We start from the raw sequence: 72089 nt of genomic DNA on the forward strand, positions 1-72089 counted from the left end.
ATCAACATTCCTAACCAATATATTAAAAAGGCAGTGTTACAAATTGCATGTCACATGACCTCTGCAAAGAAAGATGGGAGATTTCTTCTTTTATCTCTTCTTGGGGATTAAGCTTGATTATTATGATTTGGGACCATAGTTTTTATTCCCAGTTATATCTAGCTCCAGAGGTAAAGGAGAAAAAGGAGGGTATATGAGAGAGCAATGAGGAAGATCTAGATAACATTCTCAACTTCATGGAGATATTTAGTAGTTCAAAGAGCTAGTTTTTAACTCATTTTTCAAAGTTAAAAATATTTTAATACCTCATTTTTAATAGTTAAAATATTTTAAAGGCAGTTAGGTGGTGCAGTGAATAGAGCAGCAGCCCTGAAGTCAGGAAAACCTGAGTTCAAATCTGACCTCAGACACTCAACACATCCTAGCTGTGCAAGTTACTTAACCTCAATTGCTTCAGCAATATGCATATATATATTATACATATATATATACATACATACATATATATACACATACATATATATACATATACATATATTTAAGACCTCATTTTTAATAGTTAAATATTTTTAAGGCCTTAGAAAGCAGAATGGAGGAGACCTGTCTAAATCAAAGTTATAATTTCAAAATTCAGAAGCTCCTAGGGGGGAAAAGAGCTCAGAGGAAATTTAGTGCTTCTCTCCGCCTGCCCTGATGACCATTTTATAGATGAGGAAGCTAGGGAAGTTACGTCCAAGATCACAGAGGATAATTCTTAGACACTGGCTTTGAACTCTCTTTCTCTAGCCTGCAGAAGCAGTATTGCTCCCCTGTCCCGCCCTGCCTCCAGTGAGCTTTTACAAATTTCACTGAGAAAATTCATCTGGCAGCCATGACCTCAGGGCTATTTTTGAATCCTTGGAAACCGCGATGATTCTCCTAACTTGAATCTGCAAAATTCCCTTGGACCCTGGAGTCACTTTGGATATGTATAGCCTGGGATTCATCAGTTCAGGAGCCTCAGGGCCCTGTGCCTCAAATGTCCCAGTCTAGGTGGCCCAATTCTGCTCTTAAAACCATTCCCTGCAGTTGAGAACATAACCCTTGGACCTTCCCCTCAGGAAGGAAGCTGGCTGTTGATCAGGTCCTTTTAAAAATAAAACCCAAACATTTGATTCTCTTTCATGTAGACTCTATGCTTCTCCCAGAGCTCCCAGAATTTCCTTGTAGGGTTAGATTAGCTGCAAATGCAGCTTGAGAGATTTATTTCCCACTTAGATTCGAACTCATCTAGGAAGTAATTGTGTCCTGCATGATTTAAAATACACAAAATAATAGATTATTTTTTAAAAAATCTAATTTTGTCAGATATTTTAATAGAAGAATCTTGAATTGCAAACAGAAAAAGGGAGTAACTTTCAGGTACACTATTGAGTTTTGGAAACTGAGAAATACTTGAAAAAAATACTCAATATTCGTAAGCCCACTCCTAAGCTCTTTTAATGGTCCTTTGACTGCTAAAGGTGGTCTTCACCTCTAGGTTTAGGAGGGAGATAGTAGAGATATTCATTCTGGCCATTTTATGTGCGTTCCCTCTTTTCACTCAGTAGCAGTCTAGTGATCTCCCTGTCTTGAATCTATCTCCTCTCAAAACCCATCCTCCGTCCCATTTGTGCTTGTAATCTTAATTCACTGCTCTTCTTTATATTTTAGAAACTTCTGACTCAAATATAAACTCGTTATCTGGGCATTCAAGGCCACAATCTGATTGCAGCTAAACTTGGCCCCGCTGGCTGCTCCAGGGCTGGGCCTTAGGACACTTGGATGCTTTAATTGCTCTACTTTTAAACCTCCCCCTTCCATGGAGAGTGACCTGCAGCTCCTGCTAGAAGGGAACTGAAGCTGGTTAATGGCTGGAGTGAAAGAGTTCTGAGCTTCAGCAGAGCTAAAGCCCATTGGGTGGACATCACTAGCATGGCACCAATTTGGTGAAGCCCTTGGAAGGGAGGGTCTCCAGGCTGCCTGAGGAGGGGCGGATTGGCCCAGCCCAGAAACAGAACGGGTCAAAACTTTCATGCAGTAAGCACTGAATTAGGCCATAAGTGGCCTCTGTGTCAGCCCAGGACAAGATGGGGAAATTCTCTCAGTCTGTGTCTATCTGTCTCTCTGTGTCTCTGTGTCTCTGTTTATCTCTCACTCTGTTTCTCTTTCTGTCTCTTTGTCTCTGTCCATCTCTTTGTATCTCTCTCTATCTCTGTGTCTCTGTGTCTCTATCTCTCTGTCTCTGTTTCTATTTCTCTGTCTGCCTCCATCTTTCTGTGTGTCTCTGTCTCTGTCTCTGTTTCTCTCTTTCTGTTTCTGTCTCTCTCTCTTTCTCTCTCTTTGTTTCTCTTTCTGTCTCTTTCTCTGTCTCTCTCTGTCTCTCTCTCTCTCTCTCTCTCTCTCTCTCTCTCTCTCTCTTTCATATCAGCTGCCAGTCAAACTGTCTAGTGCATTAGAGGATACTTCAAAGGATATATTTTTAGAATCTGGATGTTCTGCTCAGGCTGGCTGTAGGAACAATGTTGTCAAAGGCTTTCTGTTTTGTAGCTGGGGTAAACAGAATCCAAGATGGCACAGTAGATAAGATTGCAGGGATTGGAGTCAGGAAGATTTACCTCAAAGTTCAAATCTGATCTCAGCCACTCAGTAGCTGTGTGATCCTGGGCAAGTCACTTGCCTCTCTTTGCCACAGTTTCCTCATCTGTAAAATGAACTGGAGAAGGAAATAGTAAATCAATCTCATATCTTTGCCAAAAAAACCAAATGGGTAACAAAAAGATGGACATGACTGAAAAGCAACCAGATAGAAGTACAGCACTAGATTACAGTCAGTTCCTCAAGTGATGGAAATGGAGCCAAACTGTGAATAATTCCAACAGGATAGGGAAGAAGATTCACACCACAGGTAGCTTTTGGCTTACATTTTCTGACCTCACCACAGCTCATTCATTTTAGTCATTTTAGCCCCTCTAGATGAATTATTAATCAACTAGTCATATTGGAACAATTTTCATCATAATGACAAAAGTCAGGAGAGCCCAGTCACTTTGCTAGGATGAAAATGAGTTATTTATTTGGGTCTTTGCTTTTTGTTTTCCAGGAGCAGGTATTAATCTTGGGGGCTTCTAAATCACCCTTTGTCTTATGCTTCTACTCTCGGTTTCCTGAAGGAACCTGAGGATATACTGTTAATGTCTAAGTCTCTATGGATATGGACAAAAGGATCCTTGGCTCCCTTGCCATCATTTAAGCCAATTACACTTATTAGATACAGACAGCCTTTATTATACTTCGCCAAAAAATACCAAAGAGTCATAGGAGCCAATAACAATCAAAACAAACTCTCCCTCTCTCCAGAAATGCAATAGAACTGGGCTCAAATTCTGAGTCTGATTCTTATATTCCAAGTCACTAATTATTCTCAATTTCTTTGGCTATAACTCAGCTTCTTCAACTGTCAGTCCCAACCCCATATCGGGTTTCATAACTGAATGTAAAAGTTGCAAAATTATGATTTATTATCTATAAATGTTTGATTTGTATACCTATTTTATATACCTATATACCCAGGGTAACTTAAAAATCCTCAAGGGAAAAAGGCATAGTGAGAGAAAAAACATTGAACTAGATGAAAGGAAGAAAAAAAAAGCATTTATTAAGCACCTACTATGTGTCAGGCACTTTGATAACCATTTTATCTATATTTTAATTTTCTATCTGCCACAGCTCTGGGCTTGCAAAACTTTAATGTAGGATTTTAGTACTTAGTAGACATTATAATCTCCATTTTTCCAGTTGAGAAAAGTGAAACAAAGGTTAAGTAGCTTGTTCACAGTCATATATCTAGTAAGTGACTGAATTTGAAATCAGGTCTTCTTGACTTTAGGTCCAGGACTCCACCCACTGCACTACCCAGCTACCTGATGCTGGCTTCTAAGGCTCCCTCCAGCTCTTTTACTCTATAAACCTAGAAATAAGATAGAGCAGGTGAAATGTTAAACAAAATTTAACAACTCAGAGAACCAGCAGATAATACTATCAGTAAATGATAGCGGGGCCAAGGAATGGAGCTGGGATTCTCAGCAGGGGTCAGGACTTTGGGATGCTGCCGGATGCCAGTCACAGAGACCAAGAAGAGAAACGCCGAGGGACTGAATCCTTCCAGCCCTCGGTCTGCCTGCAGGGTAGAGACTCCTAGTAAATATTCCTGCATGGGGCAGAATGATCCCACTGTCTGATCCTCGCTATTCTGTGTCCATTAAAAGCTCAGGTTATTTGTGTAGTGGATCCAGGTTACCTCAGACACGTACTGGCTTTGTAACTTTAAAGAAGGGTCACTCAGTCTCAAACAATAATTTGCAGAGAACAATCTGGCCTGTGCTGCAAAGGGTATTTCCTTCTTAGAGGAAATCACAAGTCCGGTCATTATACTTATTTGATTCAAGAGTTCTTTCTGCTCTGCAAATGGAATATACACCAGGATGTAGAATATTTACATAAATAGGATTCCCCAAAACACCTCACTGTGAACCTGAAAATAAAGAGTTCCAAAGTTGAAGGGACCCACAATACAGAGTGTAAGGAAATGAGCCAGAAAAGTCAGATACACAAAACAGCCCCCGCCCCAAAGAGTCTATATTGTGAACAGACTTTTCCACTCTCAAAGGAATCACTTGTTCCCTTTCTGGGATGCTTACTAACTCATCAGTCTTATGTTAGGACGCTCAGTTAGGTTTCACGCTATCCCTGATTGCCCTCTACAGCCCAGCTTTCCCTGATTCAATCTCACAGCATTTCATTCATTTGCCTTTGGTCCAGATGCCTGACATCACTGGCCACCGCTCTGTGATTGTGAGAGTTGCCCTAAGAAGAGAGTGATTTGCCTTTGGTTTGTACCGTTGGAATGGAGCCTTGAAGGCATCAGAGCAGGGAGCAGTCCGAGGCAGCTTTCAGATTTGCGAAGCTGCCCCAGGGACAAAATGAAGGAGCTGAGGTATAGATCAGGAGCCATCAGTTCTGCACATTTCTTTGGAACAGGCCTTGGACGGATGCGCTGGTCTGCGGGACTATTCCCTAGGAGCCACTGCCCCCTGGTGTTCTAGCACCGGCCCAGCTGACTCCTCAGTCATAAAGCTTTGACAGGTGTGCGTCCCAGCAGTATCCCAGCCAAAATAGGTCAGGAAATGTCGGTGGGCAAACGGTGGGGTGGGCAGACACTTCTAACAGTTTAAATTTATATTTTCTTTGTGGGTTCTGAGGCTGAGAAAGAGCTCTTCCAGATCCACGTGTGCAAAAATATTTGTGGTGGCAAGGAACTGGAAACTGAGTGGATTTCCATCAATTGGAGGATGGCAGAATAAATTGTGCTATATGAAAGGCAGCCTAACAATACCAGATTTCAAACTATTCTATAAAGCAGTAATCATCAAAACTATTTAGTATTGGCTAAGAAATAGAGTGGTGTTCATTTTACAATTTCACCAGCAGTAGAATTACTTTTGATGTACCATCTCACAGCTATCAGATGGCTAACATGACAAAAAAAAAGGAAAATGATAAATATTGGAGAGAATGTGGGCAAACAGACTCTAATGCACTGTTGGTAGAGTTGTGAATTGATTCAACCACTCTGGAGAATAATTTGGAACTATGCACAAAGGGCAACCTTTGACCCAGCAAAACCACTACTAGGTCTGAATCCCTGAGATCATAAAAAAGGAGAAAGGATCTACTTTGAAAAAAAAAATGTTTATAGCAGCCCTTTTTGTGGTGGCAATTTAAACTGAGGGGATGCCCAACAATTTGGGAATGGTTGTTTTATATGAATGTAATGGAATACTATAGTGCAATAACAAATGAACAGGCAGATTTCAGGAAAACCTGGAAAGACTTGTGTTAACTCATACCAAGTGGTATAAGCAGAACCAGGAAAATCATTGTACACCATATCAGTAGCATTGTATGATGATCAACTGTGAATGACTTGCCTCTTCTCAGCAACACAATGATCCAAGACAAGTAAAAGGAACTAACAAAGGAAAATGTTATCCACATCCAGATAATAAACTGATGGTTCAATGCAAATCAAAGCATATTTTTTTCCATTTTATTCTTTTTTGTGGTCTTTTTTTCCTTTTTGATCTGTTTCTTCTTTCACAACTGTGACTAATATGGAACCATGTCTTAACATGATAACACATGTATAACCTATATCAAGTTGCCTACCATTCTTGGAAAAGAGAATTTCAAATTCAAAATCTTGTAAAAATAAAAGTTTAAAATTGTCGACATATAATTGAGAAAAATAAGATTCTATTTAAAAACTTTAAAATGCTTTGAAAATAAAATATTTAAATTTGTTTTTACATGTTATTAAGGAAAAATAAAATATTATGTTTAGCTTTTTATTTTCAATATATAGTTTTCAAAATTCACCCTTACAAAACCTTGTGTTTCAATTTTTTTCTCCCTTTTTCCTTACCCCTCCCCTAGACAAGTAATCCAATATATAATAAACATGTGCTATTCTTCTATACATATTTCCACACTTATCAGGCTGCCCAAGAAAAATAAGATCAAAAAGGGAAAAAATAAGAAAACAAGAAGCAAGCAAATAACAAAAAATGGTGAAAATGCTATGTTGTGATCCACACTCCATTCCCACAGTCCTTCCTCTGGGTGCAGATGGCTCTCTCCCTCACAAGACCATTGGAATTGGCTTGAAATCATCTCATTGTTGAGAAGAGATATGTCCATCAGAATTGATCATCATATAGTCTTCATGTTGCTGTGTATAATGATCTCCTGTTCATTTCACTCAGCATCAGTTCATGTAAATCTCTCCAGACCTCTCTGAAATCAACCTGCTGGTCATTTCTCACAGGACAATAATATTCCGTAACATCCATATGCCATAATTTATTCAACCATTTGCCAACTGATGAACATCCACTCAGCTTCCAATTCCTTGCTACACAAAAAGGGCTACAAACATTTTTGCACATGTAGGTCCTTTTTCCTTTTTTAGGATCTTTTCAGGATATAAACTCAGCAGAGACATTGCTGGATCAAAGGGAATGCACAGTTTGATAGCCCTTTGAGCATAGTTCCAAATTGCTTTCCAGAATGGTTGGATCAGTTCATCATCCACCAATAATGTATTAGTGTCCTAATTTTCCCATGTCCTCTCCAACAAAATATCATGTAAGGAGAAATTAATTTTTTTAATTCTTATTTTCATATGACTTGCATTTTTGTTTAAAACAAATATAAAATATAAAAAGGGGGAAACTGTCATGTATGCAGCAAAAATAATAAATGTTCATTTCAAGAAAGCCTATGGGGCGGTTCTGGGAAGATGACAGAGTAGAGTGGTAAATTTCAAGCTCTCCAGATTTCCCTCACAAATAGAACAAATTTGCGATTCAGGGTGAACACAGACGGATGAAAAATCAAGATGACTTGGGGCAGAAATGGGTTCCTTCGGGTACAGCCCTAGAAGATCCTCAGAAAGTCCACCAGGCAACGGATTAGCTCATGTAAAGTACAAACACCTCCAGGCTAGTTTGTGCAAGTGGGGAGTCCCAGGGCAAGCTGGGTTTTTCTGCAGCCTCAGCAGGAGCCCCCAAACTTTCACCTCTGGGACTGGGAGCCAGGGATCTGAGTCCAGGAAGACTGAGGGAACTTCGGCTCATCAGGAACACCAGGTCCAGTTGTGCTGCAGCAGCAGCCCTGGGGAGAGGAGGAGATAGCCCTTGGGAGGGCAGGAGTTGGAGGAGTGGGCTGGGCAGACACTTTCAGGGAAGGGGGGAAAGGGGAAAAGTGGGAGCTCTTGTTTGGGGTTGTAGTCAGAGGGGAGAACTCAAGCGAAGGCAGAGGTGCCATCCCCCTACCCCAGGATTAAAACTGCTTACACTAACAATTCTCATTTTTAAAAAATGAATTGCAAATACTGATCCCAACCATAGAAACTTATTATGGGAATTGGGAAGACCAGGGCTCCTATTCAGAGGATACTGAAGCAAAAAGATCTTCTTCCACTCCAAAGAGTAACAAATGGCTCTCTGTCCAGAGAGAATGTATAGAACTCAAAAAAAAATTAAAAATCAAGAAAGCCACTAAATACTACCCAATGTGTTCAGAGCTGGCCATCTTTTCTTTGCTTCCTTATAGGTTTTCTTCAGTTCTCTGCTGTGTACTTTTTACTTTATTCTTTTTCTCCCCTTCCTTTACTCAACCCCAAGACTACAGTTAGGCATGGATATATATATATATATATATATATACATATATATATATATATATATGTATATATATATATATATATATGATTTTATTATATATGTATATACACACATATATTTTATATTTGTGTGTAAGTATATATTTATATACACACATATATTTTATATTTGTGTATAAGTATATATGTATATATACACATATATTTTATATATGTATATATGTATCTACATATTTTATAAATGTGTATATATGCATATATACACCTAGATATTATCATACACATATATACACATATATATTCATAAACATTTGTGTAAGTCTGTACTAAACTTGTTTATCTTCTTTCTCTGAAGGTGGATAGCATCATCCTAAGTTCAAGTCTATATATTTTTCTAAATCCACCAACTCATTTCCTACATCACAGTAATATTCCAACATTTACACTGTCTAGTTAAATAGTTTAAAACAATTATTAATATCTCTGACATATGATGTAGTTTTGTTATTTTTCTCTTTTAATTCAATTTTAGCTTTAATTTTGTCTTGATCATGACTATCACTCCTGCATTTTTTACCTAATACTGCTCTTGATTTTTTATTGGATTTGTGTTATCTCATATCTTATTTCTTATCCCTGGCTGACTCCTTCACTTTACTGCTATCCACTACCTTATTTTCCTCTTAACCTATCCCACTCCAAGGATCTGTCCCTTATTTTCTCCCCCTACCCTTACCCTCAATCTACACATTTTTCTATACATGCCCCTTTTATCCTATTCCCTCAGCCTCATTTCTTTATAAATTTAGATTATTTCCTTCTAAATGTTTGTGTTCTCTCTTTAATCATAATCTGATGTTAAGAAGGTTTCTCTCTAAAGATCTCTCCCTTCTCCCCCTTCCCTTATTACATCATTTAGAATGCTTTCATAGTGTGTGTATGTGTGTGTATTGTTTTTTCTTTAACCCATTCCCGATGAGAGTAGGGTTGCAGAAGCCCAAGTGAAGTGAGTAGAACCAAGAGATCATTATACATGGCAACAAGAAGATTATGTGATGATAACTCTGACATGGCTTTTTTCAATAATGAGATGATTCAGGACAGTTCCAATGGTCTTGTGATGGAGGGAGCCATCTGCACTCAGAGAGAGGACTGTGGGGACTGAGTGCAGATCACAACATAGCATTTTCACCTTTTTTTTGTTGTTTGTTGTTTTCTTTCTCATTTTTTTCCTTTTTGATCTGATTTTTCTTGTGCAGCATGATAATTGTGGAAATATGCATAGAAGAATTGTACATGTTTACACTATATTGGATTACTTGATGTCTAGGGGAAGGTGTGGGGTGGGGGGAGGCAGGGAGAAGAAATCTGGAATACAAGGTTTTGCAAGAGTGAATATTGAAAACTATCTTTGCATATATTTTGAAAATAAAAAGCTATTATTTTTAAAACACTTTTAAAAAGTTATCTCTTTCAAAATGAGGGAATCCACAGAGCAGTGCGCATTCAGATTACTCATCATCATCAAAACTCTGTATGAAGTCTCTGCAAAGGACATAGACAAACTACTTGATTTAAAAATCAAAGTAAATAGAGTACGATTTGCTGAGGTGATGGCACTTTTAGACCAAAATGGCACAAAATTATGGAAGAACTTCCCATTTTGTCTTGAACAGATGACTGTTCCTGACCAGTAACATCTACCTTTTCACTTGGAAGGGAATGCAGCAAGTGAAACAAGGCAGTCAGCATATTGCAGAGAGGGCAGTAATGTTCTCATATTGCAGTAGAACTAAATCTGGTTTTATTTAGGCTTGGAGACAATACAAAAACCATAAGATCTTAACTAAGACTGCAGAAGAGAGACCCAGCAAAAGAAAAAAAAAATGGAGGTTTTTAAAAGCCATATGTCTAAGCCTTTCAGTTCCTTCCCATATCTTCTCTCTGAATTAGATCTTAGTAATAAATCTTCTGGGAAGCACTTTAGGAAGCAAGGAAATTTATGAAACTTGAAAAGAAATAGCTGAAATTGCAGGTGATACTCCCATTTTAAAGTATTTTCTCTCAGCTGTAGTTTCTTCTGTTGACCCATCAGCAACGTCCCCTCCATTTGATTTTAATGTCTTTGCCTTCCTCCCTGCAAACAGAATAGAGGATCTCAATCATGGTTTACCCTATCTCAAAATGAAATAAAACAAAATGCCTCTTTCACCCAACCTTTTTTTTAATATCTTTGCAAGCTATGTAATATATTCTGAGGAGAGTATTCGTTCAATTCTGGGAAAATCATGTACTGTGGGAGAAGGGAAAAAGTGTAATGTCTATGTCAGCAAGGAGCATCTTGCCATCTCCATAACGTCCCTCTGTGGAGGATGGCGTGACTGGGGATGTGCATGGAGAGGAGCATGTGAAAACTTTGGCTCGATCCAATCCAAACCACTCAGAATATATGGTTTTTAAAGCAGGACTTGTGAGTGGCTAGCTCATTTCATCAAGAACACTAAGTACGCTGAAGTACAGTGAGCCAAATAAACATATAGTTTTCATGCTGTGTAAAAAGTCTGGCATAACAACCTAGGTTTGAATGTTGACTCAAGCTGTTGATTAACCATGAAAAGCAGGAAGAGACATTTAATCTCTGAGACCTAGTTCCCAATAAGCTAAATAGAATATGCTATTATCATTTATTTTGCAGGGATACTGTGAGTCAAGTGAGATAAGATGTGTTCACCATTTTGCAAACCTTAAAGAATTATACAAATTTTAACTATCATTGGACTTGTATACACTATTATGAAGCCCATAGGAACAGAAATTGTTGCATATGCAACATACATATGCAAATATGCATATTTGATATAAAAGTTTTGTTTTTCTTGTACAATGAGTGAAGGAAATGAAGGAGGAAAAATAAATGTATTTTAATTTTTAAAATTTAAAGAACATTTACTGCTTAATGTTAGGGGATGAATAGAAAAGATTGACCATTTTTTCACCCTCTCAAATTATCCCTATAAACTTAAGACAAAATGTTTAGACTAGAAGCTCTCTTCCATTTCTAAACCCTGTGATCTGAATATCTTAATTTTTGTCCTTCATTAGCTTAAGACAGCAGAGTAACATCAACCGAATCATAGCCATTCTTTCAAACTCTGATTCCTAAGAACCACTCAACATCTGATTCCTTTAATTAATAATAGGCCTTAATCTCCTTTTTTCTTTGCCAGGCAATTGGAGTTAAGTCACTTGCCCAGAGTCACACACTCTAGTAAGTGTTGTATCAGAGTCTGAATTTGAACTCGGGTTCTCCTGAATTCAGTCCTCTGTCCACTGAAGCACCTCGCTGACCCTCTTATTCTCTAAGTGATCACAAAGCTAATAGGGTTAGAGAATGAATTTGAGGGGTCCATTGAAGTCATACATTACCTATTTTTCTGACAAAGTGTACATTCATTGGCGTAGGTTAAGGAGTCTGTTCCACATACAGGAGATAAATCTCTTGGACATCCTGGAATGCCATACGATTTGCAGTTCGGCTAAGAAAGGAGAAAATTAGTGAAAAGCTTGGAATATATTTTTTCAAATAGTACAATATCATAGGATATTCCTTATTTTTAATATTTATATGGATATGTCTTTTTTTTAAATTACCTGAATCTTTACTACTTAATCAGAAAGTAAGTACACCTTTATAATAAGTCATCTTCAAGCCTTAAAATTTGTCTAGAGAGAATAGAGTCAGAATCATATTTTATATAAGATCGTATGATTCAACAGGTTGTCACTGTAATTTTTTTTCTAACAACAGAAAATAGAAAGAAAGCTATAGGAATCCATTAGATTGTACAACTTTGCTTGACTCCTGGTATAGTCAGTAAAAGGTGACTAAATTTTGGGGGTGGGGGGTTGAGGCAAATGGGGTTAAGTAATTTGTGTCAAGTGAGAGAGCCAGACTCAATCCAAGTCCTTCTAGCTCCAGGTCCAGGATCCTAATCACTACAGTACCACCTAGCTGCTCCCAACCAATTCCTTTTAATAACATTCTGCAGTGATTTACTTGTCAGTTATGGAGAGGAAAAGAGTTCATGACCAAATAAGAGATAGAAAGGATCAGAGGAAGTAAAGTGGAAAATTTTGATTATATAAAGTTAAAAAGGTTTTGCACAAGAAAAAAATGAATTCAGCTAAAATTAGATGAGATAAATTAAGGGAAAAACAGCTTTGTAAGTTTCCCTAATAAGGGTATCATTTCTAAAATAAAGAAGAAACTGATTCAAATATATAAGAAATAAAGCCATTCCCCAAGTGATATTTTTTATTTTTATTTTATATTGATATTTTATATTTAATTTTTATTTATATTTAATACATATTTAATTATATTTACTATATTACATATTAATTTATATTTATTGTATAGATATTTTTATATTTAAATGTCTTAAATCATTAAGAATTAGAGGAGTGCAATTTAAAGCAATTCTGAAGTAGCATTTCATATCTATCAGGTTGCAAGGATAGCAAAAAATAAATAAAATTACAAATTCTAGAGGGCCTATCAGAAAATAGCTACATTAATACATTATTGGGGGAACTGTGTATCAATCTGGCCAGAGCACTTTGGAACTATGCCCAAAAAACTATTAAATTGTACATATACTTTGACCCAAAGACACTATTACTTGGTCTATATCCCAAAGAAATCAGAGAGGAAAAGGACTCATACATATAAAGCTTCTTTTGTGGTAGCAAAAAATTGGGAACTGAATATGTGTCCATCAATTGGGAAATGATGTAAGAAATAATGAAGGGGCTTGGTTTCAGAAGTCTGGAAAGACTTGTATAAACTGATATAAAGTATAAGGAAAAGAGAAGAGTTTGTATCACCAATATTGTAAAGACAAGTAATTTTGAAAGGCTTAGAAATTCTAATCAATACCATGACAAATTAATTACAGGGAAATCATGATGAAACATGATACCCACTTTCAGAGAGTTTTGATGGCCCCACAAGTACAATTTAAAGCCTGTGTTTTGTTTTGGTTTTGGATATGGCCAATGCTAAAATTTGTTTTGCTTGATTGTATATATTTGATTTTGGGGGAATTTTGTTGGTTTTTTCCAACTAAATAGTATTTTATTTCACCAAATACATGTAAAGATAGTTTACAATATTCATTTTTCTAAGACTTTGTGCTCCAAATTTTTCTCCTTTCTTTTTTCACCCTCCCCTCCCTAAGACAGAAAGTAATTTAATTTAAATTTAAAATTTAATGACTATGTGTATTTGTAATGAGTTTTATTTTTCTACCTTTTTCAATGGGGGAGGGATGGAAAGATGGGAGAGAGAGAATATGAATCTGAAAAGAAAATAAAATTTATTTTTAAAATGAGGCTGGGGGAGTGGCTGGGTGGCACTATGATGTAAAGAGCACCAGTCCTGGAATCAGGAGAACCGGAGGACAAAGGCAGCTTTAGGATCTTACCAGCTCTGTGGCCCTGACAGTCCCTTAACCCTGTTTGCCTCCATTTCCTCCTCTGTAAAATGAGCTGGAGAAAGACGTGACAAACCACTCCAATATCTTGGTCAAAAAAAAAAAAAAACTCCATAAAATGTCATGAAATCAGATACGACTGAAATAATTGAACAAAATGATTTCTAAGTTCTCTTCTGGCTTTAGATGCAATAAATCCTATTGTGTGACATGAATACATGAATATGTTTTCAAGAATATTGAGAAAATAAAATCATTCCTTAGACCCTCAAAATTTACTTCTTTTACATATGTTCCTCTATACTTTTATCTTTCCTGGTAAGACAGTAGATTCTGAAAGGAAAGCAAGAGCTTCATTGCTTTTGGCCAAACCTAAATCTAGAAGCCTAATGAAATTCAAGTCCAATATTGTGATTTTTTTCTTTAGCATACATAGAAACAAGAAAAGTCATTTCCCACTTACTGTTATTATTGAAGAGGTATCAGGATTATCAGGATCATCATAGGATGAAGTCACTAAAAGAAATCAAAAAACATTGTTTCATAAACACTTCTTAAATAAGTCATTATCAAATAATCTTTCACCAGTGCTTTCATTTTCAGGTTTATTCAGGTCTCATCTGTTTTTCTAAAGCCCCTCTTATTACCCCCTCCAAAACCAGCCTTGGATGAAAATTAGTTCCTCTTTCACTCTTTCTGGGAAGTTGGTCAGGGAAACCATTTATTTCTATTGTTCATCATTCTCTCTCTGCATTTAACAGTCTTAGTTTAGCAGAGTTTCAAGCTCCAGAGTAAAATTAAACGTGGGGATTATTTATGCTAAAGGTAGTAATATTCCTATTCTCCTCAGCTTTGAATTGAAAGCCAGATAATCAAATTTTCCCAATTTTACTCAAACTCTATGCCCTGCCAGAGGCTCTTTGAAGTCTTGTCTGGCCCATATTCCTTTTAATTCTACATTTTGTGTTTGACAACCCTTGGAAACTTACCAGCTCTGTGGCCCTGGCAGTCCCTTAACCCTATTTGCCTTCATTTTTTCTTCTGCAAAATGAACTGGAGAAAGATATGGCAAACCATTCCAGTATCTTTGTCAAGAAAACCCTGTGAAATGTCATGAAATCAGACATGACAGAAATAACTGAACAAAATGATTTTTAAGTTCTCTTCCAGCTTTAGATTCAATAAATCCTATTGTGTGACATGAATAAATTAATATTTTTAAGAAAACTGAGAAAATAATATGTACTTATATTTTATTGAACTTTTACTTGAACATATTTAACATGTCATGGTCAACCTGCCATCTGGGGGAAGGGGTAGGGAGAAGGAGGGGAAAAGTTGGAACAAAAGGTTTTGTCAATGCTAAAAAATTACCCATTCATATGTCTTGTAAATAAAAAGCTATAATAAAAAAAGAAAAGAATATGTACTGACACTCAGTACATAATGACACAAGTTAGCCTAAGCTTAACTTGTCAAGCTGTCAAGGACAAGTTAGGGAAGGCCTGGCTAGACAGCAGCTGTTCCATTTGGAAAAAAGAGTTCAGGGTTTTAGTGGACTTCAAACTTGATCAAGAATCAAATGTGACATGGCAGCCAGAAAAATTCATGTAAGCTCAGCATGCTGAATATGGAAATATGTTTAGAAGAATTGCACATGTTTAACCTATATCGGATTGCTTCCTATCTTGGGAAAGGGGAGTGGGGAGGGGTGAGAGAGGGAGAAAATTTTGGAACAAAAGGTTTTGCAAAGGTGAATGTTGAGAACTATCTTTGTATGTATTTGAAAAAACAAAATATTAGAATAATAAAAAAATTGTCATGAAAGTTTAGGGAACTGAAGAGAGATATAGTGTCTCTTAGGATTAAGGCAGTGATAATAATGCACAAAGTAGGCACTAAATGTCCTGGTCAGATCACATCTAAAATGTTATCTAGAGGATGCCACATTTTATAAAAGACACTAATAAAATGAAAAGCATTCAGAGGAAAATCTCAAGATCAGGGAAAGTCTCAAAGATCAGGTACATGAAGTTTAGTTAAAGGAACTTGAGATCTTTAGCCTGAAGAAGAGAAGACACAAAAGGGACATAATGTCTGTATTCACCGGACTATCACATTGGAGGAGGATTATTAGACCTATAGAGCTTCATGTCAGACGGCAGACTCCTAGGTCTTGAGTGAAGGGGCAGAGAGGAAAATTTAGGCTTAATGAAAGGAAAATTTTTCTCACAATAACTCTCAAATGGAATTGCTTGCTGGATTAAAGAGTGAGTTTTTCTTAATGAAATCATTCTAGAAAAGAATGGATGTCCAATTGTTGGAAATATTATAGAAGTCCCAAAGTGCCTTATTGAATATGTTCCTCACCTTCAAGTACTGAGAATTCAGCCCCAGATGGTAGGATCATTTTTTGTTGTTGTTGTTGTTAAATACACAACTGATTTTTATTGAGAAAAATCTCCATTTTCCTAGATTCTCTAGATAACAGAGAAAGATCAGATGACTACATTAAACAAGAGACAGAAAAAAAAGAGAATTTAAGGGACTTGAAGGTGAAGAAATCTTAACCAAAAGCTTAGCTCCTGAAATCTTTTTCTCACCAGGCAAGACCCTGGTCATTGTCCCGAAAGTAACAGAGAAGGTTCCCTCACACGCCATGAGCTGGGGTGGGATCGGACCTCTGATTTCATCAGTGCAAGTTGCTTAAACTTCCCCAACCAATTCCAATGTTCCCTATCTCTGCAATTTAAGGGTTTGAGGGTTAGCTTTAATGAAGGGAAGTTGTCCTGGAAATGACAGATTAAATGGCGCTGGCAAACTTTTTACTGAATCCCTCCTAAAGACAACAGATGCCACAGAGCCCCAGGATATTGGGATTAGGGCAGAGATTTACTCCAACTGCTTGGTGGATCTAAGAGAATCCCCATCCAAGAGCAAGACTTTTTCCCCTTTCCCCCACCTAATCACCCTGCCCAGCCCCTACCGGTCCCTTTTCCCCACAGGTGGGCAGTAACTGGAAATCCTTTAAACGTGATTCTCCCCTCCCCTCTCTGCCGAGGAGAAGAGGGGAACAGGAGAAAGGGGGCCCCGGGCGCCCCAACTGTATCTCTACCTGTAAAGTTCTCGGCCAGAAGCATCACCAACAGTGGGACCACCACGAAAAACCGCTTCATCTTCTCAGGCTGGGCGCGCTCTCCCGCTCCCCAAGAAAACCTTCAGCACTTTCAGAAAAACTTGGAGGTGGGGGCGTCGGCTCACCAAGTCTCCGGCCCTACGAAGGTGGTTCCTTATAGACTCCGGCCCCTCCCCACTCCACCCGCCTTCCCCGCGCCCCTTCTGGACTTGAAGGGCCCCCCCTCTACGTCATAGAGAACGCCGAGCCCGTGGGATGGGGGAGGAAGCGCCGTGGGAGGGAGGGGAGAGATGGGGAGAGAGGCGGAGTCCCAGCTCTACCTGAGCCCCGAGCCGATTCCACGTGGGACGTGATTGGGCCCAGAAGGGGTGGGAGGAGGCGGCGATGGGAGGTCTGCAAGGCTCCGTCCGGCTGCATGGCTGAGCTTTCTTAGGGAGCTGTCCCTGAGCACCTTAGTCTGAAATCAGCCTCGGAGACAGCCTCCGGGCTTTGTGGGGGGTTTTCATCAGAGAGGCATCCAGATAAGGAGAGATTAAATCTTAATTGATGGATTTTTTTTTTTTTAAAGATTGGAGGGATGGGAGCAGCCAGGTGGTGCAATGGATAGAGCACCAGTCCTGAAGTCAGGAGGACCTGAGTTCATCTAACCTCAGACACTTAATATTTCCTAGGTGTGTGACCCTGGGCAAGTCACTTAACCACAGTTGCCTTAGCAACAACACCACCAACAAAAAAAAGTGAATGCTGAAAACCATATTTATATATAATCGGAAAAAAATAAAATATTAAATGAAAAAAAGTTTTCTCCTCATCATTCTATTACAGATAAGGAAACTGAGTCCCAGAGAAGAAAAGTGATTTGTTCAAAATCAGAGGCATAAGTGGTAGAGAAGACTTTTGAATCCAAATCAAATACTTAGATGCCACATTATTATATTGCTTTAGAAAATCTTAGGGAATCAATAAAGATATTGAGACGATAACTTCCATAAAGTCTTGGGATACTATATTAACCTATGAAAATCAGCATATCTGCATAATAATAACATCCAAGAGGCAATAATAATAGAGGAATCTCATCAAGAGAACTGTAAAATTCATGAAATATTGAGAGGTGATCTATCAAAACACAAGAAATACTTGTATGGCTTCAATTAAAATGCTTCTTTAAAAAAAAAGATTTTAAATAATTGGGAGGGTATTCAATGCTCATGATTGGGCCTTGCCATAAATAAAATAAAAAATGACAATATTCCTGTCAAGTTCTGAAATAACTGAAACTCATAAGTGGAGGAATAAGATATCTTTGATTCAGATAATAGGGTAAAAAAATATCCAGGGGGTGAGGGGGTGGGGTGTCTTATCAAGACAGTTAAAGGAACAAAGTTCTTCTTAAGAAAAAAGGAAGAGGAGGTACGGGTCCTAAGGTCAGGTCATGAGATGGCAGCCACTCTTAGCAATTCCAGGAAAAAAACCCACTTCATTCTGACCACATGACATTCATGTCATGAATCCCAATGGGGAACACAAGGACATCAAAAGCCACTTTGGTAGTTAATCTGGCTCAAGCTGGCTTTGTTTACCAACAGAAGGATAGGGATTTAACTCAATCTAATTGAGAGTAAATGCCCTCCAAGAGTAGGAATACAAATACATTATTAGAATCCTTATATTACTAGGATCATTTGGAAGGAGTGGCAGTTTTTTCTAATACTATTTTTTTCTGGTACTACCAAAGTTAATTTATGGTTTTATTGATCAAACTATCAAAGGGATAGTTTATGGAACTTAATAAAATAATTCAAATTCATCTGGAGAAATTAAAGATCTCCCAAAGCAAGGGAAATAATAAATAAAAGGTAGATATTATTATACTAATGAAACTATCAAAGGGGTACTTTACAGAACTTAATAAAAAGAATTAAAATTCATTCGGAGAAACTACAGATTTCCCATAGCAAGGTAAATAATAAATACAAAGGTAGGAATGAAGGAACAATAGCACTCCCAAACCTCAGAGTACATCATCATACAGTAATCATCAAAAGCATTTGATTTTGTTTTTTTAAAAAAATTAGAGTACATCAATGGGACAGACTCAACAAGGATGAATCAGGAAAAAATTAATTGAACCCAATAACTCAGTATTCAGTAAATTCCATAAATAACTTAGAAAAGAACTCCATAGGGGCAGGATAGAGCACCAGGCCTTAAGTCAGGAGGACCTGAGTTCAAATTTGACCTCAGACACTTAACACTTCCTAGCTGTGTGACCCAAGGCAAGTCACTTAACCCCAATTACCTCTGCAAAAAAGAAAGAACTCCATAATTAAGAATTACTGGGAAAACTGGAAAACAATTGGGCAGAAATTAGGCTTATACTAACATTTCACACCAGACTCCAAAATAAATTCAAAATGAATTCATGACCTGACTATTAAAGACCATATCATAAAAAATTAAGAAATACATCACATAACTTTCAGAGCTTTGGGTAGATGTATTCTTAAGCAAACAAAGGAGAGAGAGCAGCTTCAAAAGATTTTTAAAAATTGTTTTGATTACATAAAATTGAAAATCTGCACAAACAAAATTAAGGAATCTCGAATAAGATGGGAAGAAGTTGAATCAGAAAAAAATCTTGTATCAAATCTCTCCAAAAAGAGTTTGATATCCAAGATACATAGATAACTAATAGACATATATAAGACCAATATAATTCCTCATTAAAGAAGAGGTCAAAGGGTCTGAACAAATGTTACTCAGAAGAAGAGTTATGGAAAGCAGCTCAAGACAATCAAATTCCAGGATTAATTTCTGATGAAGAGAAGGTATGGATAGCTGCCAAGTTTATCAATCATGCTCCCCAAGAGAATTTAATGAAGTGTTTAATGTGCATCTACCCAGTATAATATGAATTGGTTAACTCCAGTGAAGATAAAAGAATGGTCAGGTTTTGATTACAGAACATGATGACCTGGATAAAGGCGGATTTTTAGATCCAAGAAATAAAGTTTCATTTAAGTTTGATTACATATAGAAAGAAGTAAGAGACACCCCCCCCCCCAACCTGAGGACATTGGTGGAGTTCTGAAGGCATAGAGGGAACCTGTGACAATGAATTAAGTACCTCATATGAAAGATCATTATTCCAATAGCTTCTGTACTCTTTATGCTAAAATTATAGATGGACAGAAGACTGTCATTGCCTGACTTAAGAGTCACCCATTTCAGCCTAAAAAACTTCTGGCATGGTTGTTAGCGATTGAGTGGAAAGTTATCACACATAGGTGGTTAGAATGTTAAAGATTCAAATCCATTACTATGAAGATAGCAGTTTTTAGTTGGTTAAGCACAAAGATGTATAGGATTCAATAAATGTTACTGATAAGATGCAGATTGTCAAAGACTTTATTAAAAATCATAGAACGTAAGTCAAAAATAAATATTAGATCACTATTAGTGAGAACTATCAGACAATGTCAGATACCATATTCAAAGTCACTCACTGGCAATTTCCAGGCAGCCACATCTAATTGACTGAAACAAAATACTCAGCTCCAAGATTGGTAAAGAAATACAAAATATTGAGTGTGAAAATTTCCAATTGTAATATGCAAAGAATAAAGAGGAGGAGGAGCAAAAAGAGGAGGAGAAGGAGGAGGAGGAAGGAGAAGAGGGAGAGGAAGAAAGAGTAGAACAAGAAGAAGGAGAAGAAGAGCGAGAGGGAGAGAGAGAAGGAGAGGGAGAGAGAAAGGGAGGAGAAAGAGGAGGAAGGAGTGAAAGAGGAAATTAAATACCTTAATACAATTATATCACTACAGAACACTGAACATGTGCCAACTATAGTACAATTACATCACCACAGCACACTGAGCATGTGCTAACTATAAGCACCCTGCTATTATTATGTAAATGCCTTTTTACTGCAAGTATCTCTGCTTCAAGTAGAACACAGGTTGTCACATACCCCTGACTTCTCAGGAAGGCTGAGAACCCTTAGGGAAGATGGGGAGGCAAGCCAGACATTGTCGGCAGGTTCCCTCTGGACTGAAGGGTCTTATACCTCACCAAGTGTTCCCCCCCATCTGTGGTCCTCTACAGTTTCCCAAGTGGCAATAAAGTTCACAATGACAGACAAAACTTTCCAGAGTTGTTTTTTTTTTTTTTTTCTAGTTTTGAAGGATTTGGGTAATTCTTGGACAAAAGGCAAACCGTTAAATAAATGAGCAAGCTAGGAGCAGCAAGAGAGACAGTAGAAAGCATTACAGCAAAAAGTGGTAGCTAGGAACAAAAACATGCGGAAAATGAAGAGTAAATATAGCAGTGTCTAGAGTAATTAGAAAAAAAAAAAGGGTGGCTAGGTGGCTCAATGCACAGAGTGCTGGACCTGAAGACTCATCTTCCTGAGTCCAAATCAAACCTCAGACACTTACTAGGTGTGTGACCTTGAGCAAGTCATTTAATCTCTTTGCCTCAGTTTCCCCATCTGTAAAATGAACTGGAGAAGAAAATGACAAACCACTTCAGTAATCTTGCCAGGAAAACTCCAAATGGGGTTATGGAGAGTCAGAGTCAGTTGAACTGAACAATAGAAACTATAGAGAAGTTTAAAAAGAGGAAGTTAGAGGCTTCAATTGATATAACAAACATTTAATCAGCATTTATTGTATGCAAGACATAGCGCCAGATATTGGTAAATACACTAGCCAACACTGATACAGAACCTTAGGTTTGCAAAGTGTTTCACATTTTAATCTCATGGCAATCCTGAGAGGTCTTATTATTCCCATTTTACAGACAACAACAGCCCTTCTCTCCCTCCCCCCAAAAAAGATAAAAATAGAACAATTAGGATCCAAGAGTTCCAATTACACAGGTTTTAAATACACTAGTCCTTGGTTTATCTTTACGATGTCACTTTCAGGGACTAATTGACAGTGACTCAACAAAACATTCATAAAAATATTCTAAAAGATTTGTTTGCTTCCCCATTGCTTTCTCTCTTTCCAGCCTGTCTCTTTTCAGTTGAGTTCAAGAGCCAGAATATTTAATGTCTTGAAAGACTAGAATATGGAAAATGGTGCAGTTGTTCAAATGTCCTCCAGAAATTTTTAATTTTCATATTTTAAGGAATAGGTTATTAACTGAGTAAATCATTTGGGGCCTTTATTATCTAATGGCAGGAAAATGGACTAAATATCTTCTCACTTGCTGATCATTTAGTCCATTTCCCTGCCATCAGGTAAGATTCATATTCAGTCACCATAGTCCTGTCTCTGAATTCAGATGGCTTTTTCCATCACAAGTTTATTGCAACTTCCTTGAATCACATCGCTGTTGAAAAGTGCCAAGTTGATCAGTGTTGATCACCATATGATCTTATTTAAACTCATTTATTGTGTTAAAAAGGAGGGTTCAGTGTGAAGGGATATTTTGGGAAATAGTTGTAGGGTAAAAAATATTTTAAAATGTTAATAACATCTTTTTAAAATGACAAGTAGAGGAACTTCAGGTTTCTGGAGCCAGTGTGTGAGGAATAGAGATTGGGATAGAGAAGTTGCATAGCTATTGGCTAGCTGTCCACATGAGAAAAGGGTATAGAGTACCAGGGCAGTGTTCCGGCAGTTTTTAAATTTAGGTGACCTAGTAAAATTACATATGTCACTAGGACAAAGGCTAATGAGCCAGGCCCCCAATATTTCAGTCTCCCAGTGTTGCAATTCTACTTCTTTTTCTATGTTTTTGGAACTGCAAGCTTCTATTACCACACAAATTTTGTTTTTTATCCTTCATTTGAAGAATTCTCTCAATTGCACATATTTAACATATATTGGATTAGCTGTTGTCTAGAGGGGTAAGGGAGGGGGATGGAGAGGAAAAAATTGGAACACAAAGCTTTGTAAGGGTGAATGTTGAAAACTCTTTACATGTACTTTGAAAATAACAACCCATTATTTTTAAACAAATGAAGAATTCTCTCTTGGTTCAGTCTATGTATGTGACCTTTTGTTTGTGTTTATCATTGGTTGGATTGTTTGTTTTTTGGTTGTTGTTATTTCAGAGCTATGATTTCCTCAGTATATTTAATTCCTCTTGTGGAACTTCCTTTCTCTAATGCAGACCTGCAAACAGCATGCAATGGAAAATCCTGTAGAGTTGTCCAGGGGTCAGTGAGGACTTAAATGTCTTGTCTAAGTTACCCAATCGATCAATTAATCAATCAATATTTATTAAGTACCTACTTTGTATCAGGTTCTGGGGATACCAAAAAAGACAAGGGGGAGAGAGAGAGACAGAAAAGGGGAGAGAGAGAGAGAGAGAGAGAGACAAAGAGAGAGACAGAGACAGAGATAGAGACAGAGAGACAGAGACAGAGATAGAGACAGAGAGACACAAAGACAGAGACAGAGAGAGACAGAGACAGAGACAGAGACAGAGACAGAGAGAGAGAGAGACAAAGACAGAGACAGAGACAGAGACAGAGAGATACAGAGAGAGAGACAAAGAGAGAGAGAGAGAGAGAGAGAGAGAAGTAGAAGAAGAAGGAGGAGGAGGAAGGGAGGGAGGGAGGGAGGGAGGGAGGGAAGAAGAGGCAGGAATAAAGACAGACACACAGAGAGACAGACAAAGACAGAAGATAGAAATGGAGATACAGAAAGATATAAGCACAGAGAGAGTCAAAGATAGAGAGATACAGAGACAGAGATAGAGAGACAAAGAGAAACAGAAAAAGATAGACACGGGGGGGGGGGGGAGAAACAGAAAGAGACTCACACAGAGAGCACTATATTCGAGGTAAATGTTAAATAATTAAAAGAGATAAAGCAATGAAATTAAGAGCACCTGTGTCAAAAAACCAGCTTCTTAGTAATTGTTCTATTTATATGTCTCTATAAGGTGCTGGTATTTCAGTTATCTTGTTTCTGATTGTGAGGACATTTTAAAATACCTTCCCTACTTCTGTGTATCTTTACTGGAAAATGAAACTTTCACTTTGGTAGCAGGATCGCTGGCAGGCAAAGTGAGAGTAACATGCAAGTGACTGCTAAACAATTTCATTCCACAATGTTAAGTGAACAAAAGATCAATGTTCTAATGAAACGAATGAGGGAAAGTTAGAAATTCACAAAGTAAACTAAAACAGGAATCTATTTTGTATCAGCTGCCAACGTGTTGTCTTCTGAACTATAAGGGATTCGGGAGATGACAATGTTGTGTGAGCAGAAGAAAAGTCAGCTCTGATGAGACCAAACCACGGATCTCATCTAGATCCATTCCTCTCCACTCCTACTCCCACTCCCATCTCTGCTTATTGAATTATCCATATTCTAGGTCACTTCCTCAGAGCTGATTTCAGGAACCTAACCCCCAAATAATTTATTCTTTTAATCCTTGAGGATTTTTTTATTTGCCGAGTCTAATATTTAAAAGTTTCAGCGGGGGAGAGAGAGAGTGGGAGCACACTAAGAAATGATGAATTCTGTGCCAGATTCTCTGTAGGGGCAGCTAGGTGGTGCAGTGGATAGAGCACCAGCTCTGAAAGGAACTGAGTTCAGATCTGGCCTCAGACACTTAATACTTCTTAGCTGTATGACCCTGGGCAAATCACTTAACCCCAATTGCTTCAGAAAAAAAAAAAGTCTACTTGTGCTGTTTTATCATCTAGCTGTGCTTTGTCACAAAGAAAAAAGGCATATTCTGAAAGGGTATTGGAGGTCCTGTTCATGGAGTTCTTTTCTAAGCTCTAAGTTTCTTACTATAGTCACTGAGATAAGATTTTACTATTATTTAAAAGAAAAGTGGCAGAGGAATATTGCCACTGATTTCAATGTATTAAGTCAAGTAAGGAGGTTGACCTTGTAGAGAGTCAGAGGGAGCTGCAAATACATCCACAGGAGATGTGCAAAAGGGACTCTATGGGATTCATTGGGGGAGATGCCTTTGCTATCTCGGGAAGCAGATAGACAAGAAAGGGTGAAGGATTCTCAGACAAAGAAAGGGAAGGAAAGAAGGCTTTTTCGGGCCTGGAGAAGCTCCAAGGGCTCTTATCAGCTAGGGATTCTAGTGTATTTGTTATCTTTTATTCTGGGAGTTTTGCTGCAGCTCCCTCTGCTCCAGGGCTGCTGGGATGGGGCCTGGCAGTTGCACCCAGCATTTTCTCCTGGGTCATGGCCAGGTAGAGCTTTAGGTCCCAGTTTATCTCTTCTGTGCTCTGGGTCTCCTTCCACCTACTCACTTTCTGCTAGTCCCTTGTACCTCAGTTCTTTATTATCATAATATCACTTACCCACTGATTGGATCAAAAAAGCACTTTGTTTTTCCAGGTCTGCAATTCCTAGGCTGGCTGGCTTGCTCAGAGCTGAGCAGGGCTTGCTGACAAAAACAACAATAGCCAGCATTTACAGATCTCTTCATTGTTTACTGAGGACCTGCTCCCCAGGTCAGTGTGGAACAGCTAAATTCTTTCTTCTCTTCCCTCTTCTTTTTCTCTCATGGGGAGGATGTTTGTCAGCTCACACGTGAGGCAGGGGATTGATTTTCTTTGGTTTTCCACACTAACTATTGGACTCATAGAACTTGGAAAAAGCCTTTGAAATTGTCCAGTTCCCTTTGCAGAAAAAGAAATCGAGGCCTAAAAAGACTCAGTGGCTTGGCCAAAACGCCACAAGTAAGTACTGAGAGAACCAGACTTCAAACTCAGCTCTCTGACTACTGATTTTCCCATACTGCAAACAGCTTCCCCGTAGACCAAGGCTTAGTTGCTGGCCCACTCTTTCCTAAATTCCCTCATCGAAAGGGTTGGCAGTTTCTAAGGCCCCAAAATGAACAAGATCATACGAAAAGGAAAACAGTTATCCATTCTTTTTGTCTCTGTCAAATTATTGCACACTGGCACAATCAACCATTCCGAGACCAAGAGTTTAAATAAAGTTCTATTAAATTCTTGCTTCCAAATTGTTAGGAAGATAAAGATAGGTTTTCCTAATGAGGGCTGGGAATAGGGATAAGAGAGAGAATCTGTAACTCAAAAATTTTAAAAAAATGCAAAAACGGTTTTAAATGTAATGAGGGGAAATATTAAATACATTTTTTGGGCTGGGGCAATTGGGGTTAAGTGACTTGCCCAGCATGACACAGGGAGGAAACGTTAAGTGTCTGAGATCAGATTTGAACTCAGGTTCTCTTGACTTCAGGGCTGGTGCTCTATCCACTGTGCCACCTAGACATAATTTTTAAAATTACATAATTTTTAAATAAAACATTCTTTTTTTTTTAAAGGAAGCTAAAGATAAATAAAAACTTCAGGGAAGATTAAAAATAGCTGGCAAGGAGGTTCTCGGGGATTTCATGAGCTCCTAAATATGATTTTCATATTTCTCTTTGTCCCCACCTGGGTCTCAAAACAATCCACCTGAGGAAGGCAAAATTAATTCCAACTGTCCCAGGTCTTCACCAAGAATCAAAATATACTAAAAAGTTCTAAACAAAATTGTAAAGTAAGAGATCTACATTTTTGGCATACTTCTATCATCTTTCATTTCTCCTCTTTTCTTTTTTTGGCAGACCTCCCCACCTTCAGAAACCTAAACTGTTTGCTTTTCCTTATAATAGTCCCAGATGTTGCTGTGAGAGTATGGAGGGTTACCTTCCACCTGCCCAAGTCCATCAATATCCTGGTCCACAATTCTCCCCTTGACCAAAGTCTTGAGTAGCACAAGTGGCTAGGATAACAAGGGACAGCTACATAGCTCATCAATCTCCTTCATTTTTGCAGCACAGCTATTGGGACTCCATCAAAACAACCAAAAAGGTTCTTATCAAACTTTCCTTGCTAGTGGTCTTTCTAGGTACCCACACTGTGCCCTTTAGCAACCCCCCAACCACTTCTATGATTTCCAACTGATCAAAGACTACAAACAAGGGATCCAGTGCTGAACACAACTTGCTGAATTCCCAATAAGATCAGGGGTGAAACGAGGTTGCCCACTATCACCACTTCTATCTAATATTGTGTTAGAAAAGCTAGCTTTGGCAATAAGCAAAGAAAAAGAGATTAAAGGAATCAATGTAGGTAATGAGGAAACCAAATTATTTCTCTTTGCAGGTGATATGATGGTGTACTTAGAGAACCCCAGAGAGTCTACTAAAAAACTATTAGAAGTAATCCACCACTTTAGCAAAGTTTCAGGATACAAAATAAATCCACATAAATCATTAACATTTTTATATGTTATCAACAAAGTCCAGCAGCAAGAGATACAAAGACAAATTCCATTTAAAATGACTGTAGATGATATAAAATATTTGGGAATCTACCTGCCAAGGGAAAGTCAGGAACTATATGAGCAAAACTACAAAACACTTTCCACATAAATGAAGTGAGATCTAATCTCTTGGAAAAATATCAAGTGCTAATCAGTAGGCCAAGCTAATATAATAAAAATGACAATACTACCTAAATTAATCTACTTATTGAGTGCCATACCAATCAAACTCCCAAGAAATTACTTCACAGAGATAGGAAAAAAATAACAAAATTCATCTGTGCAAATTAAGACAACTCTGAGATACCACTACACACCTCTCAAATTGGCTAGGATGACAGGAAAAGATAATGGCAAATGTTGGAGGGAATGTGGGAAAACTGGATCACTGATACATTATTGGTGGAGTTGTGAAAGGATCCAACTATTCTGGAGAGCAATTTGGAACAATATCCAAAGGACTATCTAACTCTGTATATATACCCTTTGATCCAGCAATATTTCTACTGGACTTATATCTAGGGAGATCATAAAGAAGGGAAAGGGACCCACATGTGCAAAATTGTTTGTGGCAGCCCTTTTTGTGGTAGCTAGAAACTGGAAACTGAGTGGATGCCCATCAATGGTAGAATGGCTGAGTTAGTTATAGTATATGAGTGTTATGGAATATTATTGTTCTATAAGAAATGACCAGCAGGATGATGTCAGAAAGGCCTGGAGAGACTCACATGAACTGATGCTGAGTGAAATGAGCAGGACCAGGAGATCATTGTACACGGCAACAAGATTATAGGATGATTAATTGTAATAGACATGGCTCTTGTCAACAATGAGATTATCCAGGCCAATTCCAATGGTCTTGTGATGGATAGAGCCATCTATGCCTAGAGATAGGACATATACCTAGAAATAGACATAGAGATAGGTTGGAAGGGAAGAAGGGAGATAATCTGGAACTCAAAATGTAACCAAAACACACTCTCTCTCTCTCTCTCTCTCTCTCTCTCTCTCTCTCTCTCTCTCTGTCTCTCTCTCTCACACACACACACACACACCCTCTTTCATATATGTTGTGAGAGTTTTTCCAGTTTGCTTGCCTTGAAATCACTTCCTTCATAGGATCCCAGAAGGAATCTCATCTACCAATAATTCTACAAGAATGAGGGTAGCCAGGGCAACTAGGTGGCCCAGTGGATAGAGCACCAGCCCTGAAGTCAGGAGGACCTGAGTTCAAATCTGATCTCAGACACTTAACACTTTCTAGTTGTGTGACCTTAGACAAGTCACTTAACTCCAATTGCCTTAGCAAAAAAATTAATTTTAATAATTTTGCATTCAAATTATTAATTAATGCATTCAAAAAATCTGGCATTTTATTCAGATTCTGTATCTAGTATTCTTCACTACTGAAAAAATGGATGAGATCTTGTTCTTTTGCTGATGTAAGAAGCCCATGAGTGCGGAATATTTGCTGGGTTTTTTTTCTCTTCTTCCTCTTTCTTTTCCTTCAAAAAATATTGTTATATAAGTTGGAGTGGTTTTTTTGGGAAAAGAACAGAGGAATACCAAGAGAAATTCTAGTGATTTGAAAATTTTAAAAATCAATATACTTTTTTTATTTTAAAGGAAAAGGGAGGAAAGGGAAGTACCTTTTCATATGTCTTCTTTGGAGCCAAGTTTGATTATTATAATTTCACAAATGTTTTACTTTTTTCCCCCCAAATTTATTTTATTTAAAGAAACAGAATAAGAAAAAAAAAAGAAAAACAGAAAATGAATACAGAACAAAATGAAACAAAACAAAAGAGAACATTGCCATGTGCCCAGCAGAATATTTCAAAATATATGACAACAAATTACCAGTTCAAGAAAGTATATATATATATATAATATATATATATATTTATTTATGAATGTCCATTTTTCTTTACTTCCTTGTAAATTGTTCTTTTGTTCTCTGCTGTGTACCTTTTTTACTTTATTCCTTTCCCCCCTTTCATCCCCCTCACCACCCCTAAGCAGGCTACAGTTAAGAAAAGATATATTTATGAATACATATGCAAATATATACATACATACACACACTCACACACACATCCATACCACCCCCACACACATCCATACACATTTTTTCCTATCCCTGCTGACTCTTTGCTTTAATTCTGTTCCATAACTTTCTTTGCTATTACTTAACCTTTCCCCACCCATGGATCCCTCCCTTGTCTTCTTGCCTCACCCTTTGCATCCCTGTCCACCCATCCCTTCTCCCTTAATTCTTTATAGACTTTGGAGGGTGCCAGACCCTTCATCATATATATGTAATAGTATTGCCTATTTAACTCAATCCCAATGTGAATAGGTTTTCAGAACTACAAGCTCTCCTCCCCCTCTGTGTTTATTCTTCCTCTGCACCTCATTTGTAGGACATTATTACTATTTTTACCTTAACTCTGCTCCAATCTTTATTTTGAGCTGTTGTATTATTGATGTCAATCTTAAACATATGCTATAAATTTCCCATGTAAAAAAAAACTATAAACCATTTATCCAGATTGAGTTCCTTGAAATGTTAAATTTTCTATTAAGTTTGAATTTGGTTAATAGAAAATCCAGAAAATCTGCAAGTTCATTGAATGTCCATTTTTTTTGTTCAATATTATATAGATAATTTTGCTGGATATGATATCTTTGGCTGAAGGCCTAGTTCTTTTGATTGTTGGTAGATATGATTCCAGTATCTTTGGTCTTTTATTGTGGTTGAAATTCTAATTGTAGCTCCAGCATATATGAATTGTTTTTTTCTTGTTTCTTGCACAATTCTTACACAATTTCTCTTTGATCTGGGAGTTTGAAATTTGGCAATAATGTTCCCATGTGTTTTCTACAAAGGATCTTATTGAGGTGGTGCTTTCCCCTCGTGTTCTCTCATTTCAGGACAATTTTCTTGGATTATTTCCTGCCTTATTGTGTCAAGGATCGTTTTTTGGTCATAGCATTCAGGCAGTTCAATTATTCTTATATTTTCTCTTCTTGATCTATTCTCTAGATCTGTCGTTTTTCATATCTTTCACACTCTGTTCTATTTTTTTTTTCATTCTTTATAATGTTTTGCTATTTCTTGGTCTCTTGTAGCTTCACTGGCTTCCCCTTGTCTAATTCTAATTTTCAAAGACTTATTTTTGTCTTTGAGACTCTATATCTCCTTTTCTAGTCTGTTAACTTTTTTTTTCATAATCTTGTTTTTCTTAAATGGTTTTTTATTTAAATTAAATTTAATTTTAGTTTTTACTCAGTTTCTCTCATTTGACTTAAAATTTTGTTTGAGTTTCCTATAAATTCTCTCTGGGTGAGGAACCATTTCATGTTACTCTTTGGGGTGGAGGTTTGTTTTTTGGTTTTTTTTTTACTTCAGTGTCCTCCTCTGTAGGTTCATGAACCCCAGTCTTCCCTGTTCCCATAGTATGTTTCTATGGTGGAGTCCTTTATTCTTTCATTTTTTAAAAATAAGAGGTAGTATTTTAAACACCTCTAATCCTGGGGTAGGGGAGATGGTGTCTCTGGCTTTACTTCAGCTCTCCCCTCTGACGAGGAACCCCAAACCTAGAGTTCCCCTTTCAGCAAGTGCCAGCAGCCAGCAGCATCTCTGCCCAGCCACAATGTCTGCACTCCCAGTATGCTGACTTCTTCTTCCCCAGGGCCATGTCTCACAGCACAGCTGGACCTGGTTTTCCTAATCATCCGAGGTTCCCTCAGTCTTCCCAGACCCCGACCCCGACTGGAAAACGGTCCTGGATGGGAAAGTCTCTGTAGTTCCTGCTGAGGCTCCAGCCACAACCAGCTAGCCCCAGGCTCCCCACTGGGAGTTTCTGTGGAGCTGGCTCCAAGGTGTTTGCATTTCACACGGATTAATCCCAGCCCCTAGTCTTTCTTTGGATCCTCTTGGGTAGCATCTGTTCTGCCCCAAGTGTTGATTTTTCTGGAGTCAATGTTTCTCCAGAGGTGCAAATTTGTTCTATTTGTGGGGGAAATCGGGATTGCTTGAAATTTACCAACCTACTTTGCCAACTTCCCAGAATCCTCCCCCTTTGTTAATCTTTCTATTTACATTGTTACAGTTACTATTATGTAAATATAAATCATATTAAAATATAACATTATATTTTATTATAAATATGTTATAAATATAATCATATTTGCAGAGTTCTTAGGATAGGGCATAATATATAATAAGCACTTAATGGATGCTTATTCTCTTCCCCCCTAGTATAGTACAGGACCCTATAAAATACTCCCCCAAAATTATCACATTGTTTCTGCCCTCAATTAGTTTATAATCTAACTGGGAGAATAAAAACCATAATGTGCATTGTTAAAGTGAATTACATGTATTCTGGAAAGATTACTTGAGTTGGAAGTAATAGCTAAGTCTGGCTCCCCTTTGTTAAGTCAAAAAAGCCAAAATTTGGAGCAGCTAGTTGGTGTAGTGAATAGAGCACCAGCCCTGAAGTCAGGAGGACCTGAGTTCAAATCTGATATCAGACACTTAACACTTTCTGGCTGTGTGACCCTGGGCAAGTCACTTAATCCCAATTGCCTCAGAAAAAGAAGCCAAAATACATCAACATGAAAAACATCAGGAAAAAGCAAAAAAAAAAAAAAAAAAAAAAAAAAACATAAAGAAATCCTTCTGGCAAAGAGCCTAAGAAAAATGAAAAAAAAAATACATAAGCACAACACCAAGCTATGAAAAAGCCTTAAAATAATGAGTAAGTATTATAGAATAAAAGAAAGTCATGCATAATTTACTGAAGGGAAGGCTAATATTGCAAAAACAATAACAAGACCCTCTGAAATGATCATGATCTATAAGAAGCTATGGAATCCTTTAGAAGCTCCAAAAAATTAAGGAAAAAATTAAAATTAAAATTAGAATTCCTAAAGAATTTTTTAAGACAGAAAAAAATAGTTTTGAACAAGTAATAGAACATTTCTCCAAAAGAGTAGGCTATGATCCACAGATTTAGAATTCAAAAATTCAAAGATGGAAGAAAAATTATCAGAACAAAGTCATAAGACTCTTAAGTTTGGAAGAACATCTTCTATGTCTTGAAGACACAACAACTGATATTGAAGATAGAATGCAATTAATTTGAGAATTATTATTCTCCCAGAAAAGCATAATTAAATGAAAATCAGGAATATAATAGTTCAGGAAGAAAAAAATTCCTCAAAAGTATTGGAAATAGAGGACAACATATAGATTAATAGACTCCATGAGTCATTAATAGAAAGAAACCCCAAGGCCATCACTAAGAAATATTGCAGCTAACATATAGACCACTAACATTCAACAACAAATCTTGTGAGAATCCACAAAATCCTGGAATATCAGCGACTGGTTTGCCACCTTTATGGCATAAAATGCATTACAGATCTATTGATTAAAAAGAACTATTACTATTTTTTAAATTCCAATATAACAAGAAAATCTGAAGCTCAAGTATTTGAGTCACTTTTTAAAAAAATAATTACAACTTTTTATTGACAGTACATATGCATGGGTAAATTTTTACAGCATTATACCTTGCACTCACTTCTGTTCCAATTTTTCTCCTCCCTCTCTCCACCCTCTCCCCCAGATGGCAGGCAGTCTTATACATGTTAAATATATTATAGTATATCCTAGATACAATATATGTGGGCAGAACCAAACAGTTCTCCCCCTGTTGCACAGGGAGAATTGGATTCAGAAGGTAAAAATAACCCAGGAAGAAAAACAAAAATGCAAAGAGTTTACATTCATTTCTCAGTGTTCCTTCTCTGGGTGTAACTGCTTCTGTTCATCATTGATCAATTGGAACTGAGTTAGATCTTCTCTTTATCGAAGAAATCCACTTCCATCAGAATACATTCTCATATAGTATTGTTGTTGACGTATATAATGATCTCCTGGTTCTGCTCATTTCACTCAGCATCAGTTCATGTAAGTTAAGTCACTTTAAATGAAAGAAAATATAAATTTTTTAGACACATAGAAGAAAACAGAAGGAAGCTCAGAAAGAGAAGGGTAGTAGTAAAATTACTGTGTTAAATGTAATTATCTGTAAAAACTATAACAGGTTCATAGTCTCATATATAATCTTTTTCTATCTTTATGTATGGGAATGCTCATTTTTAAGATGTTTGTCAAGTTCATAATAAAAAATTAATAATATGCATCATCACCAAATTCCAGTACAATAAAAAAGATTTGGATAGTCTTTTGAAGTTCATTGAAATAGACTAGTGTGTCACTGTATAACTAGGAGTTAGAAGTACTGTGCAGTCCATTTCAGAAAGGCTTTTGGGACTGTCTGCTGCCAGTTAGTGGACAATGAAGTGACGGAGTGGATAGAGTGCAGAGTCTGGAGCCGGGAAGACTTCTCTTCCTGAACTGAAATCTGATCTCATACACTTGCTAGTTGTGTGATCCTAGGTAAATTATTCCACCTTGTTTGCCTCAGTTTCCTCATTTGTAAAACGAGATAAAGGAAATAGTAAACCACTCTGATGTCTTTGCCAAGAAAACCCCAGATAGGGTCAAAGAGTTGGAAATGACTGAAATTGCTGAACAGCAATAAGCTGCCGACTAATAGGTATGAAAAGCATTTGAAATATGTTTCAGGGGCAGCTACTTGGTGCAGTACATAGAGCACCAGCCCTGAAGTCAGGAGGACCTGAGTTCAAATCTGACCTCAGACAGGAAACCCTTGTCTCAGTTTAATGATACCTATGGAAGATACCTCTTTCATTGGACTCTTATGAAGTTCACGTTCAAGTTCAAATCACTTTGCAAACTTTATAATGCTACATGAATGAGTTTTTACTAATATCTGTAATTGCTCGACCAAAACAGAAATAGGGCTGCCAAGCAGAAGTTTTTGATTGGCTTGGATGATATATTGTCACAGAAGCTGGTTGATTTTTTTTTTTTTTTTTTTTTTGGTCTAGTTCTATCATTACCATTTTTTTTTTTCTGTGTTCCTATATATTTTGTCACATAGATGGCAAGGAACTCCTGCCATCTACTGTAATTAGAGTGTACTACATTGAATAAAAAGAAGAGCATTTCAAGTTAGAAACCCAGCTAAATTATGAGCATTTCCTATTAGTGGAACTTTAAAATCCTGACACTCCCTTACCAATTGGAAGATGGATAGAAGTTCAACAAATAGAAGAAGATTATTTTGCTATTAGTATCACTAACCCCTGTGTGTTAATAGGGGATGCCATTTTAATTTTCCTAAATTTTCTACTTTGCCATTCCCTTGCTTAAGTGTTTACAGAAATAAACTAAAAACTACTACAAGGACTGCGTAGTTTTTTTTTTTTTGATGAGGCAATTGGGTGTAAGTGATTTGCTCAGGGTTAAACAGATAGTATTAAGAGTCTGAGGACAGATTTGAATTCAGGTCCTCCTGACTCCAAGGCTGGTGTTCTATTTACTGTGTTACCTCCCACAATATGTAGTCTTTAGCAAGAAAATAAAGCCCTTTGGGGGCATAGGTGGTGTTTTCTTTATTGTTACCAAGGGAAAGCAGAGATTTGAAAAAACAAAATAATAATAATAATAACTAATATTTCTATAGAGCCTACTATTTGCCAGGCACTGTGTTAAGAGCTTTATAATTATTATATCACTCAAATCTCATAGCAATCTTGAGAGGTAGATGCTATTATTATTATTTTACAGATGAGGAAACTGAGGTACATAGCCATTAAGGGACTTTCCAGGGTAAACAGCTGGTAAAAAGACCAAATTCTAACTTTGGTCTTTGAGACAATCTATCCACTGTAAGCCCCAAAAGTATTTACATAGGGAGTGAACAGCAAGTTAAGGAAACGATGTTTGAGTAAGCAATTGGGATTTCTAGACTGTGGATTAAATGTTAGGAATGGCCAGCTGTTGTACCAGGCCATTCTAAATATTCCTCTATAGCCTGTCTCTTCTGGATCATATTTTTCCAACCTCCAGCATCCTGATACAAGTTAACATTATCCTTTAGTTTTATTGATTCTTCTATTCTGTTGTTTTTTTTTTTTTCTCTTTGAAATATTTCTTTCTGTTTTCCAGGAATGTTCCCATTCTTCTTGGTTATCTGGGAAGTGGAAAAACATTATCCCAGGATTTTTATCTGCTGTAGAAGAGAACCTGAGCATATCTAGTAGCAGACTGCCAACTGTTCTTTAACCTGCAGCCCCACAACTGTGCTCGCTGCTCTGAGATCACCTGTCTTCTTTAAGGGGATTTAAGCTCCTCAGGGTTTTGTTTGCCCCCCACCCTTGGATTCCCCAGAAAATTTGCTACTTATAGAATTGCTAATTATAGAAAGTTATGGGCTGGTTTTTTTTTCCCATCAAGGGGAAAGAGCAAAAGGATACCCAGAAAAAAAAATATGAGTTAGCTATGGAAGAGATGATTCCCACACAGAAAAGAGAATGCTATTGTTCATGGCAACAACAAGATTACATGAAGATCAGTTCTGATGGACGTGGCTCTCTTCAACAATGAGATGATTTAGGCCATTTCCAATGATCTTGTGATGGAGAGAGCCATCTACACCCAGAGAGAGGATTATGGGAACTGAGTAGGGATCACAACATAGTATTTTCACTCTTTTTGTTGTTGTTTGCTTGCATTTTATTTTTCTCACTTTTTTCCCTTTATGATCTGATTTTTCTTGGGCATCATGATAATTATAGAAATATATGTCTATATTGGATTTAACATGTATTTTAACATGTTTAACATATATTGGATTACTTGCTATCTAGGGGAGGGGATGGGGAAGGGGAGATAATCGGAACACAAGTTTTTGCAAGGGTCAATGTTGAAAAATTATCCATGCATACGTTGTGAAAATAAAAAGCTTTAATAAAAAGAAAAGAAAAGAAAATGCTAGATAATCCAAAAACTGATTAGGAAAAAGGAAAAGAACCTCTATATTCCAAAATATTTTCAGCAGTAAATATTTGTGGCGGCAAAAAACTGAAAATTGCAAAGATGTCCATCAATTGGGAAATGTCTAAACAAGTTGGTGGAATATTATTGTGCTATAAAAAATGATGAGCCAGTTGGTTTTAGAAAGACATGGAATGACTAGCTTGAAATAATGGAGAGATGTGCAAAATGACAATTGTGGAAATATGCATAGAAGAATTGCACATGTTTAACATATATCGGATTATTTGCTATGGAGGGGAGGGAGGGAAAAATTGGAACTTAAGGTTTTGCAAGGGGGAATGTTGAAAATTATCCATGCATATGTTTTTAAAATAAAAAGCTTTAATTTTAAAAAAGAAAGAATGAATAAAGAAATAAACAGAACTAAGAGAACATTGTATATAGTGATAGCAATATTGCTTTAAGAATAACTTTGAGCAAATAAGTAGTTTTGACTATTAAAAATAATGAAATTAATTAAAGGGCATATGAAGAAAGATGCTATCTGTATTCAAAGAAAGAACTAATAAATAGAAGGGTGTATAGAATAATTTTACATATATGCACACAAATACATGTATATACATATGTACATGCACACACACTCACAGACATATATATGCCTAATTGTGTATAATGGTAGCCATCTGTAGCATGGAAACAGAGAAGGAGCAAAAAGGGAAAAAAAAGAAATTTACATGTTCATTTTGTTATACATTTAAAAGAAATACCAAATTGTGCATCATAGATTTGCAATTTTGTGTACAATCATCTTTTTTATTGTACTACGTTATGGAAATACTTGTTCTGTTCCATAAATTAAAAATGAAATATAAAAAAATAAAAAACAAATAATAAAGGATCATAGAACAATTAAAACAGAATCTGGGAACTAGCATATTCAATTAGGAAGTTATATTTAGCTTCTTGGCAAGGCTGCTAATGAGCTATTTTATATTTTTCCTCTACTGGTCACAGTCTGACTCAGACATTTTTTTTCAATGACTGGGTTTCCTCTTGGATGTTATACTTGACACCTGTTGGCTTTACCTAGAAACATCTTGGGAGTCTCTTCCATTTCTTCCAAGCACTTATAGTCCTTCTAGGATTTTTTTATCCTCAAAAGGAAGTGAGGAAGAAAAGGATACACACAAGAGAGGCAGAGACAGCTAAGCCTCTTTATAAAATTGACTCCATGAATCCTTATTTCACATTTCTCACTACCATTATAGTGACATAGACTATTATAGTATAATATTCCATTAATTATATAAATATTTTTATATATTATCATCTATATTATATATTGATATCTCTATTATATAGAGATATTATATCTATTAATTATATAAATATTAATTATAAAAAATTATCTTTTTCCTTGAATGAAATCTATTCTTGCTGCCTGGAATACAGAAGCCAAGAGCACTGTGGAAGCTGCCTCTTCTACCTGACATCATCCCATATCATACCCCATATCATCAGCTTTTTTTTCCAGCTCAGCAATCAGTAAAGAGGAAAGGTGGGGGAATTCCACCCAGTAATGAGTCAGACACAGCTCAGAGCAGGCAGTGAATGCCCGCCCTTGCCCCAAGGGAGTGAGGAGCTCTCAGAACTGACCCTAGGAGAAAGCAACTGGACATATAGAGCCATTGTAAACCAAACCGATTCTACTACTTCTCATATTCTCCAGAGCCTGACACAGGACTGAATATATGACAGATATCTGATAAATACTTCCTAGCTCATCAATGTTAATTAATTTGGGGGTGTTCCAAAATAGTAAAATTTTAAGCTATGGATATTTAAAATGTTTATGACATGTGTTATTATATTCATTTGTTATGCTAATAATGTTATATTATCGAACTAATAATTCATTATTATGAAGCTATTAAAGCTATTAAAAATAATGGCACTCAAACTTTTATAACACTATTATCTTGGAGTATTCTGAAATATCTACTGCCACCTAGTGGACTCTGACTTTTAAAAGTAATTAAGAGTTACCTCATCACTCCCATTCTCTCTCCTCCTCCTCCCCTTCCACTCCCCATTCTCCCCCACTAGATTTTATGTCAGTATCTCAGGATCATAGAATTTCAAGAGCCATCATTCTTAATGTCCAGCTTCTTAAACTGTGGTTCACAACCCTATATGGGGTCTCTTAACTGAATATGGAAATCATGAAATTATAATATATTATCTTATTATATATGCTTATTATATATACTTTATAATAATTATTATATATACTGTATTTTACTGTATGATTATTATGTTATATACTGTATATGTATTATATAATTATAAAGTAGATATACTGTATATCTACTTTATAATTATTATTACATATACTATATATGATATCATATAGTTATTAAATGTATATACTGTATATGTACTCTATAATTATTAGGTATATATACTGTATATGTACTATATAATTATTAAATATATATGCTTCATATGCATTAAAAATTGTTAAGTATATATACAGCATATGTACTATATGATTATTAAGTATACATACTGTATATATACTATATATGTACCATATAATTATTAAGTATATATGTTATATATGTACTATATAATTATTGTTATATACTATAAATGTACTATGTAATCATTATATATACATATGTATACAATATTATTAAAGTATATATACTATATAATTAAATATATATACTGTATATGTATGATATAATTATTAGGTATATATACTGTATATGAATAATATGATTATTATGTATACATACTATATATGTATTATATAATTATTAAGTATACATATTGCATATGCATTATATAATTATTAAGATATATACTGTACACGTACTATATAATTATTACGTATTATACTGTATATATACTATATAATATATAGTATTTTATATATATGGGGTCACACAAAAATTTCTTGGGCAAAAAATGGTCATGAGTAGAAAAAGTTGAAGAAGCCCTGGCTTAATATATACATCCCCTCTACAACATACTTGCCAAAGATGATGCAGTCTTGCTTGTAAAACTCCCCTGTGAGGGGAACCCACCAATTCCAGAAAGAATCAGTCAAGTCAGTTAGTATTTATTAAGCACCTATTGTGTGCCTAAGTACTGTGTAAGCCTGAAGCATCCCCCGTACTTTGGAATGCTTCCAATCATTAGACTGCTGGGTGGTACAAGTGAAGGGAAGGCTGGCTTGAGTCAGGAAAATCTGAACTCAGTTTTTTCTTTTTTCTTATTCTGTTTCTTTAAATAAAATAAATTTGGAAAAAAGAAAACATTTGTGAAATTATAATAATCAAACTTGGCTCCAAAGAAGACATATGAAAAGGTACTTCCCTTTCCTCCCTTTTCCTTTAAAATAAAAAAAAAGTATATTGATTTTAAAAATTTTCAAATCACTGTAGTTTCTCTTGATATTCCTCTGTCCTTTCCCCCCCCAAACCCCCCACTCCAACTTATATAACAATATTTTTTGAAGAAAAAAAAGAGGAAGAAGAGAAAACCCCCCAGCAAATGTTCCACAATCATGGGTTTTTATCAGCAAAAGAACAAGATCTCACCTTTCTTTTCAGCAGTGAAGAATACTAGACACAGAATCTGAATAAAATGCCAGATTTTTTTAATGCATTAATTATCATTTTAATTTTTTTTTTTTTTTTTTTTTTTTTTTTTTTTTTTTTTTGCAGAGGCAATTGGGGTTAAGTAACTTGCTCAGGTCACACAGTTAGGAAGTGTTGTGTCTGAGGCCTTGAACTCAGGTCCTCCTGACTTCAGGCTGGTGCTCTATCCACTGGGCAACCTAGCTGCCCTGGCTACCCTCATTCTTGTAGAATTATTGGTAGATGAGATTCCTCCTGGGATCCTATGGAGGAAGTGATTTCAAGGTAAGCAAATGGGAAAAACTCCCACAACATATATGAAGGTGTGTGTGTGTGTGTGTGTGTGTGTGTGTGTGTGAGTTTTGGTTACATTTTGAATTCCAGATTATCTCCCTTCCTCCCTTCCAACCTTGAATGTCCTATCTCTAGGTATAGATAGCTCTTATCCATCACAAGACCATTAGACCTGGTCTGGATAATCTCATTGTTGACAAGAGCCAAGTCTATTACAATTGATCATCATACCGTCTTCTTGTTGCCATGTACAATGATCTCCTGGTTCTGCTTATTTCACTCAGCATCAGTTCATGTCTCTCCAGTTCTGAAATCATCCTGCTGGTTGTTTCTGACAGAACAATAATGTTCTGTAACATTCAGATACCATAACTAACTCAGTTATTCTCCAACTGATGGGCTTCCACTCAGTTTCCAATTTCTCGCCACTACAAAAAGTGCTGTCACAAACATTTTTGCATATGTAGGTCCCTTTCTCTCCTTTATGATCTCTCTATATATAAGCCCAGTAGTAGCACTGCTGGGTCAAAAGGTATGTACAGTTTGATACCTTTTGGGCCATAGTTCCATATTGCTCTCCAAAATGTCTGGATGTATTTGCAATTCCACCAACAATGTATCAGTGTCCCAGTTTTCCCACATTCCCTCCAACATTTGCCATTATCTTTTCCTGTCATCTTAGCCAATCTGACAGGTGTGTAGTGCTATCTTAGAATTGTCTTAATTTGCATTTCTCTGATCAATAATGATTTAGAGCATTTTTTCATATAACTAGAAATGGATTTAATTTCTTCTGAAAATTGCCTGTCATATCCTTTGACCATTTATCAACTGGAGAATGACTTAAATTCTTATCAATTTGAGTCAATTCTCTATATATTTTAGAAATGAGGTCTTTATCAGAACCCTTAAATGTAATTTTTCCCAGTTTATTTCTTTCTAATTTTGTCTGCATTTGTTTTGTTTGTACAAAACATTGTTTTAACTTTATGTAATCAAAATTATCTATTTTTCATTCAGTAATGTTCTCAAGTTCTTTGGCCACAAATTCCTTCCTTCTCCACAGATCTGAGAGGAAAACTATCCTTTCTTCTTCTAATTTGCTTATGATGTCCCTCTTTCTGTTTAAATCATGAACCCATTTCTATTTTATCTTGGTATAGGGTGTTATGTGTGGCTCAATGTCTAGTTTTTGCCATACTGATTTCCAATTTTCTCAGCCATTTGTGTCAAATAATGAGTTCTTATACCAAAAGCTGGGGTCTTTGAGTTTGTCAACACTAGATTACTATGGTCATTGACAATTTTGTCCCGTGAACCTAACCTATTCCATTGATCGACTAGTCTATTTTTTAGCCAGTACCATTTTTAGTAGGTCTGGTACAGCTAGGCCACATTCATGTGTACCTTTTTTTATTAATTACCTTGAAATTTTTGACATTTTGTTTTTCCAGATGAATTTTGTTATCATTTTTTCCAGCTCTTGAAGTAATTTCTTGGGAATTTGATTGGTATGGCTCTGAATAAGTAGATTAATTTAGGTAGTATTGTCATTTTTATTAAATTAGCTTGGCCTACTGATGAGCACTTGATATTTTTCCAAAAGATTAGATCTCATTTCATTTATGTGGAAAGTGTTTTGTAGTTTTTCTCATATAGTTCCCGACTTTGTCTTGGCAGGTAGGTTCCCAAATATTTTGTATCATCTACAGCCATTTAAAATGGAATTTGTCTTTATATCTCTTGCTGCTGGACTTTGTTGATAATATATAAAAATGCTAATGATTTATGTGGATTTATTTTGTATCCTGAAACTTTGCTAAAATTGTGGATTACTTCTAATAGTTTTTAAGTAGAATCTCTGGGGTTCTTTAAGTACACCATCATATCACTTGCAAAGAGAAATAATTTGGTTTCCTCATTACCCACACTAATTCCTTTAATCTCTTTTTCTTTGCTTATTGCCAAAGCTAACTTTTCTAATACAATATTGGATAGTAACGGTGATAGTGGGAACCCTCGTTTCACCCCCAATCTTACTGGGAATTCAGCAAGTTGTGTTAAGCACTGGATCCCTCATTTGTAGTCTTTGTCCAGTTGGAAGATCATAGAAGTGGTTGGGGGTTTGCTAAAGGGCACAGTGTGGGTACCTAGAAAGACCACTAACAAAGAAAGTTTGATATGAACCTTTTTGGTTGTTTTGATGGAGTCCCAATAGCTTTGCTGCAAAAATGAAGGACATTGATGAGCTATGTAGCTGTTCCTCGTTATCCTAGCCACTTGTGCTACTCAAGACCTTGGGTCAAGGGGAGAATTGTGTACCAGGATATTGATGGACTTGGGCAGGTGGAAGGCAACCCTCCATGCTCTCGCAGCAACAACTGGGACTGTCGTAAGGAAAAGCAAACAGTTTAGGTTTCTGAAGGTGGGGAGGTCTGCCAAAAAAAGAAAAGAGGAGAAATGAAAGGTGATAGAAGTATGCCAAAAATGTAGATCTCTTACTTTACAATTTTGTTTAGGGCTTTTTAGTATATTTTGATTCTTGGTGAAGACCTGGGGCAGTTGGAATTAATTTTGCCTTCCTCAGGTGGATTGTTTTGAGAACCAGTTGGGGACAAAGAGAAATATGAAAGGCATATTTAGGACTTTTAGGACATTTAACCAACTGTCTGCTTCAGTTTCCTCAACTGCAAAATGGGGATAAGAATAGCACCTTTTACTCAGGACTGTTGTGAGGATCAAATGAGAAAATTTGTAAAGAACTTAGAACAATATTAATTAAGCACATAATTAGCCCTTACCAAGATTCATTTTCCTTTTTATGTAAAATGAAATTTGCCTTTTTACAATATCTAGTTACTGTTTCTGGCTCTTTTCTTTGAAGTGAATTAGAAAAAAAAGTAATCCCCTTCCCTCTCTTGAAGGGTTAGTGATAATTACCAAAATGAAAAGAAAGAAGGAAAGTAGGTCATTGAAGCATTTTTTTTAAATCCACAGAAGTGAACAGAAAGAAGGTCAGTAGGACACATAGAAAAGCAGGATATCTTGGAACAAACAGAACCTGCTGGTTTTGTTTTCTACTTAGAGAAAAAAAAAAAACAGACTGCATATGGTGTAGATTTGTGGCCACATATGCAATCTTCTTTTTTTGGTTCTGTGTTATATATGGAAGTGTTCATCTAATTTTAAGTTTGTTAAGTTAAGAGTAAAATAGAACTTTAAATGTTGAATTTATCATATATTTAAAAGTAAAAGCAAGCCACATTAATAGAGATCCGTGATTTTATATACAATCTTTTTTTCTTTCTTTCTTTTTTCTGAATTACTTGTAAAAACAATTTTTAACAGTTTTTAAAATTTGGAATTCCAGATTCTCTCCCTTTTTCTCCTCCCCCAACCCTGAGAAGGCAAGCAATTTGACATAGATTATACATGTGCAGTCATTCCAAATTAGCTCTGTTACCAAAAAAGAAAACAAAACACAAAAAAACAAGAAAAATTTTAAAAATTTAAAAAGTATACTTTGATCTGCATTCAGAAGTCATCAGTTTTTTCTTTGGCGAGGGATAACATATTTCATCATAAGTATTTAGGAATTGTCATGGTTGATTGTACTGCTGAGAACTGCTAAATTATTCACAGCTATTACTTACTATGTACAATGATCTCCCAGTTCTGCTCATTTTACTCTGCTTCAGTTTTTCTAAACCTTCCCAGGATTTTCTGAAACCATCCTGCTCATCATATCCTATAGTACAATAGTATTCCAACACAAATATATGCCATAATTTGACCTATCATTCCCCAAGTGCTCCCTTCAATTTCTGATTCCTTGCCACCACAAAAAGACTCTGTAAATATTTTTGCAAATGAATCCTTTCCCCTTTTTTATGCTCTCTTTGTGATACAGACTCAGTAGTGATATTGTTTCATCAAAGGGTATGCACAATTTGATATTTCTTTGAGCATAGCTCCAAATTGCTCTCCAGAATGGTTGAATCAGCTTATAACTCTGCCAACAGCATATCTGTGTCCTAATTCTCCTATATCTCCTGTAACATTTTTCATTTTCATTTTTTTTATATTAACTTAATCAGAAAGGTGTTTAGAGTTATTGTAATTAACATTTATCTAACCCATAGAATCAATTTTCTTTTTATGTTCTATTCTATACATGGAAATGCTCCTTTTATTTCATATCTGTTCAGTTAAAAATAAAATAAAATTAATTTTAAGATAGAATGTATTCTCCTTGAGGGCAAGAATCAATTTTTATCTTTCTTTGAATCTCTAGCACTAATGCCTGGAACATAGGAAGCACTTAATAAATGTTTATTGATGTGTTGAAATTTTAAAAAGAAAAAGTGTTGAAGCTAGAGAAGTTTAAGGCTCTGGGCTTGAATCTTGATTCTGCCATCTGCTACTTATGTGACCTTAAGTAAACCACTCACTGGACTTTTCTGGATCTTGAGGAGTTTGAGCTACATGGTCTTTCAGCTTTAAATCAATAATTCTAAAATAATATTTTTTCTCAAAGGATAGTGCTATCATAAGTGAAAGAAAACAAATATATAGAGAGACCTCTAAGAGGGGAAGAAAGAAAGGGGAGAAAGAAAATAAGTACTTATTAAGCACCTACTATGTGCCAGACATTGTGCTAAGTGCTTACAATATTATCTTTCTGACTTGCAGTGAGGAAGACCTGGGTTCAGATCCCATTTCAGAAATTTTCTAGCTATACAAGTCATTTAATCACTCCATCTCAGTTTCCTCATCTGTAAAAATGAGGGAAATGGAGTACATGGGCTATAATATTCTTTCTAGTTCTAAGTCTATGGTGCTGTGACAGAATTGATGGAAAATAGTAGCTCTGATGCTCAATGAAGTGAGTAAAACCAGGAGAACATTGTACATGGCAACAAGATTATATGATGATCAATTCAGATGGACATGGCTCTTTTCAACAATGAGGTGATTCAGCCAGAATCAATGGATTTGTGATGAAGAGAGCCATCTCTATCCAGAGAAAGGACTGTAGGGACTGAAGGCAGATCACAACATAACATTTTCACTTTTTTATTATTGTTTGGGGACTGAATGTGGATTGAAGGATAGTATTTTCATCTTTTTTCAAGTTGTTTGCTTGCTTTTTTCTTTCTCATTTTTCCTTTTCTTATCTGATTTTTCTTATGCAGCATGATAATTGTGGAAATATGTATAGAAGAATTGCCATGTTTAACATATATTGGTTTATTTTCTATCTAGGAAAGGGGGTGGAGAAAATGGAGGGAAAGAAATTCTGAACACACAATTTTGCAAGGGTGAATGTTGAAAACTATCTTTGTACGTATTTTGAAAATTAAAAGCCATTCTTTTCAATAGTGAGGTGATTCAAGCCAGTTTAGGTCTTATGATGGAGAGAGCCAAATGCACCCAGGGAAAGAACTGTAAGGACTGAGTGTGGATCACAACATAGTATTTTCACTTTTTTGTTGTTGTTTGCTTGCTTTTTGTTTTCTTTCTCATTTTTTCCCTTTTTGATCTGATTTTTCTCATGCAGCATGATAATTCTGCGTCACTTAACTCCAATTGCCTCAGCCAAAAAAATTTTTTAAAGCTATTATTTAAAAAGAACAAAAAAGTAATATACTTATATAACAACAAAAAAATAAAACAATAGGGAAAAGAAAAGAAAAGAAAATAGCAGTTCCCAGAAGCTTCTGCTATTTGTAACTCTTTGGCTTGTGACTCTTTCTGGGATATAGTGGGCAAAGCTATATGAATTTTGTGACCTTAAGTAAACCACTCACTGGACTTTTCTGGATCTTGAGGAGTTTGAGCTACATGGTCTTTCAGCTTTAAATCAATAATTCTAAAATAATATTTTTTCTCAAAGAAGGACAGTGTTATCATAAGTGAAAGAAAACAAATATATAGAGAGACCTCTAAGAGGGGAAGAAAGAAAGGGGAGAAAGAAAATAAGTACTTATTAAGCACCTACTATGTGCTTATGTGAATTCTATTCCAGGATAGATAAATAAGTCCTTAGTTGTGTATCTCTGTCAAGTCCCTTCCATTACCCCATGTCATGCTGGTTTTGAGATGACTTCCATGATGCTCCGTATCCATGCCCCTGGGTCAGAACCAGTTGGTATTTCATGATAATTAATTACTATTAATTCTGCCCATTGTGTTCAACTGTAATGCAGAAAGTGGATTTGGAACATCCTACCTTCTTCTTGGACAGAAGTTAAACCACGTTCCGTTACTTATGGTCCAGGAGGAGAAATTGGATCAGTCTGGGCTAAGTCCTTCTGCATTGCTCACTGTACTCTGGGTCTGCTCTTCAGCTTCCGTGCTGAATCTGTACCCTTCTCTGGTGCTGGGAAGGATTTCCTGGGATGGGAGGTAACTTTGCTGCCTATGGTTTTTCATGCTGCATTCTTAACAACCCTACTCACAAAAGGCCTTTGTAATACCTGAAAGAGATGGGTGGGGATGACCACAGCCTTGAGAAAGAAGCAATTAATTGTTACATGGGATTTATTCCACTCAGGGACTCTAATCACCCATAAATTACATGCTCCAGCATCCTTGAGCTCCACTCTCCAGAAACAAGGAAGACTAATACCATTCCCAGGATGACAGCAGGCTGAGACAGGGAAAGGCGCCCCTCCCACCATGGCTGTCCTGCCTTTGAGTGAAAGCCATCTTTCCCTTCCCTTGGGACATTTTAAAGCTGGTTTCCTATTAGCAGGTAATGACACAACACAATAAATCTCTGAGGTGGAGGGTAGTGGGGTGGGGCAGTTGGTAATTGGAGCCAAGATTGCACTTTGCAGTAATTCCTTCTGTACATTAAAGAGCAGTCAGTTCTCACCATATGAAAAATAGCTTTCTGGGTGTGAGGTCATGACTACAGATGATATATACAATGTTCTCTCCCTCTCAAAAGCAAGATGCCTGGCTGAGCAAGATCCCTTTTATTATAACACAAGTTAAATGTATTTTTATTGTGTTTAGCATATATTGGATTACTTGCCATCTAGAGGAGGAGGTGAGAGAAGGGGAGAAAATTGGAACATCCTTTTGCAAGGGTGAATGTTGAAAAATTACCCATGTATATGATTTGGAAATAAAAACCTTTAATAAAAATAAAAAAAACACAAGTTAATCATTTGAAGCATGAATGTACTCATTTGAATAAATCCTAGTTGAATATAATAATTTCTATTTAAATTTCAAAAAGATCACAGAATTATATGATTTAGAGGTAGAAGTCCAATTATGTCATTTTTACATAAGATGAAATTATATGGGGCAGCTATTTGGCACAGTGAATAGAGTACCTGCCCTGAAGTCAGGGGGATGGGAGTTCAAATATGACGTCAGACACTTAATACTTCCTGGCTGTGTGACTCTAGGCAAGTCACTTAACCCCAATTGCCTCAGGGAAGAAAGAAAGAAAGAAAGAAAGAAAGAAAGAAAGAAAGAAAGAAAGAAAGAAAGAAAGAAAGAAAGAAAAAGGAAGGAAGGAAGAAAGGAAGGAAGGAAGAAAGAAAAAGGAAGGAAGGAAGAAAGAAAGAAAGAAAGAAAGATAGAAAGAAAGAAAAAGAAAAAGAAAGATGTACAAAAATATGACATTCTTTGGAATAGCAAAGAACTGAAAATTAAGAGAGTTGTCATTAATTGGTGAATGATCAAATTATGTTATGAATGTCATAAAATGCTATAAAAATAATTATATAAAATTTTTTCTATAAAAAATTATCAAAGAGACATTTCCATGAAACCCGGGAAGATTTATATTAACTGATACAAGGTGAAATGACTGGCTAGGAAAATAATTTAAACAATAACAATAACATTGTAAAGACAAAAAATTTTGAAAAGCTTAATAAAACTCAGCAATATAATAACCAGTCTTGATCTTCCTTCCCCTCTTTCACAGAACTAATGATAAAGCATGCTGCCTACTTTTGTGAATGTGTTTGGGGAAGGGGAAGTAGTCCAAGATCACACAGCTATTAAGAGTCAAGTATCTATGGTCACATTTGAACTCTGGGAGGCACTGAACTTTACCTCGTAGCTGCCTCCATGCTACCTACTTCTTGAGAAAGAAGTGATAGACCCAGACCTTAGATTGAGACGTTTTTGGACATTGTCAATGCAGTAACTTATTTTTGTTTTTTAAAGTTTTTTATTTTCAAAACATATGCATAGTTAATTTTCAACATTTGCCCTTGCAAAACCTTGTGTTCCAAATTGTTGCCTCCCTCCCTTTTCCCAAATCCTTCCCTTAGACAGTAAGTGATCCAATATAGGTTAAACAGTGCAATTTTTCTATACATATTTCCACAATTATCTTGCTGCATAAGAAAACTCAAATCAAAAAGGAAAAAAATAAGAAACAAAAATGCAAACAAATAGCAACAAGAAGTGAAAATACTATGTTATGATCCACAGTCAAACCCAGAGGAATGTCTTCCTCTGGGTACAGATAGGTCTCTCCATCACAAGACCACTGGAACTGGCCTGAATCATCTCATTGCTCGTAAGAGCCATGTCTAGCCCAGTTGATCATCACATAATCTTGCTTTTTCCATGCACCACGATCTCTTAGTTTTGCTCACTTCACTCAGCATCAGTTCATGTATGTCTCTCCAGGCCTCTCTGAAATCATCCTGCTGATCGTTTCTTATAGAAAAATAATAGAAATTTATTTTTCTAAACTATGAATATTTGTTAATAAAAAACTGAATATTTGTTCCAAGGTTTTTGCTTTTCTTTATTAATGGGGGGTAGAGGGAAAATTATTATAAACTGAAAAAAAAAATTTAAGGAAATAATCCCAACCCCACATAGGTTAAAGCTAAGGTTGTTTAACAACTTTCAATTAGTCAGTCACAAACATTTGCTAAGTGCTAGTATATAAAAAAGATAAAAACCCTGCCCTAGGAGTTCACAGTCTAATGTGCCCTTCCTTGCAAGAATTCTGGCCTCCTTGCACTTCCTCCTAGACACTCTGGCTCCCAACTCTGGACATTTTCATTGGCTAAACTCCATGCAGGGAATCCTCTTCCTCCTCATTTCGATCTCCTGACTTCCCTGTTCTTCAAGTTCCAGCAAAAATTCCTATCTTATTTAAGAAACCTTTCCTAATCCTGCTTAATGCTAATGTCTTCCCTCTAAGATTACCTCCAATTTACCCTGTGGTACAATGGACAGAGACTTGGAATCAGGAAGATTCATCTTCATGAATTCAAATACGACTTCAGCCATTTACTAGATGTGTAATCTTGGGCAAGTGGCTTAACCCTGTTTGTCTCACTTTCTGTAAAATGAGCTGGAAAAGGAAATGGCAAACCATTCCGGGATTTCTGCCAAGAAAACCCCAAATAGGGTCCCAGAGTGTCGAAAAGACTGAAAAACAAGTGTTTGCATGTTGTCTCCCTCATTAAAGTGTGAGCTCATTTACATTAAGGACCTTTTTTATTTTTATTGTTTGCTTTTCCTTGTATTCCCAGATCTGAGTGCTTGACACATAACATATGATTGATAAATGTTTGTTGACTTGATTCATTGACTTAATATTCCACTGCTCTGGACAGCTCCCCAGCACTCTAAGTGTTCCCAAGCACTGATAGACCAATGCAGAATGTCTTCTCCCAGAAACAGGTCTCTGGTCTTAGGAGGTCTAGGCTTGCTCCAAACCCCTATAACAATCATATCACCTTCTTGTTTCAAGACATTTTTCCCTTCTCTGTCCCTTCTTCCTTCTCTACAAGAGAACAAAGAATAATAAAAAAGGGAAAAAAGTAATTCATCAACATTAATGAACACATCAAACAACTTCTGCTAAGGCATGAAGGAGAGCATTCTCATATCTTCCCTTGGTCATCCAAGGTCAGCAACCATTAATTAAATGCCATTGATCATCCTAAATCAACAAGCAGTAATTAAGTGCCCTTGGTCATCCTAAGTCAATCAGCATTAATTAAGTGCCCTTGGTCATCCTAAATCAACAAACATTAATTAAATGCCTTCTATGTACCAGACACTGTTTTAAGAATACAAAGAAAAGCTAAATAGTCCCTGCTCTCCAAGGATTCCTAAAGGAAAGGAGCAGAGGTCGGGGCAACAAACTAGATTTAGGATAAATTGGGGAAGTCTCAGAGGGAAGCACTGACATCAAGGCCTGGGAAAGGCTTCTTTAAGAAGGTGAGACAGTGGCCAAGACTCAGATAAAGTCTGGAGACCAGAATGAGGGGAGAGAGAGATTAAGGCATGGAGGACAGCATGTCCCAGCTTCATTGCAGCAGACATCCACAAATGAGGGGGTGCTTCTGATTTACTTTTTATTTTATTTTTGCGGAGTCAATTGGAGTTAAGTGACTTGCACCAGGGTCATAGAGCTAGGGCATGTGAAGTGTCTGAGGCCAGATTTGAACTCAGTCCTCCTGACTTCAGGGCTGGTGTTCTATCCACTGCACCAGTTAGTTAGCTGCCCCTGTTTTTTTTTTTTTTAATTGAAGATTTTTTTTAATTTTCAAAACACATGCAAGGATAATTTTTCAACATTGATCCTTGAAAAATCTTGTGTTCCAATTTCCCCTTCTTCCTCCCTTCCCCTTCCCCTAGATGGCAAGTAATCCAATATATGTTAAACATGGTAAAAAAAATGTTAAATCCAATATAGGCATATGTATTTGTACAATTATTTTGCTGCATAAGAAAAATCAGATCAAAAAGTAAAAAAGAAAATGAGAAAGAAAATAAAATTCAAGCAAACAACAACAAAGAATGAAAATGCTATGTTGTGATCTGCACTCAGTCCCCACAGTCCTTTCTCTGGGTGTAAATGGCTCTCATCATGACAAGATCATTGGTACTAGCCTGGATCATCTCATTGTTGGAAAGTGACTCTTTTAGAAAAAGGACAAACCAAAATTTATGAGATGCAGCCAAAGCAGTTCATAGGGGAAATTTTGTAACTCTAGATGCTTACACAAATAAAATAGAAAAAAAAGAAGATAAATTGGGCATGCTACTAAAAAAACTAGATATTTAAAATAATTGTAGATAATATAAAATATTTGGGAGTTGAGTTGATAAGACAAAGCTAGGAACTATATGACCACAATTACAAAACACTTTTCACACAAACAAAGTTAGATCTAAACAAGCTCAAGGATAGGCTGAGCTAATATAATAAAAATGACAATTCCACCTAAATTAACCTACCTATTCAGTGCCGTATCAATCAAACTGCCAAGAAATTACTTTACAAAGCTAGAAAAAATATAACAAAATTCATAGAACAAAAGAGCAAGAATTTCAATGGAATTAATGAAAAAAAAAAACAAATAAAGGTGGCCTAGCTGTACCAGACCTAAAACTATATTATAAAGCAGCAGTCATCAAAACCATTTGGTACTGATAAATTGGGGGGAAATTTATACATTCAAGGGTTCTGATAATGTCCTTATTTCTAAAATTTATAGAGAATGGACTCAAATGTATAAGAATTCAAGCCATTCTCAATTGATAAATGGTCAAAGGATATGAACAAACAATTGTCAGATGAAGAAATTAAAACCATTTCTAGTCATATGAAAAGGTGCTCTAAATCACTATTAATCAGAGAAATGCAAATTAAGATGACTCTAAGATACCACTATACACCTGTCAGATTGGCTAAGATGACAAGAAAAGATAATGACCAATGTTGGAGGGAATGTGGGAAAACTGGGACACTGATACATTGTTGGTGGAATTGCAAATACATCCAGACATTCTGGAGAGCAATATGGAATTATGCCCCCAAAATTATCAAACTGTACATACCTTTTGACCCAGCAGTGTTTCTACTGGGCTTATACCCCAAAGAAATCTTAAAGGAGGGAAAGGAACCCACATGTGCCAAAATGTTTGTGGCAGCCCTCTTTGTAGTGGCAAGAAACTGGAAACTGAGTGGATGCCCATCAGTTGGAGAATGACTGAATAAGTTATGATATATGAATATTATGGAATATTATTGTTCTGTAAGAAATGATCAACAGGAGGATTTCAGAGAGGCCTGAAGAAACTTAAATAAACTGATGAGAAATGAAATGAGCAGAACCAGGAGATCATTATACATGGCAACAAGAAGACTATATGATGATTAATTCTGATCATAGTTCTTTTCAACAATGAGGTAATTCAGGCAATTCCAGTAGACTTGTGATGGAAAGAGTCATCTGCATCCAGAGAGAGAACTGTGGAAACTATGATCACAATATAATATTTTCATCTTTTTTGTTGTTGTTTGCTTGATTGTTTTTTCTTTTTCATTTTCCCCCTTTTTGAGGCAAGGGTGAATGTTGAAAACTATCTTTATATATATTTTTAAAAATAAAAAGTTTTTAATATAAAAAATTTTAAAGTAAAAATTTTAAAAATAAGTAAATAAAAACATTAAAAATAAAGTAGACAAAAGACAAAGATCCTTTACCTAGAATGGACAGAAACCAGTAGAATTCTCCTCCCTGGGTTTGGCTCTGAGGCACTTATCCCATCCAGGGCAGCAGGTGGCACTGCAGAAAGGGGCATCCTTTTCCTTTTTTTGAAGACCAATCCCTCAAGAAGCTTACAATCTAATAGGGAAGAAAAAATAAGACATCTAGGATAAATGAGAGATAATCAATAGGGAGAAAGAACTAAGATTAAGAAAGTTTGCAAAGATGAATGTTGAAAGCATATTGCATACATTTGGAAAAATAAAAAACTATTACCAATAATAATAATAATAATAAAAGAATAATGATTTCCAGTAGGTTAAAAAAAGGATTTAGAAAGATTTCTCACGGAAGACTGAACTTGTGCTGACACTCAAAGAAATCCAGGGAAAAGTAGAAAGTGGAAATGAGGAGGAAAAATCTCCCAAACTTGGAAAAAGGCCAGAGGAATTGACTAAAGCAAAGCCTTTTAATGGGATCTTGCTGAAAGGGTGGTTGCAAAAAATTTGGCAGCCATAAAAGGTTTCTGAATGTTCTGCATCCTGCAGTATTAAATATCTCACCAAGATTTAGTTCTTTGTGTAATAACAACAAGCACATTCATCTCATTGATATGAAAATTTGTTTTCATCTTTAATAAATTATAAAATTATTAGCATAACAAAGAATTGTTTTAAAATAGATTTCTTATGGATGCTCATCAATTGGAAATGGCTGAACAAGGCGTGGTATAGGAATGTAATGGACTACCATTGTACTATAAGAAATGAGCAGCAGGCAGATTTCAGAAAAGCCTGGAAAGTCTTACAGGAACTATCCTAAGTGAAGTGAGCAGAACATTGTACTCAGTAACAACAAGATTATGTGATAATCTGCTGTGAGGGACTTAGATCTTCTCAGTAATATGGTGATCCAAAAACATTACAGGAGAATTGAGATGGAAAATATCATCCACATCCAGAGAGAGAACAAGAAATGGAATAGAGATCGAAGTATATTACTTTGACCTTTTTGTTTATTTGTTTGCTTGCTTTTTCTTCTCATGATTTTTCCCTTTTGTTCTGATTTTTCTTTCACAACATGACTAATATGGAAATATGTTTAAAATAATTGTACGTGTATGATCTATATCAAATCGTTTGTTGTCTTGGGGAGGGGGAAGAGAAGGGAGGGAAGGAGGAAAAAATTGGAAACTAAGAATTCTACAAAAACCAATGTTAAAAACTATCTTTACATGTAACTGGAAAAATAAAGTTTTTAAAAATAAAATTTGAAATTAAAAAAAATTTAAAAATAAAATAAATTGTTTTTTGATTTATTATTAGTAAATGATTTACTTTATATATCTATATATGGGTATATAATATAATGTTTGATATTACTTTATGTACCCATATATCTTGGATCATGTAAAAATGGGTGAACAGGGATTGCAAATGGAAAAAAAAATTTAAAGTCCTGGCCTAACGGATGGAGATGGAAATCTCTGAGGTCTCTCTTGTTTGAGAAAGAGCAAGGAGATCAGATCTTCCTCAATCAGGAATAGATCCCCTTTGTGAGAAGCTTCTCTCTAACTTATGATAAGTAGCCCAGTCTTCCAACTAGAACAGCAATCAGACCATATACATTTGTCTAATAATCATAAAACAGTTCTAGGGTTCAGAGTTCTATAGTTACTAAAACTTCAAGTTTTCCTTTTGGTTATATGCAAAGGAACAATTAACAAAGGTGGAGCAGTAGGAAAATTAAATTTCTCTTTTGCTGCTTAATGTTTTTCATGTAAAATTTTCACTTTTATGTCTTCGCCACTTTCAAATTTCAAAATGGTTAAAGTCTTTACTTATTTATAGTTTTCCCAGTTCTCTTCACTTTATTTTACATGGGTTCATGCAACCCTTGTTACCATGAGCCTAAATGTTAACAAGCTAGGTAGGGTGGGTCAAGGAAGATAAACTTTATTTTAACCACTTTTGTCAGGATTGAAAAGTGAAACAGAGCAATTTAATAAGTCTTCAATTACATGAAAACTTTTATTTCTTAAAAAAATTGTACTTAATAGTTTTTTATTGTTTCCAATTACATGTAAAGGTGGTTTTCAACCTTCATTTTAAATTTTCATTTATTTTTATTTTATTTATTTTTAAATAATAGCTCTTTATTTTCAAAATACATGCAGATAGTTTTCAACATTCACCCTTGAAAAACCTTGTGTTCCAAAATTTTCTCCCACCCTTTCCCCCATCCCTTCCACTATGTGTTATTCTTCTAAACATATTTCCACAATTATTATGTTGCACAAGAAAAATCAGATCAAAAAGGGAAAAAATGAGAAAGAAAAAAAAACAAGCAAAAAGAAAAAAAGGTGAAAATACTATGCTGTGATCCCCATTCAGTGTCCAAATCCTATCTCTGGATGCAGATGGTTTTCTTGATCACAATCAACATTCATTTTTGTAAGATTTGAATTTCAAATTTTTCTCCCTCTTTCATTTCCCTCCCCACTCTCCAGGACAGCAGGCAATCTGATCTAAGTTATACATGTACAATCATGTTAAACATAATGAAAACTTTTCCTAATGCTTACTGAGGATGCAATGAGATGATTTTTTTAAAGAGCAGAGTGAATTTTCTGAAAATAAATTGTTAAATATTTTAATGATACTGAGGGCAGGATTCGCAGGAGAATTATTAAATTTATTGTTAAATTAAATTATTATCCTTAATTAAATTTAAATTTTATTAAATCCTTATCTAAAAGTGGAAAATTGTGAAGAGTATGAGCTCTCTTAAAGTTGCAGATTCTCTGAATTAGGTCCTCATCATATGGCAGAGTTTTTCTTTGAAAACTTGTAAAATTGTCACAATTCTGTGATTTACCTTCTTGAGACTAAAGACTCATTTTCTTGCCAGTCAAACTACAAAATGTTATGTTAGGTCAAGTTTTCCAACAGAAGAATCCTTTAGGGATGATAATAATGTATGATATCGAAAGTGGTATGCTGATAAATATTTAACAACCAGCTGTACCCATCACAGTAAATTTAATCTACACTATTAACTTTCCCTCCCATTTTCTTAAATCTAGATAATCCACAAAGTACTAAATCAATCCTTAATTTGTAGTGTTTGTGGATTTCCAAGGCGTGAATGCTCACTTTGAAAATGTTTTGATTATGGGGCATCTAGGTGGTGCAGTGGATAGAGCACCAGCCCTGAGGGCCTGAGTTCAAATGTGGTCTCAGACACTTAAAACTTCTTAGCTGTGTGACCCTAGGCAAATCATTTAATCCCAATTGCCTCAGGGGAAAAAAGAAATAAAGAAAATGTATTGATTAAATTCCAAAAGACTCATGATGAAAATCTGGAAGCAGATCAAAGCAGACTATTTCCATTTTTGTTTTTTTCTTTCTCATGGGTTTTCCTTTTTGTTCTGATTTTTCTTTCACAACATGACTAATGTGGAAGTATGTTTAATATGATTGTATGTGTATAACCTGAAAAAAAAAAGAAAAAGAAAAAAATTAAGTTTTTAGCTTTCATTGAGCTTCACCACAATAGTGGCTGTGGGTAAGTGACATTCCACCTTTTTGTATTTGTCCTTCATTTTTAGCCATCCCCACCAAAACTGCTAAATGACACAGATGGACTACTTGCAGTTACATCTAAGTAATTTTAAAGCTTAAAGTCTTTGCCTTGAGTTTGATGGCGATTTGAGGGTTATCTAAATCTAGTGATTCCAAAGAACCTCTGGCAGTTCTTTGATTCTTTCGAAAACTCCGAGGTCAAATTATTTTCATAATAATATTGATATTTATTTATTTATTTTTGCTGAGGCAATTAGAGTTAAATGACTTGCCTAAGGTCACACAGCTAGGAAGTGTTAAGTGTCCGAGACCAGATTTGAACTCAGGTCCTCCTGACTTCAGGGCTGGTGATCTATCCACTGTCACCTAGCTGTCTCTGAATTTTAATTTCTAATATGGAATATCAATAAATAGAACCCACAAAAACAAAAGCACTTTTGGGGAGGGGTCCTCAATAATTGTCAGGAGTGCTAAGGGGTCCTGAGAACAGATGCCTGAAGTTGACTTGCCCAAAGTCACATAGCCAGAACTAAAACCCACATTTCTGGCTCCCCAGTCTTGGATTCTCCCAAGCACCAATACTTCCCTAAAGTTCTGTTTCTTACATTAATAATTTGGAATATAATTCCTATGTAAGGAGGCGGCCAGAACATAACATCACAGAACAGGAATAATTCTGCTGCTGGAGGATATACACCATGTTCTTCCAAGCTTCCACAAAGCCTTTTTTGCTCTCACCCTGAAGTTTATTTGGGGGATTCTGGGACCCCACCATGCTGCTGGTGGCGATTTGTTGGGGGGAGTATCCAAAGTGAGTTTTGAAGAGATAGATTGATCATCAGGGATTTAATAGGAGTAGAGCATTTTCTAATTGCAGAAAGGAAAGTTGGCTTGGGTCTGGGATCTCCAGTCAACAACCAAAGGGTCGCTTGAGTAAGTGTATGATTTCCCCCGCCTCCCACTGCTTTACATGTTCCACTTCATTCTGGCCATTTTCTCCCAGCTGTCTAGCTCAGGGACCAGAAACCACATCCTGGAGTAATTCTTTCAGGCCCCAAACTCTAGCCCCGGGGCCTCGCCATGATTTATGGTTGCCCACTTATCCACTCTGTCAAGTTGGGGCTGACTTTAGCCGGACTTCATTTTACTCTCAGCAGGAACAAACCTTCAGCCTTCTCCTTCCTCACAAATTGTCAGTTCTGGGTCCATAATCAAACCGATCCTGTCATTTCTCTTGGAAACAAGCTCTGCTCGCTGTAACTGTGCTCCCTCCATCACTTCACTCCAAAATGTTATCCCTTATCTATTAAAACGTGAACACCCGCTGTTTTTGTGATTTGTTTTTCCAGCACTCAGCACAGAGCTGGCACATTGGAAGGAGTTAATTTGAACATTGCCAACGTTTCTACCCAGAGACCTCCCCATTTCCTCCCAGAGAATCCTTCCATGTAACAAATAATATTTTTAAGGGAGAAAAAAGGGGAAATCTCAGCAAAACTAATTTTTATAATCTAAAAGGTTTGAAAATAAATGTAATGTTTTGCACTTGTGGACCTCCCAACTTTGTAAACAATGAGGTGAATCTCTTCTTTGACGTCCTGCTTGTTCTTTGTAACTTTGCAGCATTCATTTTTTTAAAGCAATGATTGTTCTTTCCATGAAATTACTATTGTTATTATCTATGTGGACCCTGCTTACTTCGTTCATCAATTCACCTAAGTCTTTCCCTGTTTCTCTGTTTACTAATATCCATACCTTCTTATAATTCAGTAATATCCCACTAGATCCACGTACTACAATTTGTTTGGCACTGGACCTGGAGTTATAATCTGAGTTCAAATACAGCCTTCAATACATACAAGCTTGGTAACTGAAGGCAAGTTACTTAACCTTTTTCTTCCTCACTTTCCTCCACTGTGAAATGGGGATAATAATAATATGGACTTCACAGAGTTGTTGTGAAGATCCAATGAGAAAGTGCTTAACGTAATTCCTGGCACATAGGCACTTAATAAATGCTTGTTTCCTTTCTTCTGTTTCCAATTCTGTATTACTATGAAAAACCACAAATGTATTTTTATTCACCCACTCTGTTATTCATTCAGTCTTCATATACCTTACACTAAATATGTCAAAAACAGAAAAGCGGAAATATATATACCAAAATATTTTACTACAACTTTTTTGTTGGTGATAACAAAAAATTAGAAACAAAATAGGTACACGTAGATTGATTAGGGATTGACTAAACAACACTCTGTATATATGTGTAATGTGATATTATTGCATTGTAAGAAAAGATGAACATAAATTTAGAGAAACATGGGAAGGTATAAAGCAAAATGAAGTGATCAAAACCAGTAAACTATAGAGAGATATTTATTTACTTATTTTAAAATTTTACAAATATATTTCTATGTTTTTAATTTATATTTAAATATACAGAATTATATAAAGCCTAATGACCATAAGAATATAATGGATAGAAATATAATTTCTGCCTCTCACTGATTTTTCCCATCTCTGCCTCGGCACCTAATACCCTAAGAAATAAAGAGTGAAATAAAACAAATCAAAACATTGGCCCTGACTGAAAACGTATGGTCACTTTCACACTTCTGGTTCACCATTTGTCTGCCAAAAGGCATTAAACCTTCTGAAGACACAGATGGTAACTTCATTGATCAGAGTAAAACTTTTCCCCCCTTTATAAAAAGTTTTTATGATGAGGAATAATATCATAGATAAAGCGAAGGGAAAGGAGGAATGTATTTAAAATTATATACGATATAAAAGCACAAGGCATCAATAATAATGATGATGAAAAATTGACATTGTATGATATTGGAGTTTTTTGTGAAAATCTGCTTTTCTTTTATGATACTTTTATCAAGTTGTAAGTCACTCAAAGGTAAATGGAGAAATGCATGGTAGCTATAAATGGGCCACTGTATAATGGCAAGGAAGAAGTGTGTCCCAGATGTGACATAAAAGAGATCATCAAAGGATGGAGGTAGGGAAGTCATGTTGAGGGAGGGAGGGAAAATGTACTTCTGAATGAATCTGGAGAAAAATTTGGTTTACTACAAATTTACATTGGACCCTCACCGAAGCAAGGCAATCCTTTCCCACCTCCCTAATCAGTCCACTTTGATTATAAAATTTTACTGACCGATGTATGACCACGGGATGGCCCCGTGGATAGAGTAATGGGTCTGGACTCAGGAAAACCTGAGCTCAAATTTAACTCCATACTCTGGCAAGCCATTTAACTCTATATTAGCCTGCCATATTTACAAGGGCAATTGGTGGTATACTATGGATAAAACTCTGGGCTTGGAATCAGGAAAATTTTTTTTCCATGAGTTCAAATCTTGCCTCAGATTCTTACGAGCTATGTGATCTTGGATTAATCATTTGATCCTGTTTGCCTTAATTCCTCATCTGTAACAAGAGCCGGAAAAGGAAATGGTAAACCATTCCAGTAGTTTTGCCAAGAAAACTTAAATGAGGTCATTCAGAATCAAACATGTCTGAACAAAGTACCAAAATTGATAGAGCCATTCTTTATTCAGATAAATGATTATAATATCATAATATGATTACAAAAAACATTTAAGTGGTTTTTAGATTTTTCCATATTAAAAATAAAGCAGTTGTGAATTTTTTAGTTCAAATTTTAGTTTAAAATTCTCTTTTCCCCTTTTTATGACATCTGAATGATAAAGTTCCAGCCATGAGATCTACGGATCAGAGAATATGATTAATTTTGTGACTCTAATTTTCTTTAACCACAATGATCTCCAATCATCAGTTCTGCCAAGTAGTAGCCATTTTTGCTTTCCAAGAAAGATTTCTTCTTTGTGGTATGGTAAGGAATTTTCTTCTCTGTTTTCCCTGCCATACATGCCAAACTTGTATGTTTTCGTACATGAGGGATTTTGAAGCTATTTTGCTCCCTCGCCATTGTACCTGCTTTGAAAGAAAGGCCATTTCTGATACAACCTGAAACGCAGCAGTAATTTGGCATTCTTAGTGTTAGTTATCATCAAGGTCACACTGTCCTTGTAGAACTATCAGACTGAATTAATCAAATGCACAATGGGGAAAAAAAGGAAGGTTAGTAACCTCATAAAATGACTGTCTAAGACTAAATTACCTCCTCAAGGGTTCAGAGCCATCAAAATAAACGTTCAGAAATGTGTTATTTGGCTAGAAAGGAATTTGCTTCAAAGTAAAGACTAAAGGATTTCTTGGAAGTGGTAAAACGATGCTTCATTTGATACCGTATAATCCTGGTAACCCTTGGCTGGTCACAGAGAAGGCTCCATATACCATGTGCCACAGGGGAATGAAAGGGAAAGGTCAACAGACATCAGGGGAGATAGTCACTTGCATGACTAAGTTTTTCATTATTAAATGAGCGCTATACACAGGGACAAGCATTATTGCCTTTAGTTAAGCAGCTCTGTGCAAATATGTTTTCAGTTCTGATGGCAAATTTAGGAATTCCAACAAGCAATTTCAGAAAAGAATCTGGAAAAATAACATTAAAGCTCTATAAGAGAAATTTAGAAGGAAATGCATGGAAAATTTTATAAATGAAATTCCGCTCTTTCTTGCCGTTACCATGGAGATGGGAGATGCTTCTCTGGAATCTACAAGTCACAGCCATGCATGTCATGCAGTAGGGATGGCAATCTAGGCTCATCTAGGATGGCTCTGTGGAGATTTCTGGCAGAAAGATGATTGTAGTTAAGAATTCATCTTCCATCTCAGTACCACGTGGAATTTCCAGTCACTCACTATACCAGGACTTGAGACTGTGCTCTTTGCTCTTTCTCAGAACAATTCTGAAAGGTGTTGTTCTGTGCCTTCTACTGGCAAATGGGGTGTTTGCTATGCTATTCAAAACCAGGTTGAGATGACCCAAATACCCTTTAGAAACAATATTCTGTTCCCCATGATTCTGCATCAGATAAGGAAACAACCCTCTCAGCTCCTCTTGGAGAGAGGAAGGAGTCTCCATCAGCCCACATCTGTCCAGTCTGCACATACGTCCAGACTTTTTCCTCTATGCTCTCTCTTCCCCCTGAGATGATTTATTTATTCCTGTCATTATATCAATAAAATAGTAGCTTCTTGCCCTTGTTGTGGGGTTGATATTTTCAGTTCCAAGAGAGACCAGGAGAAATAGATCATCTGGGAAAAGCAGAAAACATACTGCCTCTAGCCCAAGGAATGAAGAATCACAGACCTTCAGTGTCAGTCCGTCCCCATGGGACTTTAGCCAGCTCAGAGTTGATTTTCAGAATCCTTTCTGAATTGAGAGAGATGAATAACTGATTGTATAACCAACTCCCCATTCATACAAATCTCCTTTTGGATGCTTTTCTGAGCTCTTTCCTATTTTTGCTCTCTATTTAAAATAAACATTAAATGTGGACACATCTTATACCCTGACCCCATAATTACCATCTGGTATGACATGAATTAAATCTCAAAACATCTAATGGGGAGGCTCATAATATAATAAGCTCCTCACCCCGTCCAGCAGTTATTCAAGAAAATAACCACTTGTCAGAGATTTTATAAAGGAGAAATACACATAAAGGAGCCAGGCTAGATATTTAGATGATTTCTAAGATTTTTATGAATACAGCCCCATAATTGGAAAATCCCTTGCCAGTGAAGGGAAAGGAACAGGTGTAGGAAAGCAGGGTGACAAAGGATGTACAAGCTAGACCAGCTCAGTTGTCTGGATGATGGGTTTCAGTCAGATGCAGGAGGAGATGATTGATACTAGAGCTCACAGTCCACGTAACAAGTAGAAAAGCCCAAATGACAGGAACTTCTGCGGTTAGATTTTGACTGAACTCAGGCTACTTCGCAAAAGTTTAGGTCTTTTTTTGCCTATATTACCATAGGGTAAAATGTAGTCATTATGTTATAAAGTTGCATTGCTTTGGGGAAGGGTAGTGGAGGAGGGAGGATAACATATTCAATAAAGAACGATGAAAAAATTAAATGAAGGAAGAAGGGAAAGCAGTCAGAAAGCAGAAAGAACAGAAACTTGGAGGTTTGTTTTTCTTTTGTATTGCATTCCTTTAAGGAAAATAGATATTTAACAACTGGCTCTCCTCCACAAAATGTGTCCACAACCTACTTTTTAATTTAATCTGCAACCACTTTCTTAAGTCTATAGTCTAGATAATTAACAAAAAAAATAATAATTTAAGCCTGCATTGTCTGCCAGTTTCCAGTTCCAGCACACCCTTGCCTCCTTTGCCTCAATTGACTCCTAATTCTCATTCCTGTTCCACTAGCTGATAGAGCAATTTTCTTTAATCACAAATCTGACCAGGTTAGTTCCCAGCTCTATTAACTCTGATGACTTCCTGTAGCTTCTAGAATAAAATATAAAGTTTTCTGTTTGGCATTTAAAGCCCTTCCTAACTTGACCACATCTGTCTTTCCAACATCATTATCCATCACTCCTTGGTCTTCTAGATTTCTCTCTTTTCCTTACACAGAGAACTTTGCCCTGGCCAGAATGTATTCCCTCTTTACTGTCTGTCTGGACCGCATCCCATGATAGATTGTAAGCTCCTTGAGGGCAGGAAGGGACTGTCTTTGTGTTGTATTCCAATGGGTAGAACATAGGAGGTGCTTAATAAATGCTTGCTGATTATATCATTGATGAAATTGAACTACACTTGTTTTAAGTATTACTGAGCTGAACAATTAAAGATATCAGTTCTCTGTAATGGGAAAAGCAATAGATTGATGAGACAATTCTCCCTGGTGGAAACTGGAAGACTCCCAATTCTTATCAACAATAGCAACTACTATCAGACAAGCATTTTGCTGATTGGTTTTGCTGAATTGTTTTTCTTTGTGACAAAGAAAACTCTTAGGGGTGAATGTAGGGAAGGGGTGAGGAAGGGAACATGGGGAAATAGTTCTAATTCAAAAAATAAGAAGTACTAATAAAACCTGGAGGGAAAAAATAGACTCTTTATGTTCTTTATCACAATGCTCTGCATACAGCAAACACTTAATACTTTTTTAAAATGAGATTTGTTTTTTAAGCATCAGAATAGGAACAAGAAGAATTTGTTTCTAGTCCCAATTCTGTTACTATCTCCTAATGTGACATTTGGCAAGTAATTTCCTCAATCAAGACCTCCTTTCTGATCTATAAAATAAATGATGTATTAAAAAATAATTCTATGGAAGCTAGATGGCATAGCGGATAGAGCACCTGTCTTAAAGTCAGGAGGACCTGCTTTCAAATCCGGCCTAAGCCCGGATTTCCTAGCTTGTGACCCTGAGCAAGTCACTTAACCCTAATTACCTCAGCAAAAATAATAATAATAATAATAATTCTAAGATTAAAAACTCTAAACTTCTAAGACCATATCTCAGAAAATCTATCTACAGGCAAAAAGATCTAGCTCTTCTCAGCAATGTGGTGATCAAAGATAAGTCCAATAGCCTTAGGATGAAAAATGCCATCTGCATCCAGAGAGAGAACTATAGAAGGTGGATTGAAGCATATTATTTTCACTTTTCTTTTTTTTTTTTTTGCTTTTTCTTTCTTGTGTTTTTTTTTCCCTTGTTGCTCTAATTTTTCTTTCACAACATGACAAATATGGAAATATGTTTAAAAGTATTGTACATGTATAACTTATATCAGATTGTTTGCTATCTTGGGAGAGAGGAAGTAAGGAAAGGAGGGAGAAAAAAATCTGAAACTCAAAATCATACAAAAATTACAAAAATGAATACTGAAAACTATTTTAAATGTAATTGGAAAAATAAAATACTGTTGCAAACTAAAAAAAGAAAGGAAGGAAGGAAGGAAAGAAGGAAGGAAGGAAGGAAGGAAGAAAGAAAGAAAGAAAGAAAGAAAGAAAGAAAGAAAGAAAGAAGAAAGGAAGGAAGAAAAAAGAAAGGAAGGAAGGAAGGAAGGAAGAGAGAAAGAAAGAGAAAGAAAGAAAGAAAGAAAGAAAAAGAAAGAAAGAAAGAAAGAAAGAAAATCATTCTGAAAGTACTTTGAATTCTTTGTCCTCCTCTGAAACATTAAGGTATAAGCTGCAAGGTGAGGGGAACTACATAGAGCAGAGAGCATTTACCAGAAGCTGGCTCTCCCAGCAAGGCAAGAGGAAGGAAATTAGTGTCATTGTAATTTATTAATAGTAGTTTTCCTCCCCCTCCTACAGCCGGGCATCCAAGGAGTTGTCTTTCTGTTCTTTTAATAATACATCATTATGTCGATTCTTTCATTATTGAAACACAAAACCTTGTCTACATTCATCTCATATATCCCAAGTTGGCAAAGAATAGCTTTTATTATCACACTTTACAGATGAGAAAAATGGAAACTTGTAAAATGTTGCACAGAGGTTTTGAAAAACTGGGACTACAAATCAGTTTTACTTTGTGTTTGAGATTGTTTGGCCCAACTCTCCAGTCTTGGAACCGAGTCTCCGTAAAGTCCTCCTGCCACACATGTGGCAAGCAGCAGGGCCAGGAAGCATATGCAAATCCTGGTTTTCTGACACCAAATTTGGGCTCTTTCTCCCATACCTCACTGCCAGAGGCATGTGTGTGGAGAGCTAGATAGGGCATGTGTGTGTGAATTTAGTAAAATATAATGTATTTATCCGTATGAAGATCTGTGTGTGTGTTTTGTGATTTCATGGGGTGAGGAACAGCCAGCAAAGATATTCCCTCTTCCACTACAGGTGCTCTGTAGCTTGCGTTCTTCACATTCCATCCAGACCATTTTTTGGCCAGCATCCTTGGCTGCCAAGGACTTTCTCTTCCTCCTCCTCCCCTCCTCCTTTTCTGTCTGGCACTACCAACAAATAAGAACATTGTAAAAACATTGAATCTGGGAAGGGCCTGGGAGTCAACTGTCCCAGGAGCTCCACTCTCCATCCCTGTGATTTCTCAGGCCAAACATAACCTCTCTGGCCACTATTCCCCTGTAGGTGTTGTGTTTCCTTATTAAAACATATGCTCCATGTTTAACCTGTGTAGGATTGCCTGCTGTCTGAGGGAGGGGGAGCGAGGTAGGAGAGGGAGAAAAATGTGGAATACAAGTTTTTGCAAAAGTGAATGTTGAAAACTCTGCATGAATTTGGAAAAATAAAATTCCATTAAAATAAAAAATGTGCTCATGCAGCATCACATTATGCATATTATCAGCCGCATTGTGTAATGATCAGCTGTGATTTTTTCAGCAATGCAATGATCTAAGATAATTCCAAAAGTCTCGTGGCAGAAATGCTATCCACATCCAGAGAAAGAACTATGGGGGCAGCTGGGTGGTGCAGTGGATAGAGCACCGCTCCTGAAGTCAGGAGGACTGAGTTCAAATCTAGTCTCAGATACTTAATAGTTCCTACTGTGTGACCTGAGCAAGTCACTTAACCCCAATTGCCTCAGAAATTAAAAAAAAATGGAGTCTGAATTCAGATCAAAATATACAATTTTTAGTTTTTTGGGGTTTTGTGATTTTCCTCTTTTGTCCTGTTTTTTTTTCTTTCACAACATGACAAATGTGGAAATATTTTTTACATGTATAATCTATATAGGATTGCTTATCATCTTTAGGAAAGGGAATGGGAGGTAGAAAGAAAAACTTGAAACTCAAAATCTTATAAAAATGAATGTGGAAAACTATCTTTATATGTAATTGGAAAAATACTATTTATAATTTTTTTTGAACAGCCTTCAGAAGAAAAAAAGTATGCTCATGGAAGGAAGGCATAGATTGTCCACTTTTGTGCATATATCCTCCTTGGCATATAATAATGCTTAATAAATGCTTTTTCATTCATTCCCTGGATTGGAACCTGGAACCCTTAAAAGTTCAGAGCAAGAGTACAAGTCAGAGATAGGACTCAAACGCAGATTTTTCTGCACTCCAGAGTCTGTTCTCTGTCCATGACTCCATGTTGCTTCCCATATAGAGAGATAAATGGATATATTTGTTTTTGATGTTTATTAACAAATATACATATGAGGCTATCATTAAAAATTAAAAACAAAAAACCAAATATACATATGCATATAACTGTGCCTTTCCACACATGATAGATTCCTATGGTAATTTTTTTAATTCATGAATACAGGTGTAGGATACCCTCTGATGCAGCCCTTCTCACAACTTGAACTCATAGATTGGGGCCCTTGGAGGCTAGTTACTACCTCTGGTTTAAGGTCCACTGGGAGTCACAACTCTTAAAGCTATAATTCATGAGACGCCCCTCCACCAATGAACTTAATTTTTACAGTCATTCAGAAGGCTTACATTCAGTTCAAAACAAAAGCACTTTAGGTATGGAAATGTTTTACAGTATTGTACAATCAAAAATAAGTTATATTTGATTGCTTATTGTTTCAGAGATGGGGGAGAGGAGAGAGGGATAGAATTTGGAATTCAAAATTTAAAAAAAATCCCTCAAATGTGAAAAAAAGTTTCAGCACACAATTGTGGGAGATATTTCAAATCCATATATATGTATACATATATAAATGTAAATATATACGTATGTATGTATGTATGTATTTTTTAAAGCACATTCATTAGATGGCTTGAGAAGGCCAGTAGCTCTCACAATATTCTCCTTGTAAACCTGGAGTTTATCGAGTCTGTCCCACAAATATACAGAATATCAGTGAGAATAGTGGGCCCAAACTGTGAACATACTGGCAATGAGGCTCAATGGTAGGGAACATGTATGGCCAAGATATCATGCCTCTGGCCCTATGGGGTCTATAATATTTCTTGTGGCTCTTTTGTCTGCTCCTTGGCTGCACCATCTTGGCTGATGGATCAATACACTGGACTTGCTGGACTTGCCCCTCAGCGCCCTTCGGCTTCCAACTGCCAGGGTAATTCTTCCTGAATACCGTTGGCTCTTTTCTGCTGCCGGCTGTTATGCTCCTTGAAGCTGCTTTCTGACGCTTCTGGCTCTTTTCTTTCTCCTGGCTCCCAAGTCCTTCCTTTGGGGGGGTACGAAAAGCCCCAAGGCTGGTGTGTGTGGAGAGAAATCCTCTATGTCTTTTCAAAGAAGCAAAGGAGTCACATGCTTTCTACTTTTTTGACTTTTTTGACTACAATTTTGGGATTTTTTTTTGTTTTTATTTTTTAAAACCTTTTTATTTTCAAAACATGCAAAGATAGTTTTCAAAATTTAAAACCTTATGTTCCAATTTTTTTTCTCCTTTCCTTCCCTCCACTTTTTTTTTTTAGCAGAACCAAGAGTAATTTTATTTTAAAAATAACTTTGAGCAAATACATCATTTAAGCCAAAGGATAGTTTAAATTTGTTTGCTACCTTTTTGAGTTACCTAGGCAAAAAAAAAAAAGGCAAACTAAAACAAAATAATATGGAACAACAACAAAAGCGTCACCATAGTCAATCTCTTGATGTTGTGCCTTTCTGTAATTAGATTGGTTGGCCATCAGAAAAAGCCTGAAACAGCTTACATATCAAGAGTATTGTTTTCATGACCCCGTGGGCAACTCCAAACCAAAATGGAGCATGGAGTATGACTTTGTGGAGGTGTACAAGGTGCTAATGCACACCTCACATGTACTTGGAGTCATTATTTAAAAGAATTTGGAGCAGTTTAGGGGAGAGGTTGGCAAGTTCTGCCACCTTGGACTGCCTTCCCTGCTCCATCTTGGTCTGTCTTCCTTCTGTTATCTTGGTCTACCTTCCCTTCACCACCTTGGTCCACCTTCCCTCCCCCATCTTAGTCCACCTTCCCTCTGCCATCTTGGTCCACTTTTCCTCTGGTATCTTGGTTCACCTTTCCTCTGCCATCTTGGTCCACCTTCCCTCTGCTATTTTGGTCCACCTTCCCTCTGCCATCTTAGTCCGCCTTCCCTCTGCCATTTTGATCTACCTTCCCTCAGCCATCTTGGTCCACCTTCCATAATACATAGTTGGCTAAGTTGGTATCATTGCCAGTCTTTGGCTGGCAGGATCCAAATTAGTCTCTCACACAGAGTTATGACTTCTCAACAATGGCCCACTTCAAAGCTAATTTGTGAATTTGTGGTCTTGGATAATTTGTGAACTGGATAATGAGCTTCCTTCTCAGTAAGTCCTCTGTCTATGCTTTCGGGAGCCTCACTTTGGGGCTCTGAAATCTGGGGTGATAAACTTTAGCATCCTTAACACCACTGGGGGTACATTCCATCTTCAGATGGCGTCAATCTTCAGCCTTTGTAAATAAACCCAGAACACTTCAGTACTTTGGCCATCTGCCCCTTATTTTCTGTGATCTTGGGGAGGCAGAAGAGTCCACACTGTTTTTGTCCCCATATGACTATCCGTGTGCACTTTGGGTTACACGAACACCCACCTGTTTGCACAAGTATCCCGTTTGTTACAAACAGCATAAAACATACAAAACAAAAATGACCCCAAAAAAGTCCATTGGACCTTTTTTAAGCACATACAGATGTGCTCTCATGAGGATCAGGAGGAAGAGCATACTGGATCCTGAATCTCTCAGCTGCTCTTTTCTACAGCCCTTTACTGTATATTCAATTTGTTTTCTTTACCCAAATGCGAGGTAGATTATTTTCCAATTCTTAAATCAAGTGCCAAAATTATTCTTGGAACAGTTCCTCTAATCTGTCTGTTTCTTTTTCCTGTGATTCTGTGGTCAGAGCGGGCAGACTTTCACAGCCTGTAACTCTGGGGTCAGATCCTGATTTTTCCCACAGACAGCTGGTTCCTTGACAAATCCTTTCAGAGGGACCCAGGACACCAGAAGGTTGCTCATGGAATCGGGAGGTTGCAGCAGAGATGAGGGTTGTTTGTAGTTTTTCAAGTTCCTCACAGTCCACAGAGATGGCCTTAATATCCAGGGACTTCCCTCCTGCCCTTTCCCACAAATGCGTCACATTTCTTAGGACCTCTCCCTAGTTCCTATTCCAGTCCCAGGGTTCTTTCCTCCACTCCCCTTATGTCCCTTACAAAACACATTCTCTTCGCTACCAACAAACAATATGCCTCCATCTAACAGATTTTTAATGAATATTTTGATCTTAAATGACATTTCTCAAACAATAATCTACCCTTTGGGGCCAGCATTATTAAATCTACCACATTGGTAACACAATGTAAAAAAAGCTGTCATTTTGGGGCAGCTGGTTGGTGCAGTGGATAGAGCAATTCCTGAAATCAAGAGACTCTGAGTTCAAATCTGATCTCAGACACTTCATACTTCCTAGCTGTGTGACTCTGAGCAAGTCACTTAACCCCAAATGTCTGAGCGGAAAAAAAAAAGAAAAAAAGCTGTCACTTATTTTGCATGAAGTGAGTACATTGTAAAAATATTAAAAAAAATTCAATTGCTAGCTGTGTAGTAAGGATTTCAGAGCCTAAAAAATAAATTTTGCAATGTTGAATGTATCACTCTTAGAAAATCTACACCCTTGGTGGTAGTCTGTCTGGGATTATAATCAAACCTGCTTTTTGGGAACTATTGCTAAAATCCTAGTATTTTACAGTCTTGTAAAGTAGTTAAAAAAGCAAATGACTTTTTTAAACATAAGCAGTTCAAATTTCCTTTCCCTACAAAGCATAAATGGCAGAGTTCCTGAACAGTGTGGTTTTCATTTTGTTGAAACTGGGAATTCTTTGAACTGAATGGTTTGTACAGTCTATAAATATAAACATAAAATTGTGAATCTATTTTCCCCACCAGATTTCATTTAAAACTCATTTATAATAGTCCATTCCTGAAAATAGTCAGCTTTAGGAACAATGTCATTAATTGACGACAGACACAGGCTGTAGTCTCCTCCTGAAATGCCATTACTCTAAGCTCACCAGCAGTAAATTCCTAGATTGATTAATCCTTAGTCAGTTCCCTGAAGGAGATGCTCTGTCCAGTGAATAATACAAATTGGGTTTTTGGAAGGAAAGGAGGGAATGGAGCTTTGAAAGGTTGTACCTGACTCACTCTGGATGAAATGATGAGTCAAGTTTAGAAACTGAGACAGACTCAAATCCCAGATTTCTGTATTCCCATTACAACATTTCTGTGGTCTGTGCTGCTATTGTTTGGACCCCTAGTTTTTATCATCATGCTCCAACCCACCCTCCCCCATAGGCTGCCCTTTCCCCTTTTCCCACACTTCATACTCCCAAGCCTTCAAATTAGAACTATCTGGATGAGCCTTTACACATTACAGCTCTACCCCCACCCCTACATCCCACAACTGGGCTCCTTCAGGCTTCAAATTCTGACCTGAAATGAAAAAGGATGGTCTTTTATCACTTTTCTTTCTTAACCTTGCAAATACCAAAGGAGTCCATTCTCTTGGATATATTCCTACTTTTGTGATTCTGAATGAAAGAATGAAAAAGTATTTATTGCACTGGGATTCAAATACAAAAAAAAGACAGTCCCTTCTCTCAAGTTGATTTATAATTCTTTTTTTAAAACATTTCTGCTTAAAGTTTTGAGTTCCAGATTCTCTCGCCTTCCCTCTTACATCTTCTCTTTCTCTTACACAGTAAGCAATCAGATGTAGGTTGCACATGTGTAATTATGTAATAATTTACATATTAGTCATTTTGTACAAGACTCAAATAAAAGAAAAAAATTAAAGAAAGTGAAAAATACCACGCTTCCATCTGTATTCAATTAGGATCAGTTCTTTCTCTGGAGGTGGATAGTATTAGTCCTTTGGGATTGTCTTAGATCATTGCATTGCTGAGAATAGCTAAGCCATTCACAATTCTTCATGGAACTGAATTTCTGTTACTCTGTATAAAGTTCTCCTGGTTCTGCTCACTTCACTATGTATCAATTCATGTTAAATCTTTCCAGGTTTTCCTGAAATCATCCTGCTTATTATTTCTTAAAGCACAAAATTTCCCATTGCAATCATATAACAAATTTATTTAGCCATTCCCTGTAAAAGGCTGAAACTCTGAGTTGATGCACTGGAATTAGACAGTTGAGTACTTAAGGCTAATTACTTACTGATTGGACAATATTCTATGGGTATATGCTTGGAAAATGGCCCTTCCCACTAGCCTGTGCTGGCTCAATGATTGGTGTATACAGAGAATTGTAGGAGGGACTAGGGGGTGAAGTAAGAGTAGCCAGAGTCACTTTTTGTGATGGATGAGGAAGAAAATGGTCATGGAAATTCTACTTCCATCCCCTTCACTTCTACCCCTAAAGACCAAGAATAAAGACTAAGGACCTTTGCTTATCCTGACTCCGGCTGATTTTAAGGTATCCAGGGTGCTAACTCGGTCTTCACATTTGGTGCCCAACATGTGGACCAAGGATCCTACTTTCACTGAAGAAGTCTCTGGTGACCAGGAAATAGGGCGAGTCTTTTAATAGACAAACAGTAAACTTACTTTGTTAAGGGCTAAACTAGTAACTTTTTCTAGCTGAAATGGGGCAGATATTAGGAAAAGATTCTCCCCTATCCCCACCCCTGCCCTAACTCAGGCAGGGAGGGGAGAAGAGGGGTATAGAAAGCATACTTAAGTTGATCAAGGGATTAGGCTTAATTGTAACTTGATTGCAGATCCCTAGACTCTTGGGTACAATAGAACACACGTCCCCTTGGTTCTTAAAGGAAGAAGAAATAGGGCCAGATAATTGGAAACTAGTAGGAGAAAAACTATGTGAATACTACAATGATAAAGGTCCTCATTCAATTTCCAAGGAAACATTCTATATATATAACAATTCAATTGGCCTTAAAGAATCCTGCAAGTTATGGAAAAAAGAAAAGTTTTAAGAAGAGCCAGATGAGGAAGTGTGAGGAAAAAGAGGAAGACAAAGGACAGATTAATGGTAATATCACCAGAGGGCATGAGGAGTTAAGTGAGGTTCAAGACCCTGGTGATTCTCCCTCTCACTAGGCAGCTTCAACCCAGCTTGTGGA

At 36.6% G+C, this 72089-nt stretch overlaps 1 protein-coding gene and 1 pseudogene across 1 annotated transcript; one reads left to right on the plus strand and one right to left on the minus strand.

The window, feature by feature from the left end:
- Nucleotides 1–10044: 10044 nt before the first annotated feature.
- Nucleotides 10045–17133, minus strand: SPINK2 (serine peptidase inhibitor Kazal type 2). The gene is made up of 4 exons (XM_003774529.4): nt 16874–17133; nt 14222–14274; nt 11690–11799; nt 10045–10400 (listed from the first exon to the last, which is right to left on the minus strand). The coding sequence occupies exons 1-4, from the start codon at nt 16932–16934 to the stop codon at nt 10355–10357; spliced, it is 270 nt and encodes an 89-aa protein (XP_003774577.1). The 5' UTR covers nt 16935–17133; the 3' UTR covers nt 10045–10354.
- Nucleotides 17134–18411: 1278 nt separating this feature from the next.
- Nucleotides 18412–20430, plus strand: LOC111721549 (annotated as a pseudogene).
- The last annotated feature ends 51659 nt before the right edge of the window (nt 20431–72089 follow it).

Source organism: Sarcophilus harrisii, chromosome 6 (assembly GCF_902635505.1).
Source record: "Sarcophilus harrisii chromosome 6, mSarHar1.11, whole genome shotgun sequence".
NCBI classification, from domain to species: Eukaryota; Metazoa; Chordata; class Mammalia; order Dasyuromorphia; family Dasyuridae; genus Sarcophilus; species Sarcophilus harrisii.

Excerpts from the sequence above, each read along its gene's own strand:
- SPINK2 (XM_003774529.4), bottom strand. The coding sequence starts at position 16,934 with ATGAAGCGGTTTTTCGTGGTGGTCCCACTGTTGGTGATGCTTCTGGCC. Across the intron at positions 11,800-14,221 it reads ATACCTCTTCAATAATAACA|CCGAACTGCAAATCGTATGG; the intron begins GTAAGTGGGAAA and ends CTCCTTTCTTAG. Across the intron at positions 10,401-11,689 it reads ACACTTTGTCAGAAAAATAG|GGAGGAAGGCAAAGACATTA; the intron begins GTAATGTATGAC and ends TTCTGTTTGCAG.